Below are 61,219 nucleotides of genomic sequence, written 5' to 3' on the forward strand. Positions count from 1 at the left end.
GCGGTCGGCTCGGCGTCGGCTCCTCGACTGACCCCGACTCGGCTCGTGACTACTTTAGCTAGAGGACGAGCAGCCGAAGCGAGCAACAAAACAGCTCGGGCCGAGCAGTCATCCCGATTGGGCCTGTACATCGAAAAGCCCATGACCAAAGGGAAGCGAATTAGGTCGAGACTAACCGACCTAGGAGACTATATAAGGAGTTTGAGGACAAGAAGGAAGGGTATCACCACATAGACAGACAGACTTGCGGCCAGATTAGGGTTTCCTTTATTCTCTTTGTATCTCGCCGTTCTCTTGTACTTCCGGCTAGGAGCTCGCCGAGCATCGACTAGCCGGCTTTCCTTACTCTTGTACCCTCGTTATTCCGACTCTAATAAAACGTCTCTGTTCATCCCACTCTTGAGTTCTTCTATTTTCTGTTGACCAAACTCACCTTAAACAATTGGCGCCCACCGTGGGCCGATCAGAGTAACGTTTCCTAGACCGATATGACGATTGGTGACTCGAACCCCGGCACTTCCGGCGAAGCGTCCGAGCTTACGCCTCCGCCTCCTCCTCCCTTTCTCTCATCGGACTTCATGAGCTCCGTGATGGCTCGTCTCGCACATCAAGAAGAAGTTCAGAAGACAACAAACGAGCAGCTCGCTGCCCTTGTAGCTGCTCTCACCGCTCCTGCTGGGCCTACAAACCGTTCCCAGCCCGTCTGCCGGCATCTCTTCCCTCCAACGCCGGCGGAGGACCGCGCCGTCGACGACGCTGACCCAAACGGGCCCCCTGCAGTCTACCCTACTTCGACGACAGCAGATCCGACGACGATTCGCGAGATCGCTGAGCTCAAACTCAGCCTTCAACAAATGAGCTCGCAGATCCACCAAGCGACGAGTGCAGCCCCTCAGATCGACAGCGTCATCGCCTCCACTTCGCGCTCGCCCTTCGCTAGCGAGCTAACCAGGGTCCAGCTCCGCAAAATAGAGAAGCTCCGCCTCCCCGAGTACAAGCCCGGTGGCGACCCCGTCGAGCACCTGACAGCCTTCAACATAGCTATGGCCAGAGCTCGCCTTTCCGACGAAGAGAAGGAGGACGCGGGATACTGTCAGCTCTCTTCGTCGAAACCCTCAACGAACAAGCGCTAACCTGGTTCTCGCAGCTCAGCGAGAACTCGATTCGCAGTTTCCGAGACCTCTCAGCTGTATTCCTCAAGACTTACATCATGTTTACCAAGCGAGCAGCGACCGCTTCCAGCCTGTGGAATATGGCGCAAACGAAGGACCAAAGCCTCAAGGACTACATGGAAAAGTTCAAGACGATCGTTTCCCGAGTCGACGTCCCTGATCACATCGCTATCGACGCTTTGATGAACACTCTCCTCGTCAACTCGAAGTTTCGTAAGGACCTGTATTCCAACCCCACGACTTCGCTTCCCGATGCTATTGCCCGGTCTCACAATTTCATCCGAATGGAAGAAGACACCAAGGCAATAATTCGGAAGCAGAACGCTGCCAAGCCGGTTGCAGCCAAAATGCGGGTGCTCGGCCAGAGCCACGCCAGCACGCGCCAGCTGATAACGGCGGCAAAAAAGGAGGTCTCCTCTACGTCGTGGACGAGAACAACGCCCCTGTCTCAACCATGGTCATGCACGATAAAAAAGTGGAATGTTTACCAGCGAGAGACCGACTCTCTCCAGATGCATCTCCCAGTACCCCGAGTGCTGGTGCGTGTTCGTGGCTAAAGTCGATTCGGCTCCAGGACCGACCAGAACTCCCATCGATCTCACGAAGCATTGCAAGTATCACGACGTGAAGGGACACGACACGACGACGAGTGCAAATCCCTCTACGCCCAGTTCCTCTCCTCGATCGAAAGCGGGGATTACAAGATCCAGCCGCCTAAACCCAAGCCAAAAGGAGAAAACAGCTGGAGCAGAACAAAGACAAGAAGGCTCAGCGTAAATCGCAGGGCAAGAACCGTAAAAAACGACAAACAGTCGAAGGATACGGAGAAAGCTGCTGCCGAGAGAGACCGATGATGACGACGACTCGGCAGATGACGATCAGCCGACCAATCGCCAGCGCATCGAAGTGATCCGCGCCCAACCGCAAGGAGAGAACGAATCCGGGTCCTCGTCCGAAGAAGACGACGACACGAAAAACCTAGACAACACTGCGGATCTCCGATCCCTCCTCGAGCGAAAGCTCCGACCCACTACCGTAGAAACACCGGTCTCCACCGATCTCCGCCTGCAGATCGACTCAAATCGAGCCGCGAGAGCTTCGGCGCGAGAGTCCTCTCACCAGCAGTCCGCTGAGAAGCCGAACTGCGATTTGCGAGACAAACTCAACGCGAAGATCGGCGATCTGCGGACAACCCTCAACCGCAAGAAAAGGGATACTGCCGAAACGAGTAACGACCTTCGCGATGTGCTCCGCGCAAAGCGAGCACAAACTCGTCCCCGGATAAACGTCATTATGGGTGGATCGCCTCCCTGCGGCGATTCAGTTAGAGCAGTCAAAGACCACCGAAGGCAAGCTACTACTTCCCAACGATGGCCCCAGAAGCAAGTAGACGATCAGCCGATTACCTTTTCGTCTGACGATACACTCGGCGTGCACCTCCCTCACAACGATCCTTTGCTCGTCGTGCTCGGTGTCGACAAGTACGACGTCACAAAAGTACTTATCGATACCGGGAGCTCGGTCGATATCATCTTTCGCGAAACCCTCGTAAAGATGGGAATTGACCTCAATGACGTCAAGCCTTCTACTCGGACCCTGACAGGGTTCAACGGCTCGTCAGAAGTAATCGGGGCACGATCCGCCTCTCGGTTCACGCCTGCGGAGTCACTCGGACGGTCAAATTTCTGTGGTCGGCTCCAAAGCCCCTTACCACGTTATACTCGGCACCCCATGGCTGCATTCAATGCGAGCAATCGCATCAACGTATCATCAGTGTGTTAAGTTCCCAGGATCAGACGGGTCGATCAAAACTCTGAAGGGTGATCAGCAAGCCGCGCGGGACCTCCTGATCGCCACGGTTAAAATCCAGCGCTCCCAATCACTTGTCAACTCGGTCTCTCCTCCCACGAGCAAAGTCTGCCCGCAAAAGGAAGAGGTTCTCGAAGTACCAGTTGACGAGTCGGACCCGAGCAAATCAGTCCGAGTAGGCGCATTTCTACCCGACGAAATGCAGCAGAAGATTCTCGAGTTCCTTAAGCAAAACCTGTCCACGTTCGCCTGGACGATGTCTGATATGAAGGGAATCGATCCGGCTATCACAACCCACGAACTCAATGTTGATCCCAACTTCAAACCCATCCGGCAGAAAAGAAGAAAGTTGGGACCAGAGCGATCCAAAGCAGTCGCAGAGGAAGTCGAGCGTCTACTCGGTGCCGGTTCAATCACTGAAGTTCGTTACCCGGAATGGCTAGCCAACCCGGTGGTCGTCAAGAAGAAGAACGGTAAATGGCGCGTCTGCGTCGACTTTACCGACCTCAACAAAGCATGTCCAAGGACAGCTACCCGTTGCCTAGCATCGATCGCTTAGTCGAATCGACGGCCGGTAACGAGATGTTGACGTTTATGGATGCCTTTTCGGGCTACAACCAGATCCTAATGCACCCGGACGACCGGGAGAAAACTGCTTTCATCACCGATCGGGGAACCTACTGCTATAAGGTGATGCCATTCGGATTGAAAAATGCTGGAGCAACCTACCAACGGCTTGTCAACCGAATGTTCGCCGAGCAGCTTGGGAAGACAATGGAAGTCTATATCGACGACATGCTCGTCAAATCGCTCCGAGCCGACGACCACTTAGCACACTTAAAGGAATGCTTCGCCATCCTAAACAAGTACGGGATGAAGTTGAATCCCGCAAAGTGCACCTTTGGCGTCTCCTCGGGTGAATTCCTTGGTTACATTGTCACGCAACGAGGAATCGAAGCTAACCCGAAACAGATCTCAGCAGTCCTGAATCTCCCCAGTCCGAGAAACTGCCGGGAGGTGCAGAGATCTCAGCAGTCCTTTATCTCCCGATCCACCGATAAGTGTCTCCCCTTCTATGATCTCCTCCGAGGGAACAAGAAGTTCATTGGGACGACAAGTGCGAGGACGCGTTCGTTCAACTCAAGCAATACCTGACAACTCCTCCCGTCTTGGCCAAGCCGGACGTAGGAGACGTTTTGTCTCTCTATATCGCTGTCTCCTCGGCAGCCGTCAGCAGTGTCTTGATCAAGGAGGATCGCGGCGAGCAGCGTCCGATTTTTTACACGAGCAGACGCATGACCGGCCCGGAGACCAGATACCCAACCCTTGAGAAGCTGGCTCTGGCCGTCGTCGACTCCGCGAGGAAATTACGACCCTACTTCCAGTCACACTCTATCGAAGTTCTGACCGACCAACCGCTCCGCACCGTCCTGCAAAATCCCAACAGAGCCGGCCGGCTGACCAAGTGGGCAATCGAACTGAGTGAGCTTGACATTACGTACAAATGTCGAACAGCCGCCAAATCTCAAGTCCTCGCCGACTTCCTTGTCGAGCTCACGCCAGATCTTGCACAAGACCTCGACGTCCCGAGTCCCAATTGGATTCTTCATGTCGATGGATCATCGACGAGTAAAGGATCCGGTGCTGGGGTCCAGCTTCAATCGCCAACAGGAGAACTCATCCGCCAGTCTTTCAGTTTCGGCTTCCCGGCTTCTAACAACGAGGCAGAATATGAATCGTTGATCGCCGGTCTTCGTCTCGCCCGAGCCGTCAAAGCCAAACGCTTGAGTGCTTATTGCGACTCGCAGCTCGTCGCTAGCCAGTTTAGCGGTGACTACGATGCTCGCAATGATAGAATGGATGCGTATCTCCGAGTAGTTCAGGAGCTTGCTAGGGAATTCGATTTCTTCGAACTCACCAAGGTTCCTCGCGGAGAGAACGTTTGCGCCGATGCCTTAGCCGCACTCGGGAGCAAACTCAACGACCAGGTCAAAAGGACGATACCCATACATCGGATTGATCGACCAAGCATCAATTCTTCCTCCGACGAAAGCTCTCCCATCGCCCCAATCTTTGCAACAACTCGACGATCCACCACCGATCAAACCGAAACCGAGATGCCGGATCAAGCCGACACCGAGATGCCCGATCGTGACGATACCCCAGTCGATTGGCGAGCCGAGTTCCTAGATTATCTCGTACGAGAAGAACTGCCGAACGATAAGTGGGCAGCGAGACGCCTGAAGAGACGCAGCGCCCACTACGTCGTCATGAACGACGAACTCCACCGAGTGACCGCGAATAAGGTTCTCTTAAAGTGCATCCAGGGCGATGAAGTACGCCGAGTAATGGCTGAAACTCACGACGGAGCAGGAGGAAACCACTCGGGAGGCCGAGCACTCGCCCTCAAGGTTCGAAGCTTGGGATTCTTTTGGCCGTCTATGAACACTGACTGCGAGGCATACGCTCGTCGGTGCGACAAATGCCAGCGTCATGCTCCGAGCATCCACAGTCCCACTGAGCTGTTGCGGACATCTGCTGCCCCTTATCCGTTCATGAGGTGGGGGATGGACATCATCGGGCCAATGCCGAACTCACGCCAACGTCGTTTCATCCTGGTCCTCACCGATTACTTCACTAAATGGATTGAAGCTGAAGCATTCTCTCAGGTAACGGACAAGGAAGTCCGCACTTTCGTCTGGAAGAACATCATTTGCCGTCATGGTTTGCCATACGAGATCATAACGGACAATGGCTCTCAGTTCATGTCCGGAAACTTCAAAGAGTTCTGCAACAAGTGGAATATCCGCCTAAGCCCTTCGACTCCTCGCTACCCGCAAGGAAACGGACAGGCGGAATCCTCCAACAAAATTATCATCGATGGAATCAAGAAAAGGGCCATTGGGCCGACGAGCTGGACGGCGTCCTCTGGTCGCACCGAACGACTCCCCGCGGTGCGACCAAATCCACCCCTTTCTCTCTTGCTTACGGGATGGAAGCAATGCCCCCGCCGAAGTTAACGTGACAAGTCTTCGGCGCGCCAAGATGCCGCAGTTCGTCGAGCTTAATCAAGATATGCTCCTCGATGCCCTTGATGAACTCGAGGAAAAACGCGACCAGGCGCTTCTTCGGATCCAAAACTACCAGAACCAAATCGAGAGCTATTATAATAAGAAGGTGAAAGCGCGCCCTCTCGAGCTCGGCGACCTCGTGCTCCGTAAAGTTTTCGACAACACGAAGGAGCTCAACGCTGGAAAGTTAGGGACCAACTGGGAAGGACCTTATAAGATCACTCGAGTCGTTCGACCAGGCGTCTACCGACTCGAGACTTCCCGCGGAGAGGCAGTCCCACGAGCCTGGAACTCGATGCATCTTCGCCTCTTCTACCAATAGAAGCGCCTCATCTTTTTCTCCCAGCGAACGACCAGCAGGTCACTGTTCGCTAAAAAAAAAAAAAAAAAAAAAAAAAAAAACCGAGTAGATGCACCTAACCGTCACTTCTACTCGTCCGAGTGAATGCGCTACTACAGCCACTTTCACTCGGTCAAACGAACTACGAAAGGCTTGATCCTCATCCGAGGTACGTAGGCATCCCTTCACAGGGTCCAGCCCCAACCAAAACAAAGTCCAAACTTTTTTTTAGAATGACCAACAGTCACCTTTCCCCGAACAAACGATGCCAGCCCCTTCATCAAGCGGAGCACGAGCACTCGCCCAGCTAAATCGGCTGAGCCTTGATCAGGTATCAGCCGAAGGGAATAACAGCCTTGCGTCACCTGTGCGTCGTGCATTGACCGGCTATCCAATGGAAATTTCAGACCAAGTCTGATCGAAGGACGACGGTTTGGCCGACCAATAGTTCTCTCGATCACTGCACTGCGTCTTGAAACCTTTTCCTCGGCAATTCAGTAGAACGATTAGAGTCTCTTTGTATTTACTTGAACGTTAGACTTGTAAAAGCTTCGTTGGATAAATAAGAATGCGAACGAACGACCATCTCTAATCACTCTTCTATCTGAAAAGGAGGGAACTCGCTGGCAAATGCGAGCAACCATCCGGACTATTCCGTTTCTCGGTTATAGACAAGTGAAAAATGATTTATATATTTCTAAGTTAAGCGACTTACGGAAATATATAAAGAAACACTTAAGTCTGATAAAAACCAAAAGAAAATAATTCATACATCAAAGGCTTAACGCCGAGAAACAAGGTCTTAAACAAACAAGGCCAAACGGCCGAACAACGAGTACAACAAACATGTATAATCATCCCTCAGCAGGGGGATCTTTCTTCTCAGGAGGACCCGAGCTGGAGACGTTGCCGGTGCTTTGACCCTTACTTGATGGAGAGGCAAGCCTGATCTCACGGTTCGGATCCGAAAAGCCTTCACTCGCGTCAGGATCGGAAGTCCCAAGGGACGAACTGTCGGAGATCATAACCAACTTCTCCGGGACACCGGCATCAGGCGCCTTCGGGTCCGCTTCAACGGCGTTCTTGTCTGAAACTGGCGCAGCCTCTTTGATAGGAAGAGTGGCGTCGGGACGAGCAGGAGACTGTACCGTGTCGAGGAGGTCCCTAATAAATCCGTCACTCGGAGATCGGAGCGCTGCCGCGGCTTCAGAATCGATCAGCTCAAGGTTCGACCCATGCTTGTCGACCTTCTCGAGGATTTCATCGATCACGAACCGAGACTTCAGCACCAAAGGAGACAAGGTTAGATCCGAGTCCGGAATCACGCCTACCTCCAGACGAGTCGTCTCCCCATCATAGTACTTCTCCAAGTCGGCGTACGTATCGATGGTCTCCTGAGGGATATCCTTCCCCGATTCCTTCAAAGCCTCAAGGCAGTCTCGCATCCCGCGCGCTTGACCAAGCATACACCGCGAGTCCTCGAACTCATCACGGCGCTTCTCTCGGTCCTGAATATTCTTGAAGCGTCGGGAGCATTTTCCGGTCATTGCCGCCATCACGCGGATTCGCTCATGAGTGACCTCAAGTTTGCGAGATTCCCTCAGGCGATCCATCTCCCGGGAGAAATCCAAAGCAGAAGCCACCACCTCCTTCTCGAGAGTCGCGTTCTTGCCTTGCAAGTCGGCGTTTCTCTTCCGCAACTCGGCTTTCTCTTCCTCCGCCTTTTTTACCAGGTCCCGAGCAGACGCCAATTCGGTCGCCATGATTCCCCTCTGTTCGTCGAGCTCCTTCCTCAGCGCTTCTTCTTGAGCAACCGCTTCGTCTTTTGCACGGACTGCATCCTTCAAAGCCCGAGTCGCGCGTTTTTGGCTCCTCTTCTGCTTGTCAATCAACTCAAACGCTCCTCTCAGCTCCTCATCGTACTTCCTCACTAAGACGTTCCAGTCTCCGAGGCTCTACACGACAAACCACGTAGCGTCAGCAAACGAATAAGAAGAAAAAGAGATAAAGTCAGAAACCCGACTTACCATGATGGAGGTACGGGAGGCGAACTTGTACTCCTCCTTGAAGATCAAGTCCTTGACCGGCGGCAACGCGCCCCGATCTCCCCTGAACTGACGAACCAGGCGACCGCACTCCTGTTCGTCATGCGCTAGCGGGACCTCGCGGTCGTAAGAGAAAGAAACCCTGTCTGGACAACTCTTCTTTGTCTTCTTCCTCTTCTTTGAGACAGCAACGGTCCCTTCAGCAACCTGAGGAGCGGGTTCCTCCGGCACGACTTCACGCCCCGGGCCCAGCGACTCCCCGGAACGGGTGGCATCCACCTCCTCGTCGTTCAGCTCCTCAGAAGAGCCTCGAGGAACCATTTCGGCGGCTCTCTTCTTCCTCTTCCTCCTCTTGTCCTTCTTCTTGGCCTTTGGAGAGACCACCGGAAGTTCTTCGTCGCGGCTGCCCGCAGGCTGTGATTCGGGGACCACCTCATCTTTGGAACCACCGCTCGGTTCCAGGTCCTTGAGCTCGCCTTCCTCAACAGACGAGGATCGGATCGCAGAAGAATCACCCCTTGCCTTCTTCCTTCTCCCCTCTGATCCAGAATGCCCTTGGGGAGAGGAAGCCCCAACGTTCGCTTCCTCGACATCCGCGCCCTCCTCTTCGCGCTGTCTCTTCTTGTTGGTTTTTCTAACCAACTGAGCCTCAGCGTCCGACTCAGTCGCGCTCGGATCTCCTAAATTGGGCGAGCCCGCGGTATCGGGCTGAGATTTCTTTGCGGAGCCGACTTTCTTCGCAACCACCAAACTCAAATTTGGTATAGTCCTCATCGCTCTTGCTCGGTTTATCTCCCTCTGCTCGGCCGAATTGAACAAATTGACCCTCTTCGTCTTATTCGTGACAATGGGGATCGTGTCTGAACGCCAAACCTCTGCGATGAGTAAAAGCGAAATTAGATTCCGTATCAAAGGAACGCGTCGAGCAAAGGAAAGCGTGAAAGGAAGGACTTACGTTGGCTAATCCACCCAATCGATCGACGGATCCTCTGATAGGGGAACTTATCCCAATGATCCTGCTTCTGCAATGCGATCAAACGAGCACTCTCCAAAAAGTCCTCCTCGTACTCGGTGGTGTTCGGAAGAGCAACTGCAAAGAAAGACAAACGGGAGTTAGACCACAAGAAACGGAAAATAAAACTGACGGGTGGTTTATACCCATCTCTCGGGCCCATAAAACACGATAGCCGGTCCTCAGCGGCTCCTCGAACGCAGCCCTGTCAGATTTGACGTAGAAGTAGGACCGCTGCCAGTTGTTCGTCTTATTGGGGTAGCCGGTCACCACGTTATAGTTGGGGCGGATCTTCAGCGAAATCAGTCCGCCCTTTATCTTCGCTGACACTAATTCCTCGAAAGCTCGGACGTTGAGAGGAACACCGGCTTCCGCTCCGATAATCGTCAGTGCGACGGCCAGCCGCCACGCACCATTCAGAAATTGACTAAGGGCGGCTCCTCGGCGCATCGCAAACGCAGTGACGATTCGAGGAATCGGAAACCACAGCTTCGTGTCGCCCTCAAAGTACGACTCGTAGACGCATTGGTAGCCTTTCGGAGGAGACCAGGGCCGCTGGTCGCTCTTCGGGATTATAAACGTAACCCCCGCTGCGTCGCGAGCCCGTAGGAGTCTTGTCACCGACTCGACGGTCGACCTCGTCTTCTCGACACCCCGCCAGTCCTGGCCTTCGACGACCGAAGGACGCACGCGCTCCCGATCAAGCGGAGGTTGCTTCTCGAAGATGTTCCCCGGATAAAAGCTTATCGGGATCATCTGATCGTCAACATGATCACGACCGTCGTCGTCCTTCCGCGATTGCACCCTCGATTCCGAAATAAGGACGCGCTGCGCACGACTCAAGTTCTCTGTATCCATCATCGCCTCGCGATGAACCGCCTCTTGGCTTCCTTCAGAACCACGGACCGTCTCTAAGTCGTCACCAGATCCCGACGAGGCCGCACGCATCTTCCCCTTTTGTTCTCGAGAAAGTCTCTTACTTGTCGACATTACCGAGTAAACGATAAAACGAGAGCAGAAGAAGGAGAGAGAAGCGACTTAGAGAGAGAGAGAGAAAGTACCTGAAGATTGCGGAAGAATGAGAGATCTGAAGGAAGATCTCTTATTTATAGGGAAGGGGACGCGCGCTCAACGAGGCGTCATAATTAGCCCTAAACGGGCCTAAATGGGCCTCTAGACGGGCTCGCGCGTCGGTCTCAAGCGCGACCTTTCGGTTTTCCGGTCCGAAACCTAACGACGCTTCGGCTTCCCGATCCAAAACCTAGTAACGGTTCAGCTCCCTCACTACAATTGGCGACGGTTCGACGTCATATCACGAATCGAATGCGATCAGACCCCCGGTTTGGAAAGACCGTTGTTCGGCATCAATCCAGACGATTTATACCGAACAGCGGAAGTTATTTTCTCCAAACAATTTTTGGCGGAGCCGTCAAAATCAACAACGAGTCTCCTGTTCTTCGAGCCCTAAAACAACTAGCTCACAGCGATCGTTTACTCGACCGACTATGAACTAGGGGGGGACTTATTGTTGGGGATGGATTGTCACCACCCACAAGGCCCAGCGAACAGGAGGCCCATTACCATCAAGGAGGGAGCGGTCGGCTCGGCGTCGGCTCCTCGACTGACCCCGACTCGGCTCGTGACTACTTTAGCTAGAGGACGAGCAGCCGAAGCGAGCAACCAAACAGCTCGGGTCGAGCAGTCATCCCGATTGGGCCTGTACATCGAAAAGCCCATGACCAAAGGGAAGCGAATTAGGTCGAGACTAACCGACCTAGGAGACTATATAAGGAGTTGAGGACAAGAAGGAAGGGTATCACCACATAGACAGACAGACTTGCGGCCAGATTAGGGTTTCCTTTATTCTCTTTGTATCTCGCCGTTCTCTTGTACTTCCGGCTAGGAGCTCGCCGAGCATCGACTAGCCGGCTTTCCTACTCTTGTACCCTCGTTATTCCGACTCTAATAAAACGTCTCTGTTCATCCCACTCTTGAGTTCTTCTATTTTCTGTTGACCAAACTCACCTTAAACAAGGAGGGTGATCGAGCGGAGATTAGAGAACGATGGAGGTTTGGTTTGGGTTATTCATTAACTCATATTAATCCAACCTATTTTAAACCAAACTTATTAAATCCACTTAACCATTAAACCCAATTAACCAATAAGATCCAATTTCTTGACTCATTGAAGTCCATGGTTTGCTTTGGTTTGGGTTGATTCACTAAATTTTACCCATTTTGACATGTCTAGCAATTGTACAAAATAAAATAAGTTAATAGATTTCTAAGTTTTACTTACCTTACTATTAAATTTGCATATCGCTATTGAAACAGACTGAAAATGGTTTGTAGTCAACTACAACCAGTCATTCGTCTGTGTTATTTATCTGTTAATATAAAAAATAAACAAATGTAAGAATTTATAAATTTAATTTTTTTATCGAATAAAAATATACTAATAAATTAGTATTGACATCCCTTAGGTGTCTTCTTTATATATATATATACTCTACCTTTCTTTTTTCTTGTATTATTAGAGGAATATTTTCATAATAAATGATGTTTAGAAATATAAAATAATAAAACAGTTCAAAAAAAGATATTAAAATTATATTGTATTAAATAATTTACAATAAATATGATATAAAATTGTGCAATTAAATCATATTCAAAATAAAGTAAGTTTTTAAAAACGAATTAACAAATTAGAAACACTAAGGTAAATTACACTAAAAATGTAATAAATATGGTTACTTGCACAAGTAATATATGTTCAAAATAATGTGGTTATTAATAAACTAAAACATTAAGGTAAATTACCTTTAAACTATCATTATTTATTAATCACTTGCACAAGTAATCATAAATAAAACAAGTTATTTTACGCGAATTAACCAATTAGAAACATCAAGATAAATTACATTTTTAAGATCCATATATATATATAATAAAGATAATAGTTTTGGGTTTTTCTAAATCTCAAATCACCATTATATTTGTGGTTTTCTAAATAGATAATAGTTTTGGGCTTTTCTAACTCAAATCACCATTATCATATAAATTTGTACAAGTAATTGATAGCAAAATAAGGTAAGTTATTAATAAACGAATTAACTAATTAGGAAAATTAAGAACATACACATTTAATGCAATATCACATGTATATAGTTACCACTAAATGACATCATAAAAGAACAAGAAATTTACTTAATAGACTTTAAATTTGTCAATTAAATGAATCTTTTTTAAAAAATACTTCCTAAAGAGAAAATTTCTTTTAAAATTATATATAATAAAAAAAATTTAGAATATTTCAAATTTAAAGAATAATTACAAATTAATAATCATATTTTATAAAGACATTTTATCATTAAGTCTTTTGGTTCCTGAAATATTTGTTATAAAATTCTTGTAAAGACATTTCTTTAGATATATAACGTCTTATGCTTCTTGTAATATTTGTTTCCCTTTAATAAGCCATGAAACAATTTAAAAAAGATATTAAAAATTAACTGTCATAAATTTGTAATAATTAACATATCATTTAAGACAAGTCATTTAACCCAAAATAAAGTAATCATCATATCAACTTGCGCAAGTAATTGATAACAAAATAAGGCAAGTTATTAATAAAAAGAATTAACTAATTAAAAGCTTTTACCAACAAGGTATATCTTTCCTAATACCGTAATATGGGTATAAAATTAAAGAATAATAAATAGTTTTGATTTGATATATTGTAAAAAAGAATTATCAGTCTTTAAAAAACTATAAATAAAAAAGGTTGAAATATAATACAAAAGGAAGACCAAATAGTTTGAGTTCTTCAGTCAACTATTCCCTTTTATCAAATTGATTCTGTTGAAATATGCAACAAAAATTTTACAGCATAAACAAAATCAACGGCTTCGTTTCAATTCAGAATGCCTCGTTTATATAGTACTAGTGGTTTTCCGGCGCTACGCGCCGGGTCTGTATGTTTTATTCTTATATGAATTTATAATTTATTATATGATCTTAGTAAAGAGAATATGTTAAAAATATGAAAATATGTTAAAAGAAAATGATATTTTTCTAATATTTTTGATAGTGGTTAACAAACGTAGTATATTACTTTGTTTGAAATTGTTTAGTTCAAGAGAAATAACATAAGTGGCTGTTACTAATTGATTTAATAAAAATAGAATAAAAAGCTGATAGTCGTAACAAAGCTAATTTAGTTAGAAATAAAGCAAAGTTGATATTTTATTTAGAGAACATACTTATATTATTAATTATTAGAATACTTATGAACTATTAAACTTGTACTAATATATGTAGTTCAAAGAATAGAAAGATAGAATAAGTTTCATATTTTATAAATTTTATAAAAAAAATAAGGGTGAAGTATCAATTTTTGGTAAACTAATTGATGAGTATTAATATATATTTTTCAGATTACCACGTTTATTTTTTAAATATGGAGGTGCGAGTTGTATGTGTTAGTTTAGTCTGAAGGCCTCTAAAAAATATGTATTTTAAAATAAGAAACATAAATTTATTTTCTATATTAGTTTTGTTATAATGGAAAATTATGTTCGTCTGTTAACAAAATTCTTGTTTGTCTACCCTTATTTGAAAATATCAACGAATCTTGATAAATTTAAATATATTTTTTAGCTAAAAATATAAATGTTTGGTAACTCCTCTATTTAATGGAAAAATTCTATTTTAACCGGAGTGGAACATTTCACCAAATCTTCCTACCTTTCCATCAATCAATAACATATCAACCCCAATAGCTTGTCTCTTTCTTAACATTTCAGGCTTGCCAAAATTGTTGTATCCTAGTCTTAACAACATCTCTATACCGGCTTGTCTTTAACTCCGAGCAATGAAACTGGTACTTCGACATGATCTTAAATGGGAAAAGTAAAGGGATTCCCACCCGAACTCTCACACCGTTTATACATACGCAATGAAGCTGAGGAAGCATGAATTAAATAAGTATTCAATATGAGAGAGTGGGATGAGTGGGATTTCTGGATTAATGAACGGTTACGTCGATTGTGTTAAAGAAGGAGAATCGTAGAGGTCATATTCTCCATCGTCAACATCAAATTCTAAGAAATCATGTGAAGCAATATTTTGAAATTTGATTCGGATATTGAACCAGACGATTTACCGGGTCGTTGGGTCAAATGATCAATCGCTGATTAATATGAATTAAATTTATTATATAATAATATATTAGCAATGAAAATAAATATATAAAAACTAAATTTAATATTTTATGTTTTTTAAACATCAAAATAATAGTTTTATAAAATACTATAATTCCATCAAATATTTTTTCTTTGGTTCTTAAATTTTGGATTTTTTACAAAACCTAAATCCGATTAATATGAATTAAATTTTGTTGTCAAAAAAAAATCCGATTTACATTGGGTCACCAAATCTACCGGTTCAACCGCGGATCCGGATCGAATTCAAAACACTGTTATAAACTCGTGGACATTTATGAAATAAAGTTTAAAAATTCAATGCATTTCACAATTAATACCAATTAAAACCCATTAAATATAAGTTGAGAAAATATTTTAACCGTTAAAAAGAGAATGCCACATGACATTTTTTCCCCAAAGAAAGAAAAAAGTCTACTTTATTATATAAGATAATGGTAAACTTTACTAAAATATTTAGCTTTATCTCACTTTTCTACCCATTTGGCATCTCATGTTGTTCTGTTCTTTTTTTCTTTTTTTTTGGAGAAAAGTTGTAACCTTGAATTTTGATTGATGTTTTGTGCAGATGTAACTAGAAGATTTCTGTTTCCGTGTTAACATCCCATTCACAAGGAGGAAGATTTAAAATAGTGACTTTTAGTTTCTCAGTTCTTTTGAGCATTACCGGAGATTATCAAAGACCCACGCAGTAGGTTTGTAGAAGATGTTGTTTGGGAGGCTTGATTACAATACAACCTTTGTTACTTCTCTCACAAACTACACTTATGTATCAAAACTTTTGTTTATGTATCTATAAATCTATCTGCCACATGTTTCATTAGATTTTAATCAAATAGATTCTATACAGATTTGGGTGACAGATAGCAGATTATAATTGTTTTATTTTTCAACACAACACATTACTATTGAAGTTTTGTTATAAACTTTCAACATCTGATTTCAGATTGTTCATACTTAGTTTAACCTCACTGTACAAATGACTGACTATCCGTTTGATCCAATATGTAGTACACATAGAATTTCATGTATATTATGAAGATGAGCTGAAGTGATGACCTCTTCTTTGTTCTATTAGGTCTAAGCTGATAGACATTCCATAATGTGTTTCAGAATATGGCAAATAATCAAAGATGGGTGTTATTATTAATTGTCTTCTTTTTTTTTTAACGCTTTGTGTTATATTGAATAAGACCTATAAGGTCATACATAGCCAAGAGCCAGCAAGAATAATGCAAAGAAAAAAAAATTGCAGAAATATTAAAATGCCAGTAGGCATCGTGTATTAATTGTCTTCTACAAAGCTCTCTTTTCTATCTCTTGCTTTCCATTGATGCCTTCAAAAAAGTGCAACCTTTCATAGAGTCACTACTGTGCATAGGCACCATGAATCATCTCCTCTTGTGGTTGCAGATTGAACAAACAATGGTTGAATAAACAAAGACCATGCAGTTTTGGGTTTGCCCATTTATGCAGAACGTTGAGTTTGCTAGAAGATTCAAGCAGTGCCGTCTTAAAAAAAATTTTTGCCTTAGGCGAAACAGAAAATAAAGACCTTTTTATAAAAAAAAAATCAACTTCTATTTATTATATTTCTCTAAATTAAAGCAAAAAAAATGTGGTACTCAGAAAAAAAAATTGAGAAATGAATTTTTATGTGTAAATTAGGTTTTGTTAATGAAAATTTGAGAATTGTGAAAGATATTTTTTTTTGTTTTTATTGTATTTAAATTAGGTCTATCTAATCATAAATCTTTTATTATAATTTTACCTACTAATTGATAATCTAACAAACAAAATAGACCTATTTAATTTGTAAAATAACACTAAAAAAAAATTTAGACCCATGGACCCATGGCAATTGCCCATGTTGCCATGGGGTAGAGCCGGCCCTGGATTCAAGTCATCAGTATATACTTTAACTTTGAACACAAAAACCTTTTTGTCCCAAGAACACAAGAGATAGAGCTGCCTTGTAACTATGAGGAGTGGACCAACTGCTATTCTTTATGGCTTAACTTTTTACTCAGTTCAATCCTAACTACAGACAAGTTGACAATCACTGTATACACTTTTTTGCTTAGTGTTACAGTTTGATATTTGATTCTAAAATACTTTCTTATTTAGTTGAGTGGTGAACAATGAACACTGAAAAGCACATTTTCATCATAATAGCTTTCTATTCCGTTTATTTCATTTGTTACAACGAATTACACACAGAAAAAAGATGCTAAACAAAAATCCAAAAACCACACTGAAACAGATGTGCAAATGAACGAGATCCTATAGCATTTAATAATCAATAAAAACCGGATATAAAGAATAGCTCGAGCTTCTAGTGTCAAGAAATTTGAAGATATATAGTGAACAAAAAATACAAGTAATAAAGAAGTCTTTAAGAATCTCTAGCAGTTGATACCGTGATGTTTTAGTGGTTATTGCTGAAACTGCTGCCTTCATCATTGTCCTCGTTCTCCCCACACATTTCCTCCAAAGACCTGCCTTTAGATTCGGGAACCAACAATGTAAAGACCATCCCCAAAAGATTAACCACACCCAAAACAATGAGCGAGTTCTTGACACCAATCCCTGGAGGATATCCATGTTCTGTCTTGTTCTTGTCAGGACTTTGTGCCAAGTACAAGAATCCAAACGCACCAACCATTGCTCCTAGTTTTCCAGAAGCCGCGGAGATTCCATGGCACGTTGATCGAAACCTAGCGGGGAATATCTCAGCAGGCACCACGAAAGTTGTAGCATTAGGTCCAAAGTTTGCGAAGAAGAATGTTAACGAGTACATAACCACGAACCCGATTCTGTTTTCCTTGTGAGTCCAATGCTCGTAAGGAATCGCGAGAGCGAACATAAAGACAGTCATGAAGAAGAACCCCATCATCTGTATCGCAAATCTACCCATGATGTCGATAAATGCAACTGTGAACCAGTAACCAGGTACCGTGCTGCACAAGGCTATTAGGGTTTGTGCACGCGCGATCATGAAAACTTCTCGGATTGCGTTCATGGTCTGAGCCGGTGGGATCCAGCCAATGGCGCTGAAGATATCTTTCTGGAAAAGGTTCTGACTGTAGAAGGCGATGTCTAGTAAGAACCATGTGCTTGAGGTTCCAAGCAAGTGAAGACCATGACGCCTCATGAATTCCTTGGAGAACAAGCCAAACGATTTGGACCTATCTCTAGCAATCTCTTCCACTCTGTCATGCTCTGCCTCTATCTCCACTTGCAAAACCTTAGACATGTTCGAAGCCGCTAGCTCCGCGTCCTTGGCCACGAGTGCAGTGTACCGCGCGGTCTCTGGCATCTTGGACCTCGAGTAGTACGTCATCCCAGCAGGCACAGCACCGACCATGAGTATAATCCGCCACACGTAATCAGCCTGAGGTACCGTGGACCCCAAGGCATCCACTTTATAAGCCGGAGCAGGAAACTCAGCATCGAAAACCGCAGACACGACGATCGCAAAGATCCCTCCGGTCAAGATTCCGAACCCTTGCATGGCGAAAACCGCGGCTATAAACGCGCCACGTGTCTTTTTATTAGCGTATTCAGACATAATCGTCGCGGACAACGGATAGTCGCCGCCTATACCGAACCCTAACCAGAACCGGAAGAAACAGAGAGAGCTCATCACTCCTTTCGGTGTGCTCCCAAAGGAGAGACCTGAAGCGACGGAGCACACGACCATGACCGCGAGAGTCATGCCGTACACTTTTTTCCTCCCGAGTTTGTCGCCGAGCCAGCCGAAGAAGAGCTGTCCCGTGAGCGTACCAACAAATGCAACGCCGTTAACCGCGGCTGAAACGTTTGGAGGTAGGTTCCCTGGCTTCGGTGAGCCGTCCACGTGGTAGTAAATCCGGCCAAGAAGCTTAGTGACGAGGGAGATGCAGAAAAGGTCGTATGCGTCCGTGAAGAATCCCATTCCGGCGATGATAATAGCCGTGAAATGGTACCATTGCGTTTTTGCAACGTCGAGTGCGTTTAGCACGTGTAGTTGATCACCTGCCATTGTTCTCTTTATCTTCTATCCTCTGCGTTAATCGTAAGAAATCACATTCAGTACGCATAATTAACACCATAATTAATAATCAAGAACCATTTCAAATTCATAAATTACATGTTAGCCTCATTACAAGACTAACAAGTTCAATGAGATAAATTTCATAACTAAAATTATATTTTGGAAACGTACTTTAGTTGTGTTTCAGAAAAAGAAAAAAAAGGAAACGTCCTTTCGTTTTATTTTCTTTCTTAACATTTCATACAATAATTTTGTAAATTATTTAGCCAACAAGGCCTTTTTAAACAATAAAATAAGATGCTATTATGTGATATGCAACATTTAAAGGTGCCAAAAATTTGTTGATACAAGAAAAGACTTATAAACAAATCAAGCTCCAAGTTCACAGTTCCGACAAAACAAAAACGTAGTACGTTATTAACACAGTTCTGTAAGAAGTCAAAACAGATGTTGTGGGGACAGAGAGTAACAAAAAGAAAACAATGACCAAAATCATGCTTGATCCTCATTTCTCATAAGAACAACAAATAAGTAAAAAAAGTAAAACAGATTCACAAAAACACTTACACAACTTTATTTTGCTGACTTTCTCGTTGACACACACTTGTAGGATTGTCTTAGAGAAAAACCAAAGAGAAGAGTAATTGTTGTCTTATTGAAGAAACTGGTTGAGACAGAGAAGAAAATGAATGGTTTGTGAGAGATGAAATGAGAGGCAGCGTCGGGAACGGCTACTTATGCGTAAATCATTTTCTGTTTTTGCGGTGACATATTCATCTCTAATATGTGGGTATATTCTCCTGACAACGACTACGACGTCGTTCCTTTCTCATTGACTTCTTCTTTTCCCTATCTATTTTCTCCTCCCACCTTTTTCTTTACTTCTTTTAGCAAACATTTAATAGTTGGTTCTGTTTTTTTTTCAGCTAAAATAAAATGTTCAGTCATAAGCAAAAATAAAATAAAATAAAATGTTTGGTGTGTGATTCATTTTTACTGTCGGTTCGAGTTTTTCAAACTCATGGTTTAAAACTCGTTTAGGCAATATTAGAATATTCGTAGGGGAAAACAAATGTTCGGACACATGAGCTGTTATTTTCCTTATGCTAATTGATCCCAAATGTTGATCAAAAGAAAAAAAAAATTAATCCCAAATTAATGAAGAATTCGTAAGAGAAGACAAACTTACATGTTCACAGATAATACTGTGGCTGTGAATAGGAAAAAAATATTGAAATTTGTTAGATTTATTAGTCTTCTTTGCTTCAGTCAACATTGATTTCTTTTTTTTTTAAATATGAGAGAATAAATACTAGTTTTTTTTTTGTAAAAGGAGAATAAATACTAGTTACTTTCTCCCGATGTTTACTATGATTTTCTGCAAATCGTATATTGATGTTTCCACATACATTGCGTATGATCATATTGAAAATATAAAACTAAAGATTTGAGTGACAACTGACCAAATAAAAACAAATTACTATGGTTATAACTTATGCATGCATGCATGTATAGCTCAATTCCTCAAAAAGACTTAGTTAGTCAGAGACGAAGGACATTCATTTGGGGGTACCTAAACTTGAAAATGATGATTTTGAAGTTAAAATGGAGGCAAGAAGAGGATAACGAAGTAATTCCAGAGTCGAGTTTGTCTATTAGTCTTGAGACTTGAATGCGTTTTGAATACGACACTGTTATTTTAGTTAACATGATATGATAAGGGTAAGATGGTTAATGATTCTACAATCTACAGTCACACAATACATATACAAACGACAAAGTTTTTCTTTTCTCATGTGAACCCTCCTTTAAGAGCTTTGCTTGCTCTCTGAATCGCTCTCGCAACTCTCCATATCTCATGCTGAATTATTCCCTGTGATGAGTTTGTTGCAATCGCATCTGCTATCCCCGGGAAAAACCCTAGCTTGCTCTCAGGTTCAGCTGCAGGCCCATACACCTACACAAAACACTAATTGAGGTCACATGACTATATTGAGTTTGAAAAGAATGGGTGAAATCTGTTTATATAAGTTATAACTCACAAGATGCTTGAACCATTCTTTCCCTTTGATCCCTTGTGAATCCAAAAACCCTCTTTCTGCAAGCATCATCCTGTCATTCAGATCTCTTCTCTTGGCAGCTGGTGCAACATCATTTTTGCTATATGCTTGTTCCTTTAACTTCTGTAACATCAATCACCAAGAGCCTTTGCTCAATGTGTGACAAAAAAAAGAAAGATTAAAAAATCAGCAAAAACCCTTTAAATTAAGAAACCTTTGCTTCATCTGCAGCTTCTTTAGCAACTAATGAGAACTCTTGTATCGCCACGCTCAAGGGATCAACAGAGGCTTTCCCTTGTAAGAGCTTGCTCAATGCATCGATATGTGCCTGAACCATAACACCAAAACACATAATATAAACACAGTTTTTTTCTTTCTATGAATGAGTAGAAGAAACATACCTGCAACTGTTCAGCATACGAGATGTAATTGAACGGTAAGACTGGCTCATCAGCCAATATAATTCCTAAAAGTCCCCATACTCCAGCCACTGAGCAACACAGAAAATCGTACTAAGAGAGTTAAATCCCCTACAAGAAGCCATCGAAAACTAGAATAAGAAAGAAGAAAACAAAGGTTTACTCGCAACATGACGATGAAAGAAGGGATCTGCATTGCGGACCATCCAATCATAGGAGTCAAAAGCTGTGTGATACACAGGATAATCTGAAATTTAAAAAAAAAACATCACTTAGACATGAATTCATCATCACATTCTTGAATGTTTGTGTAATCAAGTTCTTGTGTTTACCTGCACCATAGTACATGTCTATAGATGATATCCCGGCATGATGAAGAAACCCGGAGAAATCAGAATCTACTCTACTTAGCCTCTCTATCTGCAGTCCATTTCAAAAGCATATACATCATTCACAAAAGACACCCTTGTGGAGGTAACACAATGTTTCTACTCACAATGTTGTTCTGAGATTTGAATGTATCTTCAACTGTCAAGGCTACATCATCAGGATCTTGAACCAACTTCAAGACATCTAAAAGAAGACCATCTAACTGAGGAGTTGCACCAGCAAAGAACCCAGAGCCTTGGACCGCGCAATCTACGTTTAGATAAGCCACAGCACTTGCACCTAAGTTGAGAACATTGTCTTCAACCCATTCAGTTGATCCAATCTATAAAACAAGAAACACACACTAAATTCAAAACTCAAATGTTGGTTTTAGTCAAAAAAGCCATTATTAATAAGATTCAGCTTTTTTTCTTTCTTAACTAACCATTCCGAACTCTTCTGCATCCCAACTACAAAGAAGAATAGTCCTACGTGGTCTCCAACCAGATTTAAGCAACAGAGAGAATCGTCGACCAATGTCGAGTAAAGCTGATGTTCCACTGTTTGGATCAACAGCTCCATAAGTCCATGCGTCTCTATGGTTCCCAAGAATCACATACCGATCAGGCTCTTCGCTACCTCTTATCGTAGCCACAACATTGTGGATCTTCTTCATTGTCAACTCCCCCTTCAAAGTTTCAAAGACAGATAGTAAACAATACTCGTTTATAAGCAAAATTAATTTTCAAATGCTTTATAAAGTAAATAGTTACCGCTAAACATTAAATTTCTTGAATGTTAACAATAAGAACATCAAATGTGACCTCAAAGATTCCAACTTTTTCAACTAACAAAACCAAAAAGTTTTTTTAAAAAAAACAAAAGATTGTACTTCCAAAAGCATATATTAAGGTCAAATTAAAACTTTCAAAATCTAATATTCGAAAAGATTTTAACGGAAACTAATCACAAAAAAAAAATAAAAGACACTAAATTACAAAGACTCGATATAACGGAAACTACAAGACTCTCCAGTTACCTAGTTAGTTTACCTGTAACGTCATGTTAACAGCCGTCTGTCCTGGGCCAACCCGTTGACCTGACCCGATCCGACCCGAGTTCCGCCACTCCACCGGAGCTCTAGATCCCCCGAGAGAAGCCAATATGATCTCCGCATTGTGAAGAGACAAAGGCAGAGACGGAATCTTCGGGAATCTCCGAGCGACTCGTTCATCTTCCAACCTCAGCTTCTCTCCTCCCACAACTCCGGGCCAACCCGGACTAACCGGATCTCCGATCCCTCTCATCACCGTACCCCTCTCGATCCCCCCGAGCCCGCCGCCGTCGTTCTCGGCGTATATTAGCACCCCGAGCGCACCTTTGCTCTCGGCTACCTTCACGATACCTCCTCTCCCCAGAGACTCTCCCTTTCTGGCTAACACCACGCAGTCTCTGACGCTCACTCCGATCGACTCCAGCGCACGGTAGTCTCTCTCCTCGCCGTGGTTTACGAAGACCACGCTACCCTGCGCCGATCCAGACGGGGAATAAGCGTGGTAAGGCCTGACCACGTCGTCTCCTCCGGGGACATCGTTTAAGTCGAACTCCATTTTTGTGTCGTTGCTAAAACGCGCCGCGACGGAGACGTGCGCGGGGTAAGAGAGGAGAGCCTCGTACTCGGCGAGGCGAGTGTCGAGACCGAGGGTTTGGAAGTGGTTTGCGACGTAGCCGAGAGTGTCTAGAGAGGGTTTTGTTCCGGCGAGGTGAGGGTGGCGTGTCAGAGAGCGGAGGTAGGAGGAGACGGTGGCGTTGGAGGCGGAGGAGAGGAAGAGGCGGCGGAGAGCGAGGGGGTTATTATGGGTGGGGTTTCGTGGGAAGAGGAGAGGAGGAGCTGCGTCTGGGTGGTGGAGAGTGTAGAAAGTGGCGACGATGAGGACTATGAGGAAGAGGAAGGTACAGAGCGGCGGTGGCTGACGGAGAGGGGATAAGGAGGTGCCGGCGATGGTGGGTCTAGTTGCGGTGAGAGGCTGCGACATTGCAGGGAGAGAGAGAGAGAGAAGTGTTATTATGTTTTAGCAGTAGTGGCTTGGACCGAAGTGTCTTTCTAGTTAATCATCTTCGTCTCTCTGTTTTTTTCTTTTAGTATTGTCTCTTTCGTCTTTTGTAATTACTCGGGAGTTTTTTTTTTGGGGTCAGAGGCATTACTGTGTTTGATCTTCTTCTCTTGTTAATTTGTTGGGTGCTCCTTCTTTCCGGAAACTACCATTTTCTGGATTTTTTTTAAAAAATATTAACTACAAATATTTGAATTGACTAGATATTATAGATTGGTAGTTATTACAAGATATATATAATTAAAATAAATAAATTTTAATTTTAAATAATTATTATATTTTTAATATGTTTGAACAGCTTAGAATATAAATTTTACGAAAAAGGAAGAAATATTAAAAAGAATCTTACTCTCTATTTTTAATACATGTATTAATAAAATATAATTAATTTAGTTACAAAATACATTATTTATGATTAATTTTTTATAATTTTAAACTAATAAAATCCAATAAATTATAACTAATTATTGAAAGATCCAAGCTCTTTAAATCGAATTAGAAATGGGATTGTACTACTTTATAATTTAGTACCACTTGAAAAGCATATAAGCGACCATTTTGATACTAGACATCAGCAGTGTCGGTCAGTTGAATGAAAAGCTGCATATTCGAAGAACAACGTGATTGTTTAGTAAGTAGTGGGTGGCCAATATAAAAAAATTATTTTGTATGTTATTGTTTTCATTTTTATATATTCATATCATGATGTTATTATATGTGTTCAGAACTTGACATATTCCATTTTGATTATCGTTCTAAACGTAAGCATACGCATGAGATTCCATTTTCATTGCCATGTTTTTCCTCAATTTTGTTCTTATTACTTCATAAATTCATTAGGGTGGAGATGACAGTCACGATTTAAAGTTATATAAACACTGGGTAGGTTAATGGTAAACTTGACGTGAGTTCTCCTTTAAGCTTATGATCTACCAATAAGTGTCTCCTAAAACCATTTCTGTTAATCTTTCTTGCAAAACAAAGTGTCTCCTAAAACCTTTAGCTATTTGAGGCATGTAATTTGGAGGTTGAGATCATCTTCTTTACGTAAACACAGCTCCAATAATTATAACAATTCACCTTTGAAAATTCAAACTGATTGTAAACACTAAATTTACACACTGCATATATGATATTGTGTGTTATCGTATTTGTGTGGCTACACTCTAATCAAAATTTTATTTGCCAATGATTTCATCCCATATAGCTTTCTTATTCTGAATCTGTCTTTGTTTTTGTTCCACCGTTTTGACCATTTTATCGCTTTCATCCATTAAATGGCGTCATCTCGAATTTTGTTCACATCCAAATGTGTTAAACGGTACATAGACGCATCTCGAGGGTATCGATGGGTCCCTTTACACCCATGCATTCTACTAGTGTTTTAATTCTTGTATATACTCGTATTGTATTGTCAGGTGAACTTGTATGTCGAGTTGTTTAAATCGGCAAGATGCTGCAAAAAGATTGCTTCGTATGAGATGATCTTTCTCAAATTTGGCAGAGCAATATCTTTCTAAGTTATATTTATATAGTTTTCCAATGCACAAGAATCAGAACAAACGTTGATATGTTTTAGACGTGTATAACGTTTTATGTTATTGACAATAGGTGCATAGGTTAGTAAATGGAAGTCCAAATCCATGTGATACATATCGTTAGAGAATTGATGTTAGCTGCTTCTTTTGCATGATGGACTCGTATCTATCTGGTATATATAGAGAAAACACCATTTTCAAAAAAAAATATATAGAGAAAACATTGCGGGATATATATTTATGCATTATCATTTATCAATACATGATGTGCACATACCTAGGTTTTTCCTAGCCTTACTGTGTCCCCGAGTGGCTTTTATAAACAGTAATGTTATCTTCATGCTGTCTCCACCATTATTGTTATCGTTGTAATACCAGTCAACAACTCAATAATAATTATTTGGCTGACAGATCCCGCTAGTCTGACATTTTAATAATTTGCACAATGTCCTATGTTTTAATGAAAAAATTATGTGCTTATTTTTATATAATTTTTTTACAATATTTTAAGGGTTCGAATGGTAAAAACACTTCAAGCGGTGCAGATCAAGCAGATCATGCAGATCAAGCAGATCATGCAGATCAAGCAGATCATGCAGATCAAGCAGATCATGCAGATCAAGCAGATCATGCAGATCAAGCAGATCAAGTGCAGATCATGCAGATCAAGCAGATCAAGTGCAGATCAAGTACAGATCATGTAAGAGAAATGCATATCAAACAGATCAAACAGTCTAATATAATTAATGTTTTGAATATCGGACTAGACATTGACTCAGCATTAAAACTGAGTCAATGGTCGGACCAGTTTAATATAATTTTAACTTGAATTCAAAAAGCAAATTTTAATATTGAACCGGATCACCGATTTTACCGAATTTGATTAGTTAACGACTCGGTTTACCAGTTTTACTCAAATTAGATTCTTAACACAACCAGTTAGAAGAGCGAGACACTGTACGATTGGTTCGACCGGCAAGTCTGATCCGGTTTTCAAAACACTGGCTACAATTTATAATGATAAAAACATAAAAATAGATTACATATTTAAATAATAAAAATTACAAAGATAAAATAAAATATATAAGTATATAAGTTCTATACATAATTAGTAATAAATATTTCATTATAGTTATGCTATTGTAATTTTACAAATTAAAATATGAAAATATTAGTAATAAACCAAATGCATCTATCTTCTATTAATATATACATTTACATAATTAAAAACACACCATCATATGAATAATTTAGATAAATGTTAAATTTATATGATAGGAAGAAGAGATAAACAGAAAACTGATGTTTTTTGTATTGTTAAGACTGTAATAAAAATTGAATGAAAATATGATATATTTATAGAAGAATATTTAATATATTAATAATTTGTAACAAAATTATTTATTAGTCAAAAGGGAAAAAAAGGTGAATAGCATCAAAATTGTGGTAGACAAAACTGTAAGTGAAAGATCTGTCTTTTTCAGAAAAGACAAAAAAAATTTGAACTGCATGCAGTTCTCCTGCAATTAAATTTTAAAAACAGAAAAAACATGAATGGCTCCTTAAATGCAGTTCTCCTGCAAAATCAAAGATCTATCTTTCTCCTGTCACCCCCGTTCATAACCTAAATACAATTAAAATTTTCACATAAAATTGTACTGTCTAAACCACTATTCTTTTTTTTGTCTATGCTCTTTTTTTTGCCAACCTTTTTGTCTATGCTCATTAAATATTTTTTCGACCTTGTTGCCTTTTTTTTTTTTGCAACTTTTTTACCTTGTTGCCTTTTCCTCTCAAAATTGATTGTATACCACGACAAGCCTATTACATGTGAAATACAAAACGAAAATTCTGTTACGAATGTAAAATAAAAGTTACTATAACTAAGGTGGTAAAAAAAAAAGATGGTAGCAACTAGCAAGTAATGTAAACAACCAAGATGTTCGACCTAAAACCAACAGTTATTCACCAAAAGAGGATTGCTCATTGTGGGAAAATGTTATTTCATCTTACCGAAACAAAATTGTGAAATTTACTTGAAAGCACCCAATTTGTGACTAAAACTTGTAAATTGAAGATAACTAAAAGATACAAAATAAGTAACCAACTCAACAAATGATGATCATGGAACAAAAGAATGATAATCATGACAAGCTTTTTGTACACTTACTTTAGATCACCACCATGTTCTAGATATTTCACTATAAAAACAAAATCTATATAAAAAAGATTATGTTCTTCTAAAAAAGATGTGGGACTCGATCGAATGATTGAGGGGTTATATAAATCAGAAAGTTGACACAGCACTATCGCGAAATAGGGAGGACAAATCTAAGTGGGTCCTTAAACGTATCTTTGCAGTACACTCACCTTCTTAAATGCTCTTCCAAGTCATCATTCGGACAAAATATTTTAGGGACAATGCAAGTGTCTGGTTCAGACAATAGACTACCTTAATTCTCGTAGACCATTGTTATAGTATAAAGAAGTTGAATATATATGGTCGACAACAAAAAGACTACCTTAATATATAATTTTATATATTCAATCGTAACCTGTGTGTATACAACTTCGTGCAATATGTAAGCAAATATTTATTAGTTAAACATTTGAGCAAACATCCGACATAGTTTTGAAACACTACAGCAAACTTTGTAAAGTCTAGTGTCCTATTATGAACCAATTAAGAGAATTCATAGTGGAATATGATGTTTTGATTCAAAACAGTTGAATAGATTTTTTTAGTATATGGGCTTCTCATAATAAACGACTCTAAGAGTTCTCCAAGCAATTTGAGCCTACTTTGCAGAATCTGATGCCTTGTAGAGTTATGCCTCTACTTTCTACACCTTTTGGTGTTGTCAAGCCAGGCTTTTTAGGCCCATGTGATAAAACCCAAATAATAAAATTTTAGATGGAAATTTGCAACAGAAACCCTCAAGCTAACCAAAATTGAAAGCAATGATTAGCTTCAATTGATGTAACTAAACTTTTGTCTAGGGGTTGCTCAAAAAAAAAAAAAAAACTTTTGTCTAGGGCTCTGCTTTCAATTCCCTCTTGTTCTTATCTATAACGTTTTCCTTTTTATATTCATTTAATATAATTAAATTCGTCTTATTTATTTATTTATTTATCACTTCTTTTGCATTTTAAAAATTGATGTTCCAGGATTTATACACATATTAATAAAAATTAAATATATTTTTGATTTATAGCTTTTAGTTTGATTTTTTCCAAATAAAACTATACCACTTATATTTTTAGATTATAATTTATGTGTTATTTTAAAGCAAAATGCATTAGTTAAAGTTTAACATCAATCTTATATTCTTATGTATACAGAGAAAAAATTATAACATCAAAATTTTGTACAAGGAAGAAGTAATAATTACGTGTTACAAGTTACAACCATAAATCTGTCAATTAAACCTCTAAAGAGATCACAAAATCCATGTGAACCAAAACACACAAACCAATGAAATTAATTTCTACCTACCCATATACTGTAGTACTTCCTCTGTTTATTAAAGATGTATGTTTTGTAGTTTTCACACATATTAAAAAAACACATTAATCATGCATTGTTTTTAGAAAATATCAAATTTCAATGCACTTTAACCAATAGTCTTTCAATAAATTCAATTAATTTTATTGAAAATTGCAATTTTTATATAAAAAACATAAAAGATACATTTTTTTAAAACAAATATTTTTTCCAGAACATGCATCTTTTAAAAACAGAGGGAGTAGTAGATAGCCAACCTTATCCCTTATACTAAGAAGATGATAAAGAACCATACGACCAATGGTGGTCGAGCTTTGGTTAAGATTCATGTTTATGATATTGCTTAGTTTTATAGCATATGGGATGATGGATCAGTACAGTTGATGAACACTTTTCAATCAAAATCATCTTTATGGTAAGTAATGATGATTCCTAACTACAACCATGCTCATAAAAAAAATCGATTCTGAACTTTCACATCTTCTGTACAAACTCGCAAAAGAAATTGTATTAACTGATTTTTTTTTTTGTTTCGTTCTTACTTATCTAATTAATTTTTATTTATTCTCTGGCCTTTTCCGAAAAAATTTAATTCATTTAATTAATTTTTTTGTCAGCTTTTTATTTAATTATCGAGAAATGAGTCTTCTCTGTGGGCACGTAGTCCAAAGAAGAATGGAACGCGCTCCGATAAAGGAGGGAGAGAGATGAGGAAGATGGAGAATCAACACACAAAGCCAAAAACATAAACCTTCCTTATCTTCCTCCTTCTTCTTCTTCTCTCCCTCCTGAACATCCTGCCGTTTCTGTCATTTTCCTCTCTGTTTCTTCCCTGGAAACAGAGTGGATAAAAAAATTTCATTTTTTTGTTCCTCTGTTTTCGCCGAAAGGATAGATCTTTGTGAATAGGCAGCTTGCACCCAATCTTAAAGTTTTCGTGTCTGAGGTAAAAGAAGATTACGTATACATCATTTTAATTCTCGAAAAGAAACCATCTTTCGTGTGTTTTGAGAAAATCACCATTTAATCTCCTCTGTTTTCGCAATTCAATCGGATAATGAAACAAAAGGTTCTTGCTTTCATCGTTGTATCTCTTTGCATTTGAGGTTGTTGTTGTTGTTAATAAGACACCAAATGGATTCTGAGCTGAAGCTTTCTTCGAGAGACGTTGTGAAATGCTGTGATTACTCCTCCTCCTCCTCCCTCGAGGCATCAGCAGACCCTTTGACTAGTAGAACGGTGAAAAGAAAGCTCAGCGACAGGTTCCTGTTACGCGGCTCTTCTGATCTATCTTCAAACGCAGCGAAGTCGCTAGTCGAAAACCAATGCGCTGCTCTGCTCGAGGATCTTTCTTCCCAGAGGAAGACGGTGAAGGATCTTCACCTGGAGCTCGAAGAAGAGAGAAAAGCCGCCGCGTCGGCAGCCAACGAGACGATGTCGATGATACTGAGGCTGCAGAGAGAGAAGGCCGAGATACAGATGGAAGCTAGGCAGTTCAAAGCGTTTGCTGAGGAGAAGATGACGCATGACCAAGAAAAGCTTTTGGTTCTGGAGGAGTTGTTGTATGAGAAAGAGCAAGCGATCGAGGCTTTGACTTATGAGGTGGAAGCTTACAAGGATAGACTGTTGAGCTATGGGGTTACTGAAGGGGAGATGAATGATCAGATACTTGGGTTTGGTAGAGAGACTAGCACGGTGGGTGTTGATGTTTACCCTTGTGAGTATACTCCCTTCAAATGCAGTGTGGATGATGATAACCTGAGTGGAGTTGGTCAGTCTCCGAAATGGCCTTATTATGATCCAAACTCGCCTTTGGGAACTGCAAAGGAGATAAAGGGGACAGAGTTTTCTGCAGACTCTCCTATGTCTGCTAGCAGTGACAGAGTTTATACTATTGACTCGATCAAGATTGTGGACGAGCCTAGTAGGTTGAGTAAGGGAAAGTTAAACGGTGATCATTGGGATTCTCCGAGGAACCAAGAACCGTTTGGAAAGACTCAGCAAGGAGTTAATGAGGCAGGGATTGAGAAGCTTTACACAAAGCTTCAAGCACTTGAGGCTGATAGGGAATCGTTGAGACAGATCATTGTGTCTATGCGGACAGACAAGGCTCAGTTGGTGTTGCTGAAAGAATACGCACAGCGTCTATCAAAGGAAACTGTCGCAACGAGCAGGCGAAACCCGGTTAGCAAAATGCCATATTTCAAAGCACTCTCTGTAGTAATGGCCTTCAAGGTAAAACAATCATAATCTATAAGCTTTCTGAAACTATGTGTAAAGCCTCAAAATTGATCTCTCTTCTCTTAATTCTTGTGTGTTCAGTGGATGGTGTCTTTCGTTTCTTGGAGAAGGAAAGCCAAGCGAAACAAGTATGTAGATTTGCTTTTTGGTTTCACTGGTACCACCAGTGCTTTGCTTTCTGATTAATCCGTTTACAAAAAAATGTGCAGGTATGTCTATGATATGTCAGCAAATAATATGGGGATGCTTATGATGCTAGGGGAGGGATCTCGAAGTAGGAGATGGAGTTGTTTAACAAGTTCACATGTCTTAAGATAATCCCATTCTTTTTTTCTCTCTTGTGCAATAATAGGTAGTCCAAATTGAATGTGCATCTCTCTTTATTGTATGGATGGTTCAGATTCTTGATGAAAATATAACAATCCAAAGTTCATTCTTTTCATCTTTTGTTTTTGGATTGTACACCTCTTCAAGGCAAAGACAATAACACAAAAGTCACTCTGTCATGCATGAATAAAGTCAGGAATCAAAACCAAAATAGCTTGTTAATTCTTATATGTTTCAGAATTTGTCCAGCCAAATTGCACAAAAATAAACATTACGTTGATTAGTTGGCTTTGGAGGTCATAATTTATAGAAGCATGAAACCTAAAAGAGAGGATCCAAAGCAAATACAGATCACGAGGGAGAGAGCGAAACAGAAACAGTGTTCAAGTTGTTGCAATACTTCAAGCTCTTTAGATAGCCTGATCGAAGCTGAGGGCAGATCACGGCCCCGTGAATGCCAGACGTATTATCATCCTTTGTTTCTCTTTCTCCTGTGCCTTCGGTGGCTGAAGTCTCTGGCTCGGTTCTCCCAGAGATTCGTGGTAGACCCGTGTTTAAGCTAACCGAGGTTGGCTCGGTCAAAAAGCTGAATTCAATTTAAAAAAAATGTTAGCAAAAACTTTTTGGTTCCAAAAAGAAGAGAAGCAATCATCCTGCATCAACGAACCTGGCTTCAAAGTTTTGTCCATTAGCACCCACGTTTGCACAAATATTGCTGATAATCCATGGCGGAAGATATTCACCCTTCACCTCGACCACGCAGCAACTTGTATGATCTGTTTTTACCATCTCCATGCACTTGATCTGGAGATAGAACGAACAAGTATTTTTAAAATGTCAAAAGAACTCACAGATTAGAGAGCAAAAGCGCAAATGTCACCTCAGGAGAAGACACTGCAGCGTTCTGAAATGGCACAGGAGAATATAATACAGGAACGTCTGCGGTGAATAGAAATCCCAAAGACGACCTAAAGCATGATTGAGAAACACATCAAGTGAATTTGTTTTATATGATTTAGATGTGTGCCCATATGTAACTTATTTTCTTTTCTTTTTTTAAATGTCCATACGCACCTATAATTTAACAGAAGATCGTACACTCCATGTACGCTCTCGTTACCTTCAAAGGCCAAGAAGGATTCTGGAGTATTATCTACGTTTGAGACGGAGCGCAAACGACGAGCCTGTGCATGCATTACCGGGAGGAGTCAGAATGATACGCTATTACTCTCTCCCATTTATAATGGCTGTGCTTCACTCATAGCAGTGGACTATTCACCCAGACAGAAAATATCGTATATTTCCTAAACAGGTAAGTGAAGGTGCACAAACCTGGCCAAGGTTATGATTCTCTATCTCTGAAAGTTCAGCAAGATCTTCAACTGTGGTCTCATCCATTTTAGTTTTGCAAAGAGGCATAGTGTAGCATATGTCCTGTCAATAACATATTCAGATCGTATTAGTAAATTACTAATGACCACCACAAGGTTTGCATAATAGAATAATAAAGACAACGGATAATCAAACACTTCTCTCTTAATGTGTCAATTATTGATAAAGCATACTATATTTAAACAGAAAGTATATAACAGATAAGGATGCTGCAGCCTGGTTTGAAAGTCTAAAAAGAAAGTAAAGCTCAAAACAACTAGCAGAAAACATAACAAAGCAAAAGAATAAACAATACACAGTGAGCATGTCTTACAAGCTCTTTAAGCATGGCTCTCAATCTTCTAGTTGACTGAGTGATATAGGCATTGCATGAACGTTTGACACCCCCTGACTCACAGCTTCCGGTGAACATTGCCACAAACTGTGAAGTACAAACTACAATACGAATAATGCACAACCAAATTTAGTTTCATTTCAAGAGTGTGACATATGTATCATTTACAGTATGCGATGAGATTACCATAAAATATTTGGCAGATGTTCTTCCGAAACATAAAATATAGACTTCGAAAAGCATCTTCCCATGCCAATCGTCTCTTTTGTAGGAAATCATCTTCACCTAAACAACAAATGAATTTCTCTTTAAAATGACTGATAAGAAAGGCATAGATAGCTCTTGAAATCTCGCTAACAAACCTCTGTCTGGTCCAGATGTTATCAATGCTGAAATGATAAAAGGTGGCAAGGTGGACTGAGGATAAACCCATGAATGTAGGGACATGGAATTCAACACTTGGGAAACCACAGCTGATCCAGAACCACTACTGTTATCTTGATTTACGACATTACATGGCAGCGAGTTTAGCTGTGGCATACCATTGTAGGTGCTACCCATGATTGACCTATGGAACCTAAAACAGCATTAAAATGAAAAATAATAAACTGACTCAAACTTCAGAGGCAGAACAAACAGTATTTCATGTACTTAGTATTAGAAATAACACCAATTTAATGGGGAAGAGGAAACAAGTCGAACGTATGTCTTCATGGAAAGGTCCAGAGGAATCTCTCGCCCAGGAATGTGAAATTCAGATACAAATTTTCTACATAATGAAGCAGTATCAGATTTCCCACTTATGTCATCAGGATGAACGGGCAATGGTGCACAAGTGGCAAGTCCTTTCAGTGCTTTGGTCTGTTGAAAGACGACATCAGTTTTACTAAGACCAAAGTATCTTACTAGCAATCGTAAATGATCAAAGACTATCAAGCGAAACATACCATATCAATATCTGGTAAGTAGGATAACTCCTCACCCCTTGTTGAAAGTTCTGTGACACTGCGAAACATGCTCTGGCTGCATCTCTCATTTGTTTGACGAGCTTCGGTGTTAGTATCATTAGAAACTTCAGTAGAAGCAGTATTGTCCTCACTGCTAAGACATTGACGCATGATCATAAAGTTAAAACAGAGTAAGTCAGACAACTCCAGTCCAGTGAGAAATTACTGAGGCAATTTTACCGGTTCAGTTGTTGTCTATTGGTGGCAGCAACATTGGAGAGTAAGGAAACATTGAATAGGTTGCTGGATTGCTCTTTCCCGCCATTTTCCTGTGGTAAAAGACAAAATAATTAATAAAAACAAAAAACGAAAAGATTAGTCTTTCAAACAAAACTAAAGTAATCAAGGTTCCTAGAAAAAGAACCTTAGAGTGATCTTTGCCAGATTGAATCAAAGGCCGAGCCTTTTTGACAGGATAGACTTCATCCATACGCATGTCAATGTACTTTGGGTTCTTCAAATGTTCTTGTTTCTTAAACCCATATTCCCTCTCAATACTAGATACAGCCAGCCAAGAGAATCTCACAAGTAAGAGGGTAAAAAAAGAAAGAAAAAAAAATAAGTTGACTAACTTAAAGGCGGTACACCTTTTGCAAGGGCGCAATGCATCAAAAGACTCTCTAGCTTGGTCTACAAAACTAGTCCGCTTCAGTTGTTCTCCCTGTGTAAAGGAGATTATTAGAATTCAGAAATGAACAAACTTGCAAACTCGAGAAAGCAAAGAAAGAAACTAACTCTTAGTTCGGCGGGAGTCTTTCTCTTAGCTTTGGAGCCTCCAAGAGAGCTACTACCAAAAGCACCAGGAGCTACTACTTTCGCCATTTCCAGAACCAGAAAGATGATGTTTGTTTGTTTGTTTTGATCTTCTTTTACCTACTCAAAACTTCTTTCACACAGAAAAAAAACTATTATCAGTGGATTAACTAGAACAGTAGAAAACCAATCCGGCTAAACCCTAAAGTAATAGAATCATTATAAACCCTAGCAACTGTTTGAAGATTTCGATTGCGAACATGAATCGGAGATAGAATTGGGAAACATACTCACCACGCTCGATGGGATCAATAATGTCTTAGCGAAGTTCAGCGGCGTAGCAATATCGATGAGCTCGTCCTGGTGTAAATCTCCTTCTCTCTCTCTCTCTCTCACACACACTTAAAGAAGCACTGGGGGGAGGGAAGAGGAAGGGGCGTGAAATTGGAACCCTTTTTCAAATAATTTTCTCAGTTTCTTTTTCTTTTGGGGGGGGGGGGGGGAGTTCCCTCCTGTTCCTGTAAAATGTATTTGTAACAGTTAAGCTTAACGCCGTTAACGTTGACTCTAGTCTCTGAGACAGAGACGAACGGTCCGAATTGAGATACATTACGTTTGGTTTTTATGACGTTAATGTTTTGGTTCTGGTTCTGGTTCATGTTTGTAGATAAAACTTTGGATTGATCTGTCGTTGATTTTTGAAAAAAAAAATAGAGAAAAGTCAGGTTTAGCTAAACGAAATAGATATGAAATCAAATCCATGTATCAAAATCCGGTTTTCAACCCCTCTTTGTTCAAAGCAAATTTGAATTCGGCTTGGTTGAACCGGATTGAACCCCCCTGTGCGGACCAGATTTGATGCTCCAAAGTCACTTGAACAACACGCTCCTGACATCTCACTTAGGGCTGGGCAATCGGGTGACCATTCGGGTTCGGGTCGGTTCTAATCGGGTTTCGGTTTTTTGGATTTACAAAAATCAGTCCTATTCGGGTATTATAAAAGTTCGGTTCGGTCTCGGTTCAGGTTTTGTCGGGTTCGGGTCGGATTCTATAGCACATCCTAAACCCGGTTAAACCCATTTAATTTTCGGGTTTCGGTTCTAAACCGGGTTTCGGTTATCCAATCAACTAATATTACCCGAAGTACTTAATAATACCCGAAAAGCTAAATAAAACACAAAGACAACACTAAGTCAACATGGATATAATAAACATAAACCTGAAACAAGACATATTTTGAAGTTCAACATAAGTGAACATAAACTGAAACATACTTCTAAAACTCAAAAGAACTTTATTAAACTTCAAAAGAAAGCAAACTTGTTCTTAATAAACCTTAAAAGCAACACTCGAAACAGAGTACATCTCTAATGAGATCAATGTTGAAATAAAAAGCAAAGCAAACACCAAAACAAAAACAAAAAGACTTCAATTCCAAAACAATCTTCAGTCTTCAATTGTCATACTCCCAAACTCTGAAACGAGCATGAAAACAAAAATAAGTGCACTAACCACAGATGAAATGTTAAGAGAAATTAAGATAAATAAACATACCTTTCTCAAGCTTGTCTAGCTGCTCAACTTCAGCTAAAAGTTCTTCATTCGTTTGGACTTTTTCAGAGAGCTTAATATCAGCTTTCAGCCACTGCTCACTGCACATCAGAACCTCAATCAAGTAATGGGTTAAACAGCTCCTATATGGTTCCAAGATTCTGCCACTTGTGCTAAAAGCACTTTTCTGAAGCCACTGATGAAACCTACATCACAAGTAAACTCAAGTCAGCGAAGCACTTTAATACATATATATTATTTTCACTAACAACAGAAGCACAAAGATTTGATACATGCATTGCAAGTAAGTCCCTTGCCATCTCTGCCAGCACAAGAAATTTGATTTTGTGGACCTTCCACCAACCGAATATGTCAAACTCGAATCCCATCATAAGCTTCTGATTCTCCACAGGTTCCTTTAAATACATGTCCAGCTCATCCCTTGGCTCATTTCCTGAATCAGCAACAAGATTCTTGTACTCAAAATCCATTCTCAAATACCCAAAGTCTTCAACAACCAACTTTAGCCTGTCCAAATGATCTTGACTCTCTCGAACACCCTGAGATTCAGGCTGCTTCCCCTGAGATGATTCAGTACTAGCCCCTTTGAACCGGCTAGCATACTCGTTAAACATGCTTGTAAGGAGATCAAGCACAGAGTCGCTCATTTCTTTGGCTTATGTACTGTCTTTTCCATACAGTTTCTCAAAACAGAAGCTTGGGTAAGTCATCTTCTTCCTGGGATCGATCACTGCTGCAAGAATCAACATCTTGTTCACATTCTTCATACCATCCCAATATTTCAAGAACTTCTCCAGCATGTCTTCAGCTTTCAACTTCAAATCCGGGTCTAAGTTGCAAGCCAATGCATTGAGATTCCTCTCAATGGTCACAATCTCACCATAGCACTTGTAGGAGTTCACCTTTGAGGAAGCTGAGACAACTAAAGTGCTATTATAAAAGATGACCAGGAACCTCCTAAGCTTCTCCACAACATTCCAGTCGGTAAGACCAGGCGGTCCACACCTCTTAACACCATTTTCTACTTCTAAGAAGTAATCATTGTAGAGTCTATCCTCTGCTTCCATCCTATCAAACGCCACTCTACACTGCAAGGCTCTTGATAACATGAGAAATGTTGAATTCCACCGAGTCTTAACATCCATCGGGAGACTTCCTCGTGTCATCTTTCCACTAGTAACCCTTTGGTCAAAGGCGTTCAACCTGTTGGTGGAAGATCGAACATACTGGACTGCATTGCGGATTGCCAACACATGTTTGCCTAAATCACCTAGACCCTCCCTAGCTATCATGTTAATAATGTGTGCACAACACCTCATGTGAAGAAAGTTACCATCTAAGACCAAAGCATCAGGCGCGACTGACCTAAACTGACTATGGAAACGCCTAAGAGCAGAGGTGTTTGCAGTGGCATTGTCTACCGTAATGCAAAACAATTTCTCAATTCCCCAATCTGCTAAGCACTCTAAAAGAACTTGGGAAATGGTCTGACCTTTATGATCCATGACCAATTTGAAACCAAGGATGATCTTCTTCAGCAGCCAAGTCGGGTCAACAAAATGTGCAGTTACAACCATGTAACTTGCACCTGCAAAAAGAAAAAAAAAACAATGACATTAGTATAAATAAAAAACGAGATTGTTTTCACTTTTCAGAACAGAAAGAACCTTACCTGTCACTTGAGACACCCAAATATCAGTAGTGAGAGAGACTCTTTGTTGGTTTGTGTACAACCATTTCTTCAATGCATCTTTCTTCTTCAGGAACATCTCCACAATGTCTCTAGTGGCAGTTTGCCTTGAGTGAGGTTTGTAAAGATTGACCTTCAAGAAAATATAAAAAAAAAATTAGTTTCATAAAACAGAGAAATAATGTACAATTAAATGTTTTACCTTATTGCAGAAATACTTCCATCCTGTACTGTCTACGAAAGACAGAGGCAACTCAGCTAACACCATTAGCTCATTCGTAGCTTCTCTGACAACTTTCTCAGGTACCTTTGATGGCTTCAAACCCCCTTCATCATCGATGGCAGTTTGAGTCTTTCCTTTGCTGATTAAGTGTGCCTGGTACTCTTTGCAGATGACCAGGTGCTTCTGGAGATTGGAAGTGCCTGATTTGGTTGCACAAGAAAAAACCTTTTGGCAGTAGTGGCAAATGCACCTGTCACGGCTCTGCTTTGTTCTTGTGTAATGGTTCCAAACATCAGACCTTGGCACAACAACCTTTTTAAACTTCTTCGCCTGAGAGGTTTCTTCACATGGGGTCTCTGTTTCCTTCCTCTTCCCACGCCTATCTTCATACCCAACCTCAGTTCCTTTGTCAGATGACTCAGCTCCATTGTCTTGTGGGATCTTGGACGATGATGAATCTATCTGCAAATGACAAATTCAAAGAATCAGCTTGCAAACAAAACATCTACAAAAATGATTCAACAAACGGATACAACAAAACAAATGCTCTAGAGAGTAGTACAATATTTTAATACGGTCTTAAAAGAATACTAAAATGGGAATTGATAACTAACAGTTCATCAACTTAAACACCTACAAGAGCAAACACAAGATAACATCAACCAACTGTTATTGACAAACCCTATAACCAACACTTCAGAACCACACTAGCAGTTCAACATGTTTCAAACCCAACAAAATTTGAAACTGAAATGTAAGAAGAACCCGACAACCCCTTGAAACTTCAACACGCCCTTGACTTAAGACACCATTCTATCGACAAAAGAAAACGACAAACTGAACTGGAACGAGACAAACCCGACAAACCCGACAACCCCGAAAGACAAACCCAAAACTAAAGACCCATTAATCGAGAACAATAGAACAAGGAAGATGAGTATTATCACCTCTGTGTGATTTCTTGACAGTTGAGGTAAGAAATTTCGGTGATTTTGTATCTCCATTTCGAGCAATTGACATTTCTTTTATAAGGGATAGATTTTAGTTTTTCGAATTTTCGATATGGTAGAACCGAATAGAAATCGGAGAGGATCATGATTAGGAAAGGTTAATGGGATTTAGGTGAATCAAGATCTTTCGGTAGTTAATGGTGAGATATTCTTCAGAATATCTCGAGGAGCAGAGCAGCCGAAATCGAAAAGGGGAAGAAAGATAGATATCTTAGTGTTAGGGCATCATTTAATCGGATAACCCATTAACCCGATCGGGTGCATGGTATATAACCGACCCGACCCGAAACCAATTATACCAAAATTAAGCGACCATTTGGGTATTTTTCAAGATCCGAACCCGACCCGAACCGGTTTTATCGGACTGGGTTCGGTTCGGGTGATCGGGTTCGGTTATTATGCCCTGACCTAATCTCACTTGTGATTTTAATAACAACAAATCAAATGTTATCAACATTAAGAACAAGAAAAGAAAAAAATTGAGCCAGTACAATCACACATACATAACTAAGAACTCTGGTCTCTAGAATTTACATATTACAGACTAAACCTCGCTACCTAGAAGGTAATAAACACACAACAAACAAGAACCTCCAGATTCCATTTGAACCACTTCATCGTTTACTTCTCTTGTGATGCCTCAGGCTTGCCCATTATTGTCACCTGAAACACAAAATCAACCACTGTTTGAGTGCAGACTCAGATCGTCGAATTTCTTAGAAGAAATACAACATTCAAAGACATGCTCTCATCACTTTGAGCACTTTAACCTTCAACCCAGTGGGCTATATTATGTAAGCATTCGAGCATTACGGATCACCCTGTAGTCCAGTTTCTCTAACTCAAACGCTTCGGTTCCTCCTGCATTTGAATTGGATGGTCTACCTCTTTTATAGCTTTTGAGTTCTGGAAATATATAAGAAAAGCCAGCAGCAAATTCAGATACAACGTTCATGTTTTCTGCACTTCGCTTAGTTTTCTCCAGTTCGAATAGTATGCACTTGGTTGTAACACACTATTAGATATCTTAAATGAACTCAATGCGAAGAAAAGGACCCGGACATTTTACCCTTACCCATAAATCCAAACCAGAACCGATCCAAAAATATCTAATCCAAAACCAAACCAAAAGTTTACAAAAATATTAATGGATCTAAAACTCTTTTACTCGAAGGAACCAAAACCGAGAGATTCGAATAGACTAGAACCCAAATAGAACCGATCCCAATAAACTAGGATCCGATAAAAACAGATTCATATTCGACTTAAAAATATGAAAATCTAAAACTAGAATTTTTATGTCCTATTTTCTATATCTTATTTTATGATTTAGTTAAAATATTTTTTAAACATTTTTTAGCATTTTCAAGTAATATAAAGTTTTAAATGTAAAATTTAGAATTTAAAAATGTTTATTTTAAGTTATTTTATAAAATTTTAGATATATATTATATAGTTTGAGTAAATTTGATGGAGTTTGGATATTTCGTGGTTTTTAATATCCGATTCAGATCCGGATCCGAAAACACCCAAAAATTACAAATATTTTATATGTATTTTAGTTATACGACCGAACCAATCTGGATCCGAGAAGAATTGATCTAAACCAAACCGGAAAAATCTATAAATATTCATTGGGTCTAAATCTATAGGACTCAAAGGACTCGGATCCAAGAGGAACCGGTTCGCACCCGACCGGAGGACTAAATGCCCAGACCGAAAAGACAAAAGGGACGGTACTAAGCTAAACCCAATTAATATAAGTAGACGTTTAGAGTGACCTTAATTATTTTAAAAGAAACTCTAGTAGATAGCTTTAATGAATAGATTATGAAATGTAAAGGAATTAATTCAACAATGATTTGTCTATAGTAAAAATTAAACATTATGAGTTGGAGAAAATGAATAATCTTGAGCTGAATCGTATGGTCAACAACTTGTTGTGTAGCCCATCAACTTATGGCCTTCTTTATTATGCTATCTCCTCCTCCTCCAACTGTACCTATCCAACAGTCAAAAGTAGATATTTATAATGTCAGTTTGATATATTTTCCGACACACGAAGATCTTGCATGTAAGAGGCCTTTTGTTATTTATGAACTCATAAGAAACAGGATCCAGCTAAATTATTACAGACACACGTGCTACATCAAGGCACCACGTGAAAAAGCAGAGCCTAGCTAGCTGAGGATGGTTGATCCATGTGATACCACATCATGGGCACATGAGGCCACGGCTGACATATCAAATAACGTGACTTGTGTATGCGTGTATTTAGCAGAAAAAGAAAAAAAATTGTGTATGCATGTGTGTGTATGTCTCATCTGATCCATTTTGTGCAAATATACTAAAAGATGGATGGAAAATTACAAATGACGATGGATAATAATTGAACCGCTATTTACGTACTATGACACATTCTAAATCTACAATACCTTTTTCCAACAAGACATTGTTGCGGGTTTTAATAAAATAATACTTATACTTATCCAAATATATGGTTAGAATAAAGTGACGAACAATACCTGATATGGGTTTCATATAAGGGGGTTGAGGAAAACCGATGGCGTGAGATTGATGATTAGGGTAGACAGTGTAGAGAGGCATCATCGGGCTTGCCCCAACCATTACTCGTCCTCCACTATACATGTGATGGTGGTGGTAATATTGTGGCTGTGGCAGCGGTAGCGGTAGCGGTAGCGATTGTGGTTGCGGATGTGCATAGTACCCGTTCATATAGGCACCTCCAACGTATCCAACTTTCTGTTCATTAAGAAACATCATACACACAGAAAGTTATAAGTGTATGGAAAATCATAGTTCAAGCATATACTAGTTTTTGATTAGAAACCACAAGACTATTTTCTTTCACAAGACTTACTTGATTGAAGGTCATGTTCGGGACGACATAGGAGGGAGGGTACCTTTTATTTAATACCAAAAGTGAGCTAATCAACATACAAGTATGTGTTTCAAAAAAGTGTTACAAAACAAAATCAAACACAAGTACATTTGGAAGAAGTTTAGACGGTAGAACTTATTAGAATAGCTAGTTTACCCATAGAAAGGAACGGTCTGATGATGGTTTTGCTGTTGAAGTTGATGTTGCTGGTGCGTGAATCCCGCAGGGTAGTACCATTGAGCTTGATTATTACCTACATGTCCAGACGTGGGCCTACCCACGTGCTTAGATCCTTCACATCTCAAAACATCATATATTAACAATAATGTTAAGATCAACTATGAAAAACTAGATGGTTCCTAAAAAGTTCAAATGGTAATGCATATATCAGTTAGTGATGTTTCGATTCCATTCACATCAATACTCAATCCTTGGAATGTTTCTAACCTTGCTGAGTTTGAATGAACAAGCCTGCCTAGATCAAAACTTTCCTCTTTAGTACTTTTGACCATTGTGATATACTATAAGTATAGGGAGTATACCTAAATAGTACTTGAAAATCATATTTTCTGCCAATTTTTTTTTGATTGCCAAATTGCAAATGACAAGCATTAGATCAACACATGCACGGTACTATATGCCCTTAACGATTACCCGCTTAGAAAATTTCCTATATGACGTTATAACCAATGTATTTACGTTTATATAATTAAGTTATATACTTACACTACAATCATTGATCAGTCTAGATGTCTTACATGGCAACTCTTTTTTTTTTTTTTTTTTTTTGTAAAAGTTACATGGCAACTCTTCTACATGTTATTAAGGCTTTGTTTGAATTTTGGCATGTGATCCTCAGGTTATAATTAAACAAAGAAAGTTTTATATAATAAAATTTAGATGAGAACAAACCTTGTCGAGGAGAGGCCACGGTGGGAGATCTACGAAGGCGGCCACCGAGGGAGGCAAGATTGCAGTTGGCACGGCGGCCATTGATGATAGGAGTCGAGTCTTCACAAGCCTTCTTCGCGGCTTCAGCATCTTTGAAAGTCACCTTCACCAAAACAAGAATTTAAGAAGAAGAGAAACTAAAGTGAGATAAATCAAGAAGAGGAACATACAAAGCCGTAGCCTTTGGAACGGCGAGTGAGTTTGTCGGAGATGATGACTGCCTCCAAGATATCACCGTACTTGATGAAATGATCATGCATTGCTTCTTTGTTAGTGTCCCAAGCCAATCCTCCTACAAACACTTTGGTCAGCTTCGTGTCTCCAAAACATCCGCTCACGTTGTTGCTCGTCGTCATTGGATCGTGTGTAAGTTCTGAGAGAGAGAAAGAGAAAGAGAGAGAGAAAGCGAGAGAGAAGGAGAGTGACTTGAATTATATAAGAAGAAGAATAAATAACAATAAAGAAATGGTGTAAAATAAAGAGTGACAGATTGGTGGACAGGTAAGTCTTAACGTGATCACTACACCCTTCTTATGTCTCTATTCACCACCTGTTTGGCCTCTTTCTTGATACATCGGCCCAAATACTCATAATGTTATAATTAGTCTGCGGATTCCGTTTATTCGGGTCGGATATTTTCAGGTATCTCGGTTCAATCACAATCTTACCGAAGTAAACTAAAAACAAAAGCGGTTTGTTTCGGTTTTGGTTTCAAACTTTATTTCCGAAAATAACTGATTTTTCAGTTAGATTTTGGTATAATTTTCAAAAAACTTCAGTTATTTTTAAGTTGTTTGGTTAATTTGGTCTGAGTATCTCAGTTAATTTCGGATAATTTCGGTTTTCTGTTTTATAAGCCGAACTGAAAACTAAAATATTTTCAAAAGCTTTCCGAACTAAACCAAACTCAAAACTGGAAACCGAAAAACCAAAAAATTCAGTTCGGTTCGGCTGGTGATGCACTGCCATGAGTTTGGACCCTGTGTTCTAATGGCTTAGATCTGCGTCGGTCAAAGGCCATGTTACTGGTTAGTTAAGCACATCATAGACTGATTCAGCCCTTGGTCTCTTTTGCTTCACAACCAAAGCCAAGGTTAAGAACCAATATTGACATCAATCCAGTGCTTATATACTAATAGTGAAACTGGGAAGCTTACACATTGAGAGGACTCTCTAGTTTTTGTCAGTAAAGAAACAAGCAAATGTAAGCAAAATATTGGACGAAATCTATGCAAATGTGTGATTGTAGTAAAAACTTGATTCCCTATATACTCAGAATCTCACAAGTTGCACTCATATGTAACTACTACACACCAGCATTAACATACACACACACACATAACAAGAACCCAATACAAGCAGGAAAGAGAAGAGAATACACTATTCTCCAGCTATCTTCCTGGCAAAAAGAAAGAGAGAAAAAAGGTTCTACTAGCTTAACAAAATAAATCTCCCAAAGGGAACAATGCAGCTCCGTTTCTTGATGATCATGATCTACCTTTCTTCATCCTTGCATCTCGCTGGTTCCTGAAGTGGCTGAGTAGTTGATGTGCCTGCAAAGAACAACACTATTCAGATATCTAACCACAACAAGAAACTAGACTTGGTTTTGTTATATATAGTCTTTTACCTTCTCTTTTGCTCTCTGTGTACCAGACTGAGACAAGGCAACAAGCGGAGGTATACACCTTCTTGCAAGACCAAAGTGCAAAACTTAGGACTGTTCAGACACAACTGAAGCAGCACTGAAGCTGCATTCTCTTTCCCTCTCTGAGACACTGTATCAGCCGTCTCAACAAGCAACAGCACCCCACCTTCCCTCACAATCACTTGACGCCTTTCTCCAACTCCAGAAAGATTTGCAAGAAGAGCAACTGCTTTATCAATCATCTCCAAATCCGGATCTAACATCTCCACAAGATGCTTAACCGCCTTAGCTTGCACAATATGAGTCTTGTTCTCATGAGTTATAGAGAGATCAAACAAAGTAGAAGCAGCATCTTTCTTTCCTCTAAACGTTCCCTTTCCAAGAAGACTCACAAGACCCTGTATCGCCGCGTTAGACTGCCCTATTCTCTTCCTGTTGACTTGCAGAACAGACAGACTGAACAATGTAGCTGCTGCATTCTCCTTGGCTCTGTGTTCAAAACGTGAACAAGCGGTTCTATAGCTTCAGCTTCCAAGATCATGGCTTTGTTTACTTCACTAATAGAAAGATTCAGGAGAGCTGTGACTGCTTGTTCTTGTGTTAGCTTCTCTTCCGAGTATAGAAGTGACAGCAGTGGAGTGATAGCACCGCAACGCCCAATGTGAACACGATTCTCAACGCTGTTAATGGTGAGATGGCGTATCTCAGCTGCAGCAGCAGTCTTCTCTTTTTTAGATCCGTTTTTGAGATCCTCTACCAACTTTATGGTATGTGAAGTCATCATTGTTGTTACAGAGCACTCACTTTCATGAGACATCTCACTGTAGCTTTGGTGGTTCACTGGTAAACTTTGTGTCTCACTTGTCAAGGAAGGAACATAATCAACAGAAGAGACAACACTGCAAACTGACTCACTCCTGCTGTGAGTATAAGACTGCTTCTGAGAAGAAAGTTCAAAGATCTCAAGGTCCTTGCTTTGTGGCTCACCGCATAAACTAACAGGCACGTTGATCTTCACTTTCTCAAACCCATTTCCAGTTTCAACAGATGATCTTGAGGTAAAACTGATTCTTTCTACCTCAATATTTTAGATTCTTGTGATGTTAGGGCCGTATGAAACAAATTGATGGGTTAGGCGTAATTTATGGATTTGAGCCCGTTTTGTTTTGTTTTTTTTTTTTGACGACAGCCCGTATGTGGAATGTGTTGATCACTGTAGGCACTGGCAGGTCATTCATCGTACGGTTTAAAGACTTTTGGAATCTTCTTGTAGACAATGGCATAACTATATTAGAAAACACCAATTATAGAATTTTGAACCCCGAACATAGAAGCGTCATTTTTTTAGCCTCCTCACAAATAGCAAGTAATTTCTAACCAGTGAAGTTTTATAAAGTTTATAACCAAAACGAGAGGGAGCAGCAATAAAAGTCAAGAAAAGAACAAAACTTATGTTTGTTTTTCTCTCTTGATTGAGAGAAAAACAAATCAAGATTCTCTGTTTCGCTTCTGCTGAATCAGAGAATCGCTTCAAGTTAAGCATTTGATATACAAGACGTTTTGTGACATCTAGTATATACATTTGTTTACGGGGAAAAGAAGCTCGCATTTCACCTGGTAAATCAAATATTCATGATGATTTTTTTTTTAAAATGAATTTAAATCGTTTTATATAAAACTTAAAAAGGGTTTTGTAGAGAAATCGAAATGTCTCAAACTGACGGAAGAATGGAAGGTTGGCTTTATACCATCCGACACAACCGGTTCGGTCTTCAGTTTTCCCGTAAACGATATTTTGTTCTTCTCGACAACAACCTTAAAAGCTTTAGATCAGTACCATCAGATCAAAACGAGGTTTGTCTTTCTCATTTCCTCATGATATGACATTTTGTTTATGTGTTATATTCTTTAGTATAAAGAGATTTACGCAGAGTAGATGCAATTGCAAAAATTGAAATGAAGAACTAATTAGGGTTTATATCTAAGGAGGATGCTAAAATGAGAACAATGATGATAAATAAAAACAGCTAACTTTTATGTTCTTATTTTTATGTATAGGAACCCGATAGAAGAGCATCTCTAGACTGTTGTATTAGGGTTACCGACAATGGAAGGGAGAGCTTCCATAGAAAGGTGCCAACTCTTGGATACTTATCAGCCTATATTACTCAGTTTATAGATTGTTTCTTTTTGGTTCATGTGTTGTTCCAGGTCCTTTTCATCTTCACGCTTTACAATACTACGAACCATTTGGATCAGTTAAAGGTTTGTTTGGAAGTAGCTTGTCTTTACATCTCACATTTCTTGTTTTGGAAGGTTCATTCTCTTTTTTTTTTTAACATTGGACAGTTGGGTGCAAGTAGTCCTGAAGAAGCAGCCAAATGGATCAGATCATTACAAGATGCTTCCCAAAAGGTTTGTTACATTTTCTTATACATTATAAGATTTGATACTCACATACCACTTGAATTATGTTTTCAGAAGTTTCCATTTCCGGATTGCGAATTTGTATCTCATGCTGAGAAAGGACTTGTGAAGTTCAATGTTTCAAGGAGGTCACGCCGCAAAAATTCAGTGGACTGGACAAACTACTCATCATTGAATGTTGAAACAACAGTAGCACCTGATGTCATTTCTCCTTCTCCATGGAAAATATTTGGATGCCAAAACGGTAGGGAAAGATAAGTTTTTCTTTTGTGGAACTTGTGATGCAAGAAACCGACGGCCTTACCAAGCTTTTGAGTTTTCAGGTTTACGACTCTTCAAAGAAGCTAACGACTCGGATTCCCGTGGAAAGGTAATGTAAACTTGTTTACTTACTCCATTTGTAAATCTTTACTATAATTTCTGTAAATAAAACCTCTTGCAGCAATGGGATGATCACCCTGCAATAATGGCAGTTGGAGTCATAGATGGTACTTCAGAAGATATTTTCAATACGTTAATGTCTTTCGGTCCTTTACGATCAGAGTAAGCTCTATCACTTTGATCTCAGAGGTTAACCAACCCACATTGGTCTATTAAACACTATACATGCCTTGAGTGGCAAGAAACCTTGATTTTCTCTAGGTTTAGAGATTAATCTATTTTTGACTTAGGGTTTACATGACTTTCTTGTAGATGGGACTTTTCTTTCTACAAAGGTAGCGTGGTGGAGCATCTTGATGGACACACAGATATAATCAATGTCCTGTTATACAGTGATTGGTTGCCATGGGGAATGAATCGAAGAGACTTATTGATGCGGCGCTACTGGAGAAGAGAAGAAGATGGAACATATGGTTAGATAAATTCTTGATAATATTTCTATCTGTTAAATTTTGTGGTTTATAACCTTCTCAACCTTGAATATCACAGTGATACTTTGCCACTCTGTTTATCACAAGGAGTGCCCGCCAAAGAAGGGATATGTTCGTGCTTGTGTCAAAAGTAAAGTTTCTTTCTTCACAGCTCTAGCTTTTGACTTCATAATCCTTTGTATTTTAATGATTTTTGCATGGGAACGTAGGTGGTGGTTACGTGGTGACTCCGGTAAACAAAGGGAAACAATCACTAGTGAAGCATATGGTAGCTATTGATTGGAGAAGCTGGAACTTATACACGGGGGCTTCTTCTTCAAGAGACATAACCATCCGTGTGGTTGAGAGACTTGCCGCGTTACGCGAAATGTTCAAAGCGAAGCAAGGACTCGGCTTCTCTGAGTTCGTCTCAGGGGAGTTCATGGATACTAAATCCTGCGTGTCTAAAATCAACACTAAAGTAGCAGCCAAAAGGGTTGACCTAGAGCTTGTGAAGGCTGAGGATATGGAGAAACCTTCTTCGGCACGTAACAGTTTGATGGACTTAAATGATGTTTCTGATGAATTTTTCGATGTTCCTGAGCCCAACGAGTTTGATAGCTTAATTGATAACTCTCCCTTTTCACAAGGACACTCTCAGGTAACTTTCTACTCAACACAATGGCTCTCTCACTTCTTGTCTTGCTTGTGGATCAAGGTAACTTTAAAGTTGTGTGTGTGTGTTTCAGCTCAAGATACCATCACCAGCTGGTTTTGTCAAGAAACTTCAAGATCTAGCCATTAACAAGAAAGGCTATATGGATCTACAAGAGGCTGGCATGGATGAAAATACCACATTCTTCTATGGAGCCACTCTTCAAAAAGATCCAAATCTTACACTGCCTTGTAGTTGGGCTACCGCGGATCCCTCCACATTCTTGATTCGTGGAGAAAATTATCTACAAGACCAACAAAAGGTAATCAATTTTCTAGATACGCATATGTGTGTGTTAAACTTAAACACATTGATAATGATGCTTGGTACTATTCAAACAATAGGTAAAGGCAACAGATACAATGATGCAAATGATTGGAGCAGATTGGATAAGTTCTGATAAGCGAGAAGATGATCTCGGTGGACGACTAGGTGGTGTGGTTCAGGAGTTCGCTGCAAAAGGTGGTCCAGAGTTTTTCTTCATTGTAAACATGCAGGTAACTTTGAGATAAGCTTCTATCATTTTAATGAATCATTGATAGTTAAGAAACACTAATTAATATGAAATTGTATATTTAAACCAGGCCCCAGGTTCAGCCATGTATAGTCTAGCTTTGTACTATATGCTGAAAACTCCATTGGAAGATCATCCTTTGTTACAGAGTTTTGTGAATGGTGATGATGCTTATCGCAATTCGCGGTTTAAGCTCATCCCTCACATCTCCCAAGGTTCATGGATAGTGAAACAGAGTGTTGGCAAGAAGGCTTGCTTGGTGGGTCAGGCACTTGTAGTTCGTTACACCCGTGGAAAGAATTACTTGGAGGTTCAAACATAAACAACAGTTACTCTTATGTATTATCTGATAACAAAAATTCACGATGTTTTTTTTTTCAGCTTGACATTGATGTTGGGTCTTCAACTGTTGCAAGAGGTGTAACTAATCTTGTTCTTGGATATCTAAACAATCTGGTTATAGAAATGGCGTTCTTGATACAGGTAAAACAAAAACTAATCATGTTGAAAGTTATTGAATTGTAAGACTTAATGTTATGGAACAATATGTATTTGACAATTTTTCGATTTTTTAAAACTGATTATGCAGGCAAATACAGTAGAGGAACTACCAGAACTGTTACTAGGGACATGTCGGCTCAATTATCTCGATGCTTCAAAATCTGTAAAAGAAAGATGAGACATCCTGAAGAACAAACAATACCAATGCAAGAGCAGAGGATATTTCTATTTTTGTTTCTTTGTAAAATCTGTGTGTATCTTTTACCATTCTTTATTAAGTCAACTCGTTTTTACAACTCAAACTAAGGTATAGGAAGGATCTAGTTCGGTCCTTTGTTTACCTGATCCACATGAATAAATAAACTTGTTGATTCAGTTTTTAAGTTTTGCAGTATGAAAATCAGAGGAAATAGATACTTGAACAACAATCAACATCTCTTCTTCTATCACAAGAAACTCTAAACCTTTACTGATTAGAATACAAGCATAGAGCTAAGACTATATATAAATAATCCTCAATGCATTAAACGATGATATATCAGTGTAAAACACAATACCTTATTTTTAAAATCAACTCAGTTCCGGTTATATTTTTTGTAAAATACACTTCCTTACATTTGTTAACTACACATGAAATTGTTTACATTATTTTAGTATTTCGGATGCATTTGAATTAAATGTTAACGTGAATGGTGGACGCATAAATTCATTTATTTCTCAGTTTTAAAACTTTTATAACTGGAACTACATAGGTTATGATTAATAAATATCCACGGTGTGGGGTTGAGTATAGCGTTGCGTGCCTTCGGAAGCAAAGGAGTCTCTTTCAGTGGGTCACAGACTCACAGGTTCCTCCGGTTCATCTGTCGGCACCGACACCTCTCTATAACTATTCTTCTGTTTTGTTTTCTATAGTTTTTACCTTAGATTTATTTGCTTTTCTTCTCCATTTCAAACACTATCATTGTCTTCCTTGTTCAATTTGTTTTCTTTAAAATTGAAGAACCTTTGGCTGAATTCCATTTTGTTATAGCAATAAATTCACTTTTTTGTTCAGATTTTTCTTTTGTTACTTTTTTGAACACGTATTAGGAGATATAGAAGATAAATAATGGAAATACTGAAAGGCTTGCTATCAGTGCTCAGTAGATCACTGATTCCTTGAAAACGTTTCTTTCACGCGGGGGTCGGCTCATATGCACTTACTCGACTTTTTTTTTTTTTTTTTTTTTTTTTTTTTCAAAATTATTAAATTTCTCAGAAGTTTACTTTCAGACGTGCACTAAATGTTTTTTTGTCACCAATTAGATCGACATGATCCCATCTATAATCAACCTTACCATGCGAAGAACGCAACTTAGTGGGATTAAATTCCGGTGGAGAAAACCGCAGATGTGAACATTTAACCACTTAATTTTTTTTTTTTGAAAAATCATTTAACCACTTAATTACAGATACTTTCTCACGTGTTTTCAACCTTATAAATTGTAAAAATATACCAGAATAATACTTTTTTGGGCCAAACATATACCAAAATAATACATATGTATCCTAAATGCTCAAAAGCATAAGGCTACACCTAGTGTTTTGAAGCCCGACTCAGATCCGCGGTTGAACCGGTAAATCCGGTGACCCAATATAAATCCAGTTTGAGTTTTGTGAAAAATTCCAAAATTTAAAAGTCCGCAAAAATCCACCAAAACCTGAAACCCAATACATATTGAACCACTAGTTGAACCAATAGATAAATTTTGTATTTTTTAAAAACTTTTTAGTTATGTTTTTAGATTCTGTTTTATATTCTAAATTTTCAATTAAAAATAAGGTTTTTCAGTGTTTTTTTGCTAAAATTAGTTGATGTGATTTGGTGTTAATTTAATTTTGTTATTGACAATTTATTATAATGATGTTTTACTTTTGTTTATTTTGGATTTGAAGTTTAATTTATTATTCACATTAGACATAAAATATTTATGATTTTTTTTTAATATATTATAACTCTTAACTAGTTACAATTTTTTTTGAATAATCTAGACTATTTTTGATATTTTGTATGTTAAATAGAAATAAAAAATATAAAAAATAAAGTTAAGTATTTTCTAAATGTCTTTAAACATAAATAATATATATATATATATATATATATCCAAACTATTATTTTATGTTTTAAAAATATTTAGAAAGTATCAACTTTAGTTTTTATATTTTTATTTTCATAACTAATATATTATTATATAATTAAATTTATTTATTTATTAACTTGTGATTCATTCGCGGTCAATCCATTGATCTAGTGATCCGGTAAATCGCCTAGTTCAATGTCTAGATCGGTCTTCAAAACATTGGCTACACCTGTAGAAAAACGTACGATCAAAATATATGGAAAATGCTCAAACTCGTGCTCTTGATAAATAAATTATCTTAGTTAAAAGATCAAAAACAAGCAATAAAAATAAAAATAACATTTTCATTCGACTAAGAACTCCTGAATATGAAAATAATCACTATAGCGACCATAACGACAGATTGAAAACGACATCAAATCACGTAGCATGTATAGCTTCCGCCTTGACAGGGCAATGCTCTGACCGATTGAACTATAATCCCAGCTATACTGATCACTAACATGATATACTGAACACTAACATACTCGAGCACTCGTTGCGACCGGAACAGACACGACTTCTTCTAACGCTAGAAGACCACTGGAAAACACACAGTCTCTCACTAATTTCAATTTGTAACCATATGGTGAGAGATTGAAAACGACATCAAATCACGTAGCATGTATCAGAAAATGGCGCCGAATTTTTCTTCGCTGTCGTCCCCCGTGAATTTCAATCAATCGTGACCTTTTGGTTTTTATAGCATTAATTTACGTTAAGAATCATCTTTCTATTATGAAATATAGAGAGTACATGTGTCCATGTGTGAGAAGGCACCTCAACGTAAAAATCGATCATAGATATGTAGTTAATTATATTATATATGTGGGGATTCAAAATTAATTACTATGTTTGGATGCATCCAGGAGAACAATGCGATAACGGTAAAGAAGAAAGATAAAGAGACTTGTCAATTCTTCAAGGAAACTGCGATCCATCGATTCCAAAATTGAAGGTTGAAAGATCAAAGTGTAAAAGCACAAGGCGTCAAAGCAGTAACACTCATCTCAAAGGAGTTGAACAAGGTCGGTATCGAAAGTCTTCCCTAACGACGATACAAGATTAGGTGGATATTCCTAGCGGTGCTGTAAGGATTAGGTGGTGAATGTTCTAATGGTGTAACAAGGTTAAGTGAAGAGTCCTGTTTGTGAGGGATTAAACTCACACCTAGATTTAGATCAGGTTTTATGTTTAGGAAAGGTTAGGGAAAGATTATCGCGGGCTGAATCCCGTAAGAACTTGATGAATGAACTTCGATTTGTATTGATATAATAGAAATTGGGATGGTTACAAGAAGATGTATCTCACGATGAATATAAAGATTACAAGAGTTTTATCATAAGAATGTTTTGGTGAATGTTGAGTGAAAATATGAGTTGGATCGGATCCTCTTCTTAGTCTTCGACCTTCTCTTTTTATAGCTTTGGACTTCTTTAGGTTGTTTGCAACTGGTCTCCGAGATCCTCTCCGCTTGAGGTGGAATCTGCAACAGCTTCCCTTTGACCGGGTCCTGCGCTTCTTATTGTTGTGACGTGAGCTTCCTCTTTGTCGTGACCTCCTTAACGATCACCTTAGCTCTCAGCCTTCGGCTTCAATTTAGCTCTTCTTAGGTACCGAATTCATAATGGGTCAGTCGCGGCCTGTTTCCATCCTTCACCGTTCAGCAATCAGCTATCGGGCCATATTTGGGCCCGTTGAGACTTGCTTAGGATTTTAAGACCTTTGTGATTTGATGAGGATTTCAAGACCTCGAAGATTTATATGGATTTTAAGATCTTGGAGAATTGACAAGGATTTTAAGACCTTGGAGATTTGGTAAGGATTTTAAGACCTTAGGTCCAGGTTCGTCGAGACCTGATATTGTCTGAAGGATTTTAAGACCTTAGGTTCAGGTTCGTCGAGACCTGACATTGCTTTGAAGGATTTTAAGACCTCGAAGATTTATAAGGATTTTAAGACCTTGGAGAATTGTCAAGGATTTTAAGACCTTGGAGATTTGGTAAGGATTTTAAGACCTTAGGTCCAGGTTCGTCGAGACCTGATATTGTCTGAAGGATTTTAAGACCTTAGGTTCAGGTTCGTCGAGACCTGTTTTGTTAAAGAATTGAGATATCGAAAATGATTTCTTTATTGATAGTTGGATACATGGTATCATAGTAATCATACACTTGCTGTATTATAACGATCATACGTTTGCTGCGTGGGCTATGTGATTTAGTCAGACATATGCCCCCTTTTATTGTAGTGAATGAAGTGTTGAAATGAGGTTGGGGCTGCACTCATGACGGAGTTGCCTACGTACCCAGTCAAGGGATCAAGCCTAACGTAGTTCGAGAATTTTAGGTACCTAATGATAATATCTCTTAAGATTCGTGGCATTCCACGATCTGATTTCAGGTACCCCAGTTCGCACCTTTCGGAGTTTGTAGACGCCAGGTCGTACCACGTGGATGATCTGGTAGGGACCTTCCCAGTTGGTCCCTAACTTCCCAGCATTTGGTTCTTTGGTTCCTTCGAAAACTTTCCTAAGTACTAGGTCTCCAACAGCGAACTGTCGGTGCCTGACTTTGGAATTGTACTGTCGTGCCATTGCTTGCTGATAGTTCTGAATGCGAATCAAAGCTCGGTCCCGCCTTTCCTCGATTAGATCGAGGCTGTCGGTTAGGAGTTGATCATTAGCTGCAGGATTGGATGTACAAAGTTCCCGGCGTAGGCTACCAGCAATGGTTTCGGCTGGAACGACGGCTTCCATCCCATATGCTAAGGAGAAAGGAGTTTCTTCTGTAGCTTTTCGTGGGGTGGTTCGACATGCCCAAAGTACTTCAAGTAACTTCTCTGACCAGAATTCCTTCTGGGTTCCGAGGCGTTTCTTGAGGTTTGCTAGTATTGATTTATTAGCAGCCTCCGCTTGTCCGTTACCTTGAGGTCGGCGAGGTGATGAGAAGGTCAGGCGGATATTCCATTTGTCACAAAATATTTTGAAATCGTGGGATATGAATTGTCCTCCATTATCGGTTACGATTTCGTACGGGACGCCGTGTCTACATACGATATCTTTCCATACAAATTGCTCGACCTCGAACCTGGTCACCTGCTGGAAAGCTTCGGCCTCTATCCATTTCGTGAAGTAGTCCGTTAAGACTAAGAGGAAGCGTAGCTTCTTCTTTCCACTTCCTGATGGTACTAGTGGCCCCACGATATCCATGGACCATCTCATAAATGGGTAAGGGGCGGATATGTTAGACAGCTTTTCCGCAGGTTGGTGTATAATCGGTGCATGCCTCTGGCATTTGTCGCATGAAGAGGAATAGGCCTCACAATCTGCAATAATGGTAGGCCAGAAATATCCTTGTCTTTTGATTCTGATGGCTAAAGCTCTTCCTCCAGAGTGGTTCCCGCAGGAACCGTCGTGCATTTCCTTCATGAGTCTCATAGCAACGAGGCCATGAACGCATTTTAGGTAAGGTCCGGACATGCTTCGTTTGAGGAGGACAGATTCCGTTACGCAATATCTCGCGCTTAATGCTTTGAGCTTTCGAGCCTCCCATTTATTGGGTGGAGTCTTTCCCTCCAGGATGTATTGTGTGATTGGAATTCTCCAATCCTCTCTTCCTACAACTTTGTTATGAAGAGACGAGGGAGGTTCCTGTTCGGGACCTGGTGTCGTGGTGCCCCCGGAGGTGTTGGTAGGATTGGGCTCCAGGGAGTCTGAATTCCGAGGAATACCTCCAGATGAATTTTGGAGAGCTGTACGGCTTCTGGTTTTAACTCTGCAGATGACTGGGTCTGAGTTGGTGCCCCCGGGGGTATTCTCGAGATCAGGCTCTAAGGAGTCTGAATTTCGAAGAATATCTTCCGTGACTTGGATTATGTTCCCGGAGGTATGCTTTTTTGCGCTGCATATTCTGGTTTTTGGAAACCAAAATGTTGTGAAAACCTGGGTAGCTACCGCTTCAGGGCAGGTACCTTCGGGTTGCGCTTTTAGTTTGCTCTCTTTTTCAGCTTTAGTAGCTATGTCGATGCTTGGTTTCTCGATTCCTTCTACGGGTATGATTCGTTTTACGAGGGGGTCTGATGTGGAAGCTAAAGCAGCCAATGCATCTGCTGAGGAGTTCTCACCTCGTGGGATTCTTGTTAGCTCGAATTTGTCGAACTGCCTAGTGAGGTTCTGGACGACTTCGAGATATGCCCCCATTCTTTCGTCCCTCGTTTCGTATTCTCCGTGAAACTGGCTAGCTACTAGCTGTGAATCACTATAAGCGTTTAGCTCTCGGATTCCGAGGCTTAGGGCGAGCTTCAACCCTGCGATTAGTGCTTCGTATTCAGCTTCGTTGTTTGAGGCGCTGAATCCGAGCCTATATGACTGCTCGATGGTTTCTCCTGCTGAAGAAGTTAGCCTTAGACCGATACCGGAGCCCTGCTTCGATGAGGCTCCGTCGACGTATAGGCTCCACTTCGGAGATTCCATTTCGGAGTCTAACTGCTCGGATGTCAATTCGATGATAAAGTCAGCGAGGACCTGAGCTTTCGCTGCTGCTCGAGGTCTATACTCAATATCATATTCGCTGAGTTCTATGGCCCATTTAGCCAATCGCCCTGACTGGCTGGGGCTGTGCAAGATCATTCGTAATGGTTGTGAGGTCATTACAATGATCGAATGCGATTGGAAGTAAGGTCGCAATTTTCTGGCAGCTGTTACGACTGCTAGAGCTAGTTTTTCCATCGCAGGGTACCTGGTTTCGGCATCTATCAAACTTTTACTGGTGTAATAGACAGGTCTTTGTTCGTTTTGTTCCTCTCGTACTAGAACGCCGCTGACTGCAGCAGTTGATACAGCGAGATATAGGTACAATGGCTCTCCTACTACTGGTTTAGATAGGATCGGAGGTTCGGAGAGGTAAGCTTTCAATTGCTTGAAGGCTTCCTCACATTTCTCGTCCCATAAGAACTTCTTATTATTTCTTAGAAGCTTGTAAAATGGGAGACATTTATCGGTAGACTTGGATATGAATCGATTCAACGCCGCGATTCGTCCAGTCAGTCTCTGCACCTCCCTGGTCGTCTTAGGTGACGGCATTTCTAGGAAGGTTGCTATCTGCTGCGGGTTGGCTTCAATGCCTCTTTCGGTTACGAGATAGCCTAGGAACTCGCCTGAGGGTACCCCGAAAGTACATTTAGTGGGATTGAGCTTCATATCGTACTTGTTCAGGATATCGAAGCATTTCCTTAAATGGGAGATATGATCTTCCCCGGCTGAGGATTTGACTAGCATGTCGTCGATATAGACCTCCATGGTTTTTCCAAGTTGTCCAGCAAACATCTTATTTACTAGCCTTTGATAGGTAGCTCCTGCGTTCTTTAATCCGAATGGCATAACCTTATAACAATAGGTTCCTCGTTCGGTTATGAATGCAGTTTTCTCCTGGTCCTCAGGATCCATCATGATTTGGTTATATCCTGAGAAGGCATCCATGAAGGATAGGAGTCGATGGCCAGCTGTTGCTTCAACTAGGCGGTCGATGTGAGGTAACGGGAAGCTGTCTTTAGGGCAAGCTTTGTTTAGGTCTGTGAAATCTACACAGATTCTCCACTTCCCGTTTTTCTTCTTTACCACTACTGGGTTAGCTAACCAGTCGGGGTAATGTACCTCTCGAATGGACCCAGCTTTCGTAAGTCGGTCAACTTCGTCGTTAACAGCTTGAGCCTTTTCGAGACCTAGCTTACGACGCTTCTGTTTGATCGGTTTGAAAGTAGGGTCAACTTTTAGCTTATGGGTGGTGACGTTCGGATCTATTCCTTTCATGTCGTTGGTGGACCACGCAAAGGTTTTGACATTGCTTTTCAAAAAATCGATGAGCTCCTTTTTTGTCTCAAGAGGTAGCTCGGACCCGATGCTCACCTGTCTTTCAGGATTTGAGTCGTCGATGCAAACTTTTTCGGTTAGGTTCCTGGGGGGACCTCGAATATTTTGTTGCATTTCGCGACCTTCCTGGATCTGTAATTGCTATTGGGGGATTTTTTGTGGATTTCGAATCCTCCCAAATAGCAGATCCTGGATATCTTCTGGCTACCGTGTATGGTAGCTATCCCTTCGGGTGTTGGAAATTTTACGCACTGATGGTACGTTGAGGCTACTGCCTTCATTTTGTGGATCCAAGGTCTTCCCAAAATCGCGTGGAACGGGGAAGGTCTATCGATGACTACTAAGTTGGTCATTTTCATTATTCCGCCAGCTATGACTGGGAGCTTGATTGTTCCCAATGAGGTAGCTGTTTCTCCGGAGAAGCCTACGAGATTAGCTTTTTGGCCAATAATTTCGTAGTCGTCTATTTCCATCCCTTTTAGGGTGTTATAGAAAATGAGGTCGACAGAGCTTCCTGTGTCTATCATGAGCTTGGGAACCTCGTATCCTGCGATGTTCAGGGTGACGATCAACGCATCATCGTGAGGTCTGTCAAGGTTTGAGGTCTCGCTCTCCCAGAAAGAAATCTTAGTGTTGGATTCAGGATTAGGAGGCTTAGGTCCAGTGTTAGACACAGCCTTCCGCACGTGATTCTTAATGGAATTGACGGAGTCTTGACATATGTCTGATCCTCCAAGGATACAGTCCACCCTCGAGTCGGGGTTCGATTGATGGGAGGGTTTGCTCAAGAGAGCTTCGACTTGTAAACTTTTTCCTTGGGGGAATTTCCCAAGAATCATGTCGACTCTTTTTTTGGGAACTGGAGGTGGCGAATCGGTTTCCTTCTCAGGTGACCTCTCGCGTTTCGGGGAAATGTCCCTGGAACCTCTTTTCTGATAAGGTGGCGGCTTTTTAAGGTCCACGCCCTTTATTTCTCCGGCTGCGAATTTAGCTGCCAGCTGGCGTTGGAGGTCCCAACATTCTTCGGTTGAGTGTCCTTCGCGATCGTGATAAGAGCAATGTTTGCCTTTATCGAAGCCTTTTGACCAGGGAGTTTTTTTGCAGCTGCAACAGGTTTCTCTTCCTTGTCTTCCTCGATTGCGTAGGAATGTTCTCCCTGAGTTTGATTACTTCGAGGGTTACCCTTTTTATGAGGTCCCTTAGTCTCGGAGGAGTCACTTTTCGAATGATTCTGTGGTTTCTTGTGGAGTTTATCCAGTGCAGCTGTCTCCTCCTCCAAAGTAATATATTTGGTGGCTCTATGAAGAGCGTCATCGATAGTTGGAGGAGCGTTGAGTGTTAACTCTGACCAGAATTTCGATCTATAGAACAGACCTCTCCTAAGGGCCTCGATGGCGACTAGGTCGTTAGGATTCGATAGCTTAGTTCTTATTGCCCTGAATTTCTCAATGTAGACTCGTAATGAATCTCCCATTCCTTGACTGACCTTCCAAAGGTCGGCCTCGGAGGCTTGCTTCCGGATATGGGTTGAGTATTGCTTCATAAAGGCGTTGGTTAATTGATCAAAGTTGTCTATCGAGGCTGGCTCGAGGCCGGAGAACCACTCAAGGGCTGTTCCGACCAAATTTTCGGCGAATGTTCTACAGTAACCTGCTTCACATTCTTCCTGAGTGAAATGGGCTTTAACAATTGCCAATCGAAAAGCTCTCAAGTAGGCCTTCGGGTCGGAGGTCCCATCATACTCAGGAATTCTGATTTTTCGGGTATCTCTTATGTGAGAGCTGGCAATTCTGTCCGTGAATGGAGTTCCACGGGTTTCTTCGATTAAGCTATCGATTTCGGGAGCTGAACTCGTAGCTTTATGGACTTGAGCTCCCAATTTCTGGAGAGCCGCGTGAGTTCTCTCCATATATCTACGGATAGCTTCAGGTCCTTCAAACGGAAGGATATTTGGATCGTTCGCAGGTACCCGATGAGTAGGTTCCTGACGGAATCGAGTTGGCTCATCTTCCCATGCGGTTAGTGGGCTAAGTCGCTCGACATTTCTTGGGTTATCGGAGTTTATCCTTTGATAACCGTCCTCATTCGGGACCGAGCTTCTAGTTTGATAAACCGAAGCTGACGCTCTGCCTCCAGATGGGAAGGATATTCCTGCTCCGGACCTAGGATCAGGTGGCGGAGGAGGTAAACTGATTACTTCTGTCAGAGACCTGACCGGGTGTGGAGCTGGTTGTCGCTACGTTACTTCCCATAGCACTGGCGTTAGGTGGATTGAATACGGGAACTGTTCCAGTATGAGGTGTCTGGAAAGCAGATCCGCGTCCTTCAGGGGCAGTGCTATCAGGGGAAAAGTTTAAACGTGCTCGGGGAAATGAGGGATCGGTTAATCGATCATGGAAGATGACCCCCGGAGCTTGACGTTGCGGTGGTTGGGTTGTTGCGTTTAGAGATCTAGTTATCTCTTCGAATCGTTGTTGACGTACAGCCAGCTGATGCATCGTGCGCTCACTTTCCTGAGCTCGGTCTACTAATTGTAACATCATCTGGCGGATCTCAGAGAGCTGAGCCTCCGTTTGATTCGGAATGGCTTGCTGCTGAGGATTCTCGGTAACCGGGAGCTCGGAGGTGTTTCCACCTAATGACCTCGGGTTAGTAACTCCGGTTGTAGTTTGGCTCGTTCGAGCATCAACCGGAAGCTGTTGCCCAGATCGGTGGTCGCCACGTTGAGGCTCTGTGATTACGAGACTAGAGCCTCCGTCATTCGGTGAGCCATCGCTCTGAATCGGGAGGTTAAGGTCAGACGGGGTTGTTGTCTGATCAGTAGGGTTCATCCTCGAGTTAGAGTAAGGGATTCGATTGTTTCTTCCCACAGACGGCGCCAATTGTGAGGGATTAAACTCACACCTAGATTTAGATCAGGTTTTATGTTTAGGAAAGGTTAGGGAAAGATTATCGCGGGCTGAATCCCGTAAGAACTTGATGAATGAACTTCGATTTGTATTGATATAATAAAATGGGATGGTTACAAAGATGTATCTTTGATGAATATAAAGATTACAAGAATTACAATAAGAATGTTTGATGAATGTTGAGTAAAATATGAGTTGGATCGGATCCTCTTCTTAGTCTTCGACCTTCTCTTTTTATAGCTTTGGACTTCTTTAGGTTGTTTGCAACTGGTCTCCGAGATCCTCTCCGCTTGAGGTGGAATCTGCAACAGCTTCCCTTTGACCGGGTCCTGCGCTTCTTATTGGTTGTGACGTGAGCTTCCTCTTCGTCGTGACCTCCTTAAGATCACCTTAGCTTTCAGCCTTCGGCTCTTCAATTTAGCTCTTCTTAGGTACCGATTCGTGATGGGCAGTCGCGGCCTGTTTCCATCCTTCACCGTTCAGCAATCAGCTATCGGGCCATATTTGGGCCC

At 40.5% G+C, this 61,219-nt stretch overlaps 7 protein-coding genes across 11 annotated transcripts; 2 read left to right on the plus strand and 5 right to left on the minus strand.

Moving 5' to 3' along the window:
• Positions 1-16,981: 16,981 nt before the first annotated feature.
• On the minus strand, positions 16,982-18,695 carry LOC108860367 (probable inorganic phosphate transporter 1-7). Its single transcript, XM_018634256.2, has one exon. The coding sequence runs from the start codon at positions 18,693-18,695 to the stop codon at positions 17,100-17,102; it is 1,596 nt and encodes a 531-aa protein (XP_018489758.1). The 3' UTR covers positions 16,982-17,099.
• A 1,643-nt stretch (positions 18,696-20,338) lies between these two features.
• LOC108863472 (probable glutamate carboxypeptidase AMP1) lies at positions 20,339-23,728 on the minus strand. The gene is made up of 9 exons (XM_018637906.2): positions 22,608-23,728; positions 22,001-22,243; positions 21,683-21,898; positions 21,519-21,606; positions 21,350-21,433; positions 21,169-21,257; positions 20,982-21,095; positions 20,750-20,890; positions 20,339-20,664 (listed from the first exon to the last, which is right to left on the minus strand). Exons 1-9 carry the CDS (start codon positions 23,589-23,591, stop codon positions 20,500-20,502), a joined length of 2,124 nt encoding a protein of 707 aa, XP_018493408.1. The 5' UTR covers positions 23,592-23,728; the 3' UTR covers positions 20,339-20,499.
• Positions 23,729-29,352: 5,624 nt separating this feature from the next.
• On the plus strand, positions 29,353-31,391 carry LOC108856288 (myosin-binding protein 7). Its single transcript, XM_018630057.2, has 3 exons — positions 29,353-30,947; positions 31,035-31,081; positions 31,163-31,391. The coding sequence occupies exons 1-3, from the start codon at positions 29,847-29,849 to the stop codon at positions 31,269-31,271; spliced, it is 1,257 nt and encodes a 418-aa protein (XP_018485559.1). The 5' UTR covers positions 29,353-29,846; the 3' UTR covers positions 31,272-31,391.
• An 88-nt stretch (positions 31,392-31,479) lies between these two features.
• On the minus strand, positions 31,480-35,236 carry LOC108857808 (uncharacterized). 3 transcript variants are annotated; one of them, XM_018631824.2, is made up of 15 exons: positions 35,061-35,236; positions 34,749-34,896; positions 34,601-34,674; positions 34,378-34,510; positions 34,194-34,282; positions 33,954-34,107; positions 33,677-33,867; positions 33,369-33,583; positions 33,193-33,291; positions 32,986-33,107; positions 32,613-32,714; positions 32,355-32,464; positions 32,161-32,248; positions 31,948-32,084; positions 31,480-31,866 (listed from the first exon to the last, which is right to left on the minus strand). In XM_018631824.2, the coding sequence occupies exons 2-15, from the start codon at positions 34,833-34,835 to the stop codon at positions 31,632-31,634; spliced, it is 1,836 nt and encodes a 611-aa protein (XP_018487326.1). In that variant the 5' UTR covers positions 34,836-34,896; positions 35,061-35,236; the 3' UTR covers positions 31,480-31,631. The 3 variants fall into 3 exon arrangements, with proteins under 3 accessions (XP_018487326.1, XP_018487325.1, XP_018487327.1); XM_018631823.2 differs by having other exon boundaries at positions 34,749-34,899; XM_018631825.2 differs by having other exon boundaries at positions 33,954-34,104; positions 34,749-34,899; positions 35,061-35,235.
• Positions 35,237-41,070: 5,834 nt separating this feature from the next.
• On the minus strand, positions 41,071-43,551 carry LOC108835370 (probable RNA-binding protein ARP1). 3 transcript variants are annotated; one of them, XM_018608631.2, is made up of 6 exons: positions 43,285-43,548; positions 43,076-43,217; positions 42,320-42,455; positions 42,143-42,185; positions 41,787-42,024; positions 41,071-41,257 (listed from the first exon to the last, which is right to left on the minus strand). In XM_018608631.2, exons 1-6 carry the CDS (start codon positions 43,468-43,470, stop codon positions 41,214-41,216), a joined length of 789 nt encoding a protein of 262 aa, XP_018464133.2. In that variant the 5' UTR covers positions 43,471-43,548; the 3' UTR covers positions 41,071-41,213. The 3 variants fall into 3 exon arrangements, with proteins under 3 accessions (XP_018464133.2, XP_018464132.2, XP_056866169.1); XM_018608630.2 differs by having other exon boundaries at positions 41,071-41,263; XM_057010189.1 differs by lacking the exon at positions 41,071-41,257 and having other exon boundaries at positions 41,610-42,024; positions 43,285-43,551.
• A 1,050-nt stretch (positions 43,552-44,601) lies between these two features.
• LOC108858584 (U-box domain-containing protein 3) lies at positions 44,602-46,000 on the minus strand. The gene is given in 5 exon segments (XM_056985800.1): positions 44,602-44,667; positions 44,745-44,800; positions 44,803-45,255; positions 45,258-45,840; positions 45,947-46,000. Coding segments are annotated over 5 exon segments (1,212 nt in total).
• Positions 46,001-46,213: 213 nt separating this feature from the next.
• Positions 46,214-50,148, plus strand: LOC108860555 (protein ENHANCED DISEASE RESISTANCE 2). The gene is made up of 17 exons (XM_018634421.2): positions 46,214-46,219; positions 46,284-46,296; positions 46,450-46,616; positions 46,821-46,895; positions 46,974-47,027; positions 47,112-47,177; positions 47,244-47,433; positions 47,513-47,559; positions 47,632-47,732; positions 47,883-48,043; positions 48,120-48,191; positions 48,271-48,701; positions 48,790-49,017; positions 49,100-49,252; positions 49,340-49,579; positions 49,651-49,752; positions 49,859-50,148. The coding sequence occupies exons 1-17, from the start codon at positions 46,214-46,216 to the stop codon at positions 49,946-49,948; spliced, it is 2,196 nt and encodes a 731-aa protein (XP_018489923.2). The 3' UTR covers positions 49,949-50,148.
• The last annotated feature ends 11,071 nt before the right edge of the window (positions 50,149-61,219 follow it).

This window comes from Raphanus sativus, chromosome 5, assembly GCF_000801105.2.
Source record: "Raphanus sativus cultivar WK10039 chromosome 5, ASM80110v3, whole genome shotgun sequence".
Taxonomy (NCBI): domain Eukaryota; kingdom Viridiplantae; phylum Streptophyta; class Magnoliopsida; order Brassicales; family Brassicaceae; genus Raphanus; species Raphanus sativus.

Bases quoted from the DNA above. Each gene is read 5' to 3' on its own strand.
- LOC108860367 (XM_018634256.2), bottom strand. From the start codon at position 18,695: ATGGCAGGTGATCAACTACACGTGCTAAACGCACTCGACGTTGCAAAA.
- LOC108863472 (XM_018637906.2), bottom strand. From the start codon at position 23,591: ATGTCGCAGCCTCTCACCGCAACTAGACCCACCATCGCCGGCACCTCC. The intron at 21,607-21,682 runs GTGAGTAGAAAC...AATGGACTGCAG, and splicing joins TCAAATCTCAGAACAACATT to ATAGAGAGGCTAAGTAGAGT. The intron at 21,434-21,518 runs GTAAACACAAGA...TTTAAATTTCAG, and splicing joins AGACATGTACTATGGTGCAG to ATTATCCTGTGTATCACACA.
- LOC108856288 (XM_018630057.2), top strand. From the start codon at position 29,847: ATGGATTCTGAGCTGAAGCTTTCTTCGAGAGACGTTGTGAAATGCTGT. The intron at 30,948-31,034 runs GTAAAACAATCA...TTGTGTGTTCAG, and splicing joins CTGTAGTAATGGCCTTCAAG to TGGATGGTGTCTTTCGTTTC. The intron at 31,082-31,162 runs GTATGTAGATTT...AAAAATGTGCAG, and splicing joins AGGAAAGCCAAGCGAAACAA to GTATGTCTATGATATGTCAG.
- LOC108857808 (XM_018631824.2), bottom strand. From the start codon at position 34,835: ATGGCGAAAGTAGTAGCTCCTGGTGCTTTTGGTAGTAGCTCTCTTGGA. The intron at 34,675-34,748 runs GTTAGTTTCTTT...TCCTTTACACAG, and splicing joins AGACTCCCGCCGAACTAAGA to GGAGAACAACTGAAGCGGAC. The intron at 34,511-34,600 runs GTGTACCGCCTT...GGCTGTATCTAG, and splicing joins GCATTGCGCCCTTGCAAAAG to TATTGAGAGGGAATATGGGT.
- LOC108835370 (XM_057010189.1), bottom strand. From the start codon at position 43,470: ATGACGACGAGCAACAACGTGAGCGGATGTTTTGGAGACACGAAGCTG. The intron at 42,186-42,319 runs GTAAACTAGCTA...ATTAAATAAAAG, and splicing joins CAGACCGTTCCTTTCTATGG to GTACCCTCCCTCCTATGTCG. The intron at 42,025-42,142 runs GTAAGTCTTGTG...CTTAATGAACAG, and splicing joins CGAACATGACCTTCAATCAA to AAAGTTGGATACGTTGGAGG.
- LOC108860555 (XM_018634421.2), top strand. The intron at 48,702-48,789 runs GTAACTTTCTAC...TGTGTGTTTCAG, and splicing joins TTTCACAAGGACACTCTCAG to CTCAAGATACCATCACCAGC. The intron at 49,253-49,339 runs GTAACTTTGAGA...TATTTAAACCAG, and splicing joins TCTTCATTGTAAACATGCAG to GCCCCAGGTTCAGCCATGTA.